The sequence below is a fragment of the Pistacia vera genome, unplaced genomic scaffold (assembly GCF_008641045.1).
Source record: "Pistacia vera cultivar Batoury unplaced genomic scaffold, PisVer_v2 Contig1164, whole genome shotgun sequence".
NCBI lineage: Eukaryota > Viridiplantae > Streptophyta > Magnoliopsida > Sapindales > Anacardiaceae > Pistacia > Pistacia vera.
In genome coordinates, this window is record NW_022195209.1 from 18096 (window position 1) to 90184 (window position 72089).

At 35.8% G+C, this 72089-nt stretch overlaps 2 protein-coding genes and 3 pseudogenes across 2 annotated transcripts; 4 read left to right on the top strand and 1 right to left on the bottom strand.

Moving 5' to 3' along the window:
• The first annotated feature begins 18534 nt into the window (after positions 1 to 18534).
• LOC116105405 (uncharacterized mitochondrial protein AtMg00810-like) lies at positions 18535 to 20014 on the top strand. Its single transcript, XM_031391837.1, has 3 exons — positions 18535 to 18709; positions 19089 to 19411; positions 19541 to 20014. Exons 1-3 carry the CDS (start codon positions 18535 to 18537, stop codon positions 20012 to 20014), a joined length of 972 nt encoding a protein of 323 aa, XP_031247697.1.
• Positions 20015 to 23232: 3218 nt separating this feature from the next.
• On the bottom strand, positions 23233 to 24885 carry LOC116105462 (salicylate carboxymethyltransferase-like). Its single transcript, XM_031391879.1, has 4 exons — positions 24730 to 24885; positions 24176 to 24580; positions 23699 to 23971; positions 23233 to 23602 (listed from the first exon to the last, which is right to left on the bottom strand). Exons 1-4 carry the CDS (start codon positions 24802 to 24804, stop codon positions 23267 to 23269), a joined length of 1089 nt encoding a protein of 362 aa, XP_031247739.1. The 5' UTR covers positions 24805 to 24885; the 3' UTR covers positions 23233 to 23266.
• An 8516-nt stretch (positions 24886 to 33401) lies between these two features.
• On the top strand, positions 33402 to 37772 carry LOC116105412 (annotated as a pseudogene).
• Positions 37773 to 66459: 28687 nt separating this feature from the next.
• LOC116105488 lies at positions 66460 to 67968 on the top strand (annotated as a pseudogene).
• Positions 67969 to 68271: 303 nt separating this feature from the next.
• LOC116105422 overlaps positions 68272 to 72089 on the top strand; it is a 12101-nt pseudogene continuing 8283 nt past the window's right edge.

The following is a 72089-nucleotide window of genomic DNA, read 5'->3' on the forward strand; positions in this document are numbered from 1 at the left end:
GCTAGGGCCAACTTTTTACTTCCTAATATATACACACACTTGTGTGTGTGTTTTCTTATCTTCCGGCTTTCGAGATAATGCAAATTATATGGTACACTGCATATCTTGGATGATTGAAATAATAATGTACTGCAAAGAAACAAGGAATTCATGCCAAGGCAAAGAGTATGTGAATAAATAATGGAGCCCATGTGCTTGAAATCAAAGGCTTACTATATTCATTAAAATCTCAACCAGTTCCTCCATGATCAGAAGGCTAGCAAGAAAAACAATCAGGTCAACCTTAAATTAATGGAGGAATGACAACCAAAATGTATGCCCATTTTTCCATTAGAAACTGATACTACTAAACTTTCACTTCGATCCGTAAGTTCAATTATCCTTAAATTAATGCAAGTCTGTACTTAGGTATATTAGCACTTAATTTTGGTCATATAAACTTGAGAAGAGAAGAGCATAAGGGATAAACGCCACAAAAATTCAAAAGAAGACAGCTGAGGAAGTGTAAGGATTGTAGAGTGGGGCCGCGGGATTAGGAAGAGGGGCTTTTGACGCGTGTATGTTTGTGGATATAAAGAGGGGAGAGAACCTTTTGAGAAAAAATCACTTTAAAGAGTAAAAGATAGTGGCCAATTGTTCATCAATCAGCCTGTCAAACTTCACTCTAAACGTACAAAGAGAAAGGGGTCTACACTCCACAATCACGGAGGCCTATTCCAAGAACAAAAGTAGGTTGGGCCATAAACTAACCGGACACCCCATCATTTGAAAAAAAGATGGGGCCACTGTGTGGTGTCCTCGTTTATTCATGTTGGGTTTTCTTTTTCATTATTACTCCTGGTGGGGCTGTAGAGCAGTAAACTCTAGTCACATTCAACATTGATGAAGGACTTCTTTAGTTTCTGTTCAACGGAAGAGCCATTGTCACTTCGAATCAGCTATCCACCTCCTGCATGACGACATCCAGTTAGCCTTACATGAATATATATGTAACTTTAATCCTGATAACTTTCTGATTTTCCTCGAGTCTTCTAATCTCTATCCAAATTTCAGTTGTTAAACATGAATCTATGGCCTTCGATTTCATATTTAATTAAAGAAATCATCCACATTACAAGTACCAATGCAGCTGAGAATCTAGAACTGTTCTTTGGTCGCAGTGGTGTTGCTTTCAAACTGTAGGTCTGACTGGCCCATTTTCAAATCTACTTAAATTTTTAGATAGTGAAAGGTTTTCAACCGAAAGGATAGTAATAGGCTGAAATCGCCTCACCTCAGAATAAGTTATTAATATTTTACTATAGGGGTAAAGCGTTTGAGATTAGGGTTGAATTCTGATATCTTTGGAGTGTAATAGAAGCAGAGAGTACTGCATATCCAATATGGGCTGGCAGTACTTGTATTAAAAAACGAAAGTAAAGCTTGGCCTCCCCATATCTTACGTAACCATCTCCCGAAGTTTGACAATACTAGGAGCCCTCTTGAGTGTTGAGTCCTAACCAGCTGCTCAACCTCAACCAAAACACATCTAATATGTATGTGATCAACACTCTACTTCCATATGACAAAAAGGCTTCTACAGAATTTCGTTAATAGTTTTCCGATCATAACAGTATACCTTTCTATATGGGCAGTCATACAATTACATCAAGGATTAGAACATTCTGTTAAAAAAGAGTATCTTTAGCAGAGAAAAATAAAAGCATAATATGTGTTTTTGGTATGGAGAAGGGGCTTGAACCAAGGGTAACTAGATTGCCTCATAAAAAAGAGGAAATGAATTCTGCCACACTTGAACTAAGAATCGCGTGTCTGACAATCCCATCTGCTTCTCTCTGAACAAAGCATAGTTTTTTTATTTTTTTATTTTATAAATGCAAAATCTTTCACATATAACCTAACCTACAGCAAAGCAAACAGAGGACTAGTTTATTTTTTCAGAAAAAGCTGGTCCATACACGTAGTTTCAGGAATCAGGAATGGCCACGTGAACTCACCATAAACACGGCAGAGGTCAGAGTGTACGGCCTTGAACTTAATCATACACAGTAATCTGTGCTTCCATAGTTTCAAATTTGGGCTCTGGTATGGGGTGACTGGTCAACATTGTAGTGTACGCTAATTCAACTTTAAATGAACCTAACAGATCTTTAAGAGCTCAAAAATCAACTTCCTCTTAACTCCTCGAGTTGCAGAAATTTAATTAAGCCGTATCTTTCAATAGGGTGCTCAGTAGTTGCTTAAAACAAAAACCAAATAACGTTAATGATATGCACATATTCTAGATTTAATTAATCATTGTAATCGCTATACAAAAACTCATAGATAAGTCGAATAGGAAATGTTGGGACCAACAAATAAAAGAAAGTAAATCTCCCCAATTTTTTGAGAATTTAGGTTCAAAACTTGGTTATCTATCACAGTAATATTGTGGTTTATCTAATTCTTTGAGTTTGTAGAGTATTCAATGGATATCGGAGATTAGTTGAAGTACGCATAAGCTGGTTCGAACACCCTAACTACCAAAAAAAAAAAAAAAGAAAAAAAAAAAAAAGGGGAAGTAAATGGAAAGGGTGGATGATGTCAATCAGTATATCTTTCTCTTGCTCATAATTTCTATCTTTATATTAATCCTAGCCGAGATAAAAATTTATGTAAAACCCCACTCTCATGAAATATTTCGAAAGATAGAATTTTAAACCGAATAGGGATGACATTCTGTTCTTTGATCCCATCCAATTCTTTTCTATACATACTTCAGTTTGACAGCAAGGGATTGGTATCCAAGGAATGCGAAACCTGTAAATAGATACATAATGTAAATTTTATGAGACTACAATTAAATATAAAACTTGTAAGAGCACGAATTATAATAAAAAAATGACAGAATTGTAATATAAAAGGGTGAGATTAATAATGTGTTGCAAGTCTAATATTCAAAACAAATATTCTAGAGAAGTATATGAGTTTTTAATTAGCCAAGATCGGAATGATGTAGTTAAACCAACAAGGAGACGTTAGCTTCTTTTAAAATCTGGATTTACGATAGTATATATCTCTACTCCTTTCTCATTAAATCAAAATTAATGATAATTAAGGAAATGTATGTTTTCCTTTTTCTATAAAAGAAACCATCTATCCACAAGAGTTTCTCACTTCTCTCGAACTGCAAAGCTTCTTACTCTAAGAAAAGAAAACAAGTACTTTAAACCTCTCTCCCTTTTCACTAAACCCCTTTAACTACTCTCCTTCTCCTTCTGTGCTAATGGATACAATGCATTATTACATGGAAGGCCATTACAATCCTGAACCAAAAGAGATGGACCGCCAAGAACAACTTGGAGGTCACTTCATTTACTCCAAGGAGTTCTTGCTGACTTTATTTTTCTTGGTATTCCTCTTGATCCTCCTTTTTTATTCCAACACGATGCTTGGCTATTTTGTTCGTCGACTGGTGGCATTGATCATCAACCCATTCTTTCTTTTGACGGTGTTCTGCGTGATCGCATTCTCCTTCCTGGCTGTTGCCGAATCCAGCAAAGAGTCCAGGGAAACTATCGCCAACTTCAATGTGGGTGCCCAACTGTATGACGAAGTGGTGAGACCCGTTGAATTTTACGGCCAGCCGATTGCCCTGGAGATGATGCTGCCGAGACAGGCGTTTGTTGGAGAAGTGGTGTACCTGAACCAGGAGGTAATATATGAAACAGGTTCTCACTCACACTCTGTCAACTGGGAAACGAGTAGTGGTGGTGGTGGTGATGATTATAAAGTAGAAATGGAGCAACAAGTGCCGGAAACGGTGCAAGAAGTTGAACCAGTCAATGAAGTTGAAGAAGAACAACAGGTAGATGAAGCAGTTAAAGCAGTGCAGGTGGAGCCATCCGAGGAAGCAGAGACAGAGAACAGCGTTGATACCAGCGAGGATATGGAGGAGAATTCTTGTAGTTCCAGGACTTGTCCCATAGATTATATTGAAATGGAGGAGTTTAATGGATTCATTAGGCTCTACATTTTATACCGGCGGCAGCGGAGTTTTCAGTACCTGGAATATAGGGTTCGAGGGTACCTTGCCATGCTTTATTAGAAGAAGGTGAAGATCATTAATGTTTGTTATCTTTTTCGGTCTTTTTATTTAGCCTCTGTAGTATCCTGCTGTAGTACTTTTATGATGCTTTATATACAATCAGACTGTGGTGTGTGCTTTACTGCTTTTATCTTTATACTTAGTGTTTATGGTTGTTATTAATAATGAATTTAAGAGATGATTTTTTTTTTTTTTTTTATTAATCAGAGTACTGTTGGCTGACTTATACACATCTAAACTAATTTCTAGAATCTATTAAACACTTTATAATCCTAATAAACTGTAACTTAAAATTTTTACCTTAGGACCACAAATTAAATGGTTAATCTGATAACTTTCTGATTTTCCTCGAGTCTTCTAATCTCTATCCAAATTTCATTTGTTAAACATGAATCTATGGCCTTCGATTTCATATTTAGTTAAAGAAATCATCCACATTACAAGTACCAATGCAGCTGAGAATCTAAAACTGTTCTTTGGTCGCAGTGGTGTTGCTTTCAAACTGTAGGTCTGACTGGTCCATTTTGAAATCTACTTAAATTTTTAGAAAGTGAAAGGTTTTCAACCAAAAGGATAGTAGTAGACTGAAATCGCCTCACCTCAGAATAAGTTATTAATATTTTACTATAGGGGTAAAGCGTTTGAGATTTGGGTTGAATTCTGACATCTTTGGAGTGTAATAGAAGCAGAGAGTACTGCATATCCAATATGGGCTGGCAGTACTTGTATTAAAAAACGAAAGTAAAGCTTGGCCTCCCCATATCTTACGTAACCATCTCCCGAAGTTTGACAATACTAGGAGCCCTCTTGAGTGTTGAGTCCTAACCAGCTGCTCAACCTCAACCAAAACACATCTAATATGTATGTGATCAACACTCTACTTCCATATGACAAAAAGGCTTCTACAGAATTTCGTTAATAGTTTTCCGATCATAACAGTATACCTTTCTATATGGGCAGTCATACAATTACATCAAGGATTAGAACATTCTGTTAAAAAAGAGTATCTTTAGCAGAGAAAAATAAAAGCATAATATGTGTTTTTGGTATGGAGAAGGGGCTTGAACCAAGGGTAACTAGATTGCCTCATAAAAAAGAGGAAATGAATTCTGCCACACTTGAACTAAGAATCGCGTGTCTGACAATCCCATCTGCTTCTCTCTGAACAAAGCATAGTTTTTTTATTTTTTTATTTTATAAATGCAAAATCTTTCACATATAACCTAACCTACAGCAAAGCAAACAGAGGACTAGTTTATTTTTTCAGAAAAAGCTGGTCCATACACGTAGTTTCAGGAATCAGGAATGGCCACGTGAACTCACCATAAACACGGCAGAGGTCAGAGTGTACGGCCTTGAACTTAATCATACACAGTAATCTGTGCTTCCATAGTTTCAAATTTGGGCTCTGGTGTGGGGTGACTGGTCAACATTGTAGTGTACGCTAATTCAACTTTAAATGGACCTAACAGATCTTTAAGAGCTCAAAAATCAACTTCCTCTTAACTCGTCGAGTTACAGAAATTTAATTAAGCCGTATCTTTCAATAGGGTGAGGTGCTCAGTAGTTGCTTAAAACAAAAACCAAATAACGCGAATGATATGCACATATTCTAGATTTAATTAATCATTGTAATCGCTGTACAAAAAGTCACAGAAAAGTCGAATAGGAAATGTTGGGACCAACAAATAAAAGGAAGTAAACCTTAAGAGGTTGGCTTGGCGCTAGGGAGATTTGTTTAATTTTTTGAGTTTTTTTTGGTTCAAAACTTGAGGCTATCTATCACAGTAATATCATAATTTATCTGGTTCTTTGAATTTATAGAGTATTCAATGAACATCGAAGATTAGTTGAAGTGTAGGTAAGCTGGCCTCAGACACTCTCCCCGGCCCCCAAAAAAAAAAGAAAAAAAAAAAGGGAAGTAAATGGGATAGGGTGGATGATGTCAGTCAGTCTATCTTTCTCTTGCTCATAATTTCTATCTTTATATTAATTCATAACCGAGATAAAAATTTATGTAAAACCCCACTCTCATGAAATATTTCGAAAGATAGTAGGGATGACATTCTGTTCTTTGATCCCATCCAATTCTTTTCTATACATACTTCATTTTGACGGCAAGGGATTGGTATCCAAGGAATGCAAAACCTGTAAATAGATACATAATGTAAATTTTATGAGACTACAATTAAATATAAAACTTGTAAGAGCACGAATAATAATAAAAAAATGACAGAATTGTAATATAAAAGGGTGAGATTAATAATGTGTTGCAAGTCTAATATTCAAAACAAATATTCTAGAGAAGTATATGAGTTTTTAATTAGCCAAGATCGGAATGATGTAGTTAAACCAACAAGGAGACGTTAGCTTCTTTTAAAATCTGGATTTACGATAGTATATATCTCTACTCCTTTCTCATTAAATCAAAATTAATGATAATTAAGGAAATGTATGTTTTCCTTTTTCTATAAAAGAAACCATCTATCCACAAGAGTTTCTCACTTCTCTCGAACTGCAAAGCTTCTTACTCTAAGAAAAGAAAACAAGTACTTTAAACCTCTCTCCCTTTTCACTAAACCCCTTTAACTACTCTCCTTCTCCTTCTGTGCTAATGGATACAATGCATTATTACATGGAAGGCCATTACAATCCTGAACCAAAAGAGATGGACCGCCAAGAACAACTTGGAGGTCACTTCATTTACTCCAAGGAGTTCTTGCTGACTTTATTTTTCTTGGTATTCCTCTTGATCCTCCTTTTTTATTCCAACACGATGCTTGGCTATTTTGTTCGTCGACTGGTGGCATTGATCATCAACCCATTCTTTCTTTTGACGGTGTTCTGCGTGATCGCATTCTCCTTCCTGGCTGTTGCCGAATCCAGCAAAGAGTCCAGGGAAACTATCGCCAACTTCAATGTGGGTGCCCAACTGTATGACGAAGTGGTGAGACCCGTTGAATTTTACGGCCAGCCGATTGCCCTGGAGATGATGCTGCCGAGACAGGCGTTTGTTGGAGAAGTGGTGTACCTGAACCAGGAGGTAATATATGAAACAGGTTCTCACTCACACTCTGTCAACTGGGAAACGAGTAGTGGTGGTGGTGGTGATGATTATAAAGTAGGAATGGAGCAACAAGTGCCGGAAGCGGTGCAAGAAGTTGAACCAGTCAATGAAGTTGAAGAAGAACAACAGGTAGATGAAGCAGTTAAAGCAGTGCAGGTGGAGCCATCCGAGGAAGCAGAGACAGAGAACAGCGTTGATACCAGCGAGGATATGGAGGAGAATTCGCGTAGTTCCAGGACTTGTCCCATAGATTATATTGAAATGGAGGAGTTTAATGGATTCATTAGGCTCTACATTTTATACCGGCGACAGCGGAGTTTTCAGTACCTGGAATATAGGGTTCGAGGGTACCTTGCCATGCTTTATTAGAAGAAGGTGAAGATCATTAATGTTTGTTATCTTTTTCGGTCTTTTTATTTAGCCTCTGTAGTATCCTGCTGTAGTACTTTTATGATGCTTTATATACAATCAGACTGTGGTGTGTGCTTTACTGCTTTTATCTTTATACTTAGTGTTTATGGTTGTTATTAATAATGAATTTAAGAGATGATTCTTTTTTTTTATTTTTAATTTTTTTTTTATCAGAGTGCTGTGGGCCGATTCTAAACTAATTTCTGGAATCTTTTAAACACTTTATAATCCTAATAAACTGTAACTTAAAAGTTTTACCTTACGATCACAAATTAAATGGTTAATTTAAGAGACGGTGGTAAACATAAACATCCTAATTATGTACAAAAATTTCTCTATGTTCCTACTCTATTATTTCATTCGGAATTCCCTTAAAGTCTAAAAAATGGCAACGTGATTAGAAACATCGTTGAATAATATAATCTATCCTTAAAACTAGAATGTAGATGGTGTGGTCGCTAATATGGAAAAAATAATTATGATAATTGAAACTCGAAGAAGCGAAGGTGGTTAAAACATCTGTTCAAGCTTATCTGCAGCTTTTCACCAACATTAGGTCTCTTCATAATCATTATCTAATCATAAACTTGAATCTTAGGTATAAAAAAAAAGACTAGTATAGTATATTTTTAGTACACAGTAGCACCAATTATACAAAAGATGATTTATTTTTTCATTGTTCCTCGTAAAAAGTGACTTATAGTTCTCTATCAAGTTAGCGAGATAGAAGTGATGCTGGTTTTTTTTTTGGCCTATCTTTAGTTGTTCATATTCGTTTTATTCCTCTTTCATTTGATCTGTTTCTGCTATGAGTTTTCCACTATGAAGACTATTGGGGTGGTTGAAGCAGTCACCTCTTGTGATTTTAAAAGATATTTTTCCCAAAATTATGCCACAACTTTTCCATTGAATAATAGATATGTCAAACGTACGGCATGCATTCTCCTTTCTTTATTTTTCTTTAATCTCTTTTGTGCCACTTACATTCATGGCTAATCGGCTCTTTGTTTTAAGATGTTTACGTTTGTTTTAAATTTTAATTATGGGGTGCTAACAGACAATGTCTTTTAAGAAAGGAATTAAATTATATCTAATTTTTTATATATGAGATTCTATTTTTCTTTAGTATCCAAAAATATGATTCACTAGATCAATTCCTTTGTTTGTGTATTGCATGGAGTGTTATGGTGCCATGCCAATCTCAACTCTGGTAGAAAAATATTAACACGATCTTCGAGGGTCTACGCTGCATTATTTCAGGATTGAGAATCCACCAAAAAATAATCAAACATACCAGCAGAAATTAAAGGGACTTGTTAAATTATAGGAATTAATTTTGTGCAGTTTCCTATTTTTTTCTTGATTGCTACAGTATCTAGTTTTCTTGTATATTTGTTGTATTCATAAGAACCAAGAAAAATTTATATTTAAACTTTATACAAGCTTTTTCTACCAGCTTGACAAAATCTAGTAAAATGAGGTTCCCATATTCCAGTGAGTTTTTCATAAAAGAAAAAATTCACGAGATGGAGCGCCCAGCACCATTCCCTTAATCAAGTCAGAAGCATCTGCTATAAGTCCGACACCAATAGTACTATATAAGCATCTGAGTAAGGCTCTCTTTGTGGCCTAAATTATAATTGGCCTCAGCCCTAGGTAATAAATTCAGTTTATAAACATAAGAGTAAATTACATATTCCCACCCAAGGTTTGACGAAATTCCAAGTTGGTACCCCAAGTTACATTTATTCCAGATTCCCACCCTTAAAATAACACTGTTAGCAATTTTTAGGGTATAAAGGATGCAATTACCATAATGCCCTTAACCCTAAATTAATAAATTAAGTTTTAACCCCTAAATTAGTAGAATTATAAAACTTACCACTTTATTTTCAAATGATCTCAATAACACCCTTGATCACTGGTCACTACACACCCTCTCGATTTTTGTCTGATCTGGGTTGTTTTCGACGGTGTCGAACCCCCCGGTCACCTCCATCACCTTCCCCGTAGTTTTTCGTCCAAAACCCCTCTGGTTCCCTACTCATTGGCCCCTCCAATCACTAGCGCCATGCATTAGGCTTAGGGTTTCTCTATTCTTCATCGGATTCCGGTCGATTCTGACGGTGAAAATCCAATTGGACACCACCACTGCAACCAGTGTCTCCAACTCTATAAAACCTCTATGTCCCAAGCAACCGTTTAGTCGCCGTTCGCGGGCCGAGAGTTCGTGTTCATCACCGTTTTTTGGTGAAGTGGTGGATGGCAAATGGTGAGTTGTCATGGCTGGGAAGGTTAGGGGTTTTGTAGGGGGCCATCCATGCAAAATAACCAATTTACATCTTTACCGTTACATTAAACACTTTTTCGTTACTTTAAGGGTGGAAATCTAGAATAAATGTAACTAGGGATACCAACTTAGGATTTCGTCAAACCTTGGGTGAGAATATGCCGTTTACTCTAAACATAACCCTATTGACTGAGAGAGAGTAAAATTTGAAAGTAAAGTAGACACTTTTTCATATCACCACATGTGATAACTCAATAAATGTTAATTTAATTATCAAGTAGCCAGTAAAGAAGGTTATGGAGGCAGTGTAATTGAAGAATCTGATGCATTGTGATAGTGCAACGCTACTGTGGATTCATGTTTACAGGAATGGATGTATTCAAATTGATGTGCCTTATTACCAAAACTGTGATAACAACATGCAATTTTACCTTTTAAATTGGCATACGCAATACGCAATTTCGTGTACAACTTGGGGAGTAGATAAAGTTGTGAAAACATGCATACGCATTTAGCTAAGAAGATGAAGGGGCGTCGGTCAATACATTATCTGCAAAACCATCATAAATCACCTTGTTTTGGAAAAAGCTTGGAATTGATGTGAATGTTCTTTCACCCTAGCATCAAACCATCATGTTCCCATTCCCAATAATTTTCCATTTTTCAGTAATTAAAAGGAAACCAACTGTACATAATTGATGTCTTATATGTGTTTAGTACAGTAATTAATAACTTTTGATGCATTATCCAGATCAAGCTCAATACGGGACTCTTTTCAAGTACAACGAGTAGTTGATAAAACATAAATAAAAGATGAGGAGTCCCCATCTCGTCCAGATTTTGAAAAAACAATAATTAATAAGCCGAATCAACAGAGAAACATAAATGATTGTTCATTGCATCAATGAAACTATGTTTAGCCTTATTCAAGAAAATGACAAGACGATTGTTTAACATTTAAATCCAAGGATGGGATCGGTTCTGATCTGTTTCAGTTTTCAATAAACTCTTATATTCGAAAGCTAAAAAGCCTGTGATTTCAGTAATTAAAAAATACATATAATATTGTTTAAATTGGTAGTGGTGAAAAGAAATATCTGAATTTCGAAAATAATATGCTTAGCTTAGCTCCATCTACAATAGAGAGAGAAAATTAAAAAGGGGTTTCACAAGTTGGACCACAAGCATTGCCATTTGCCCCTAGCTAATTATTTTCCTACAAGTTTGATTGTGGAGTTGGAGGATAATATGTGTAGAGAGACAAGCTGAATCTGAGGTTAATTAGTTGACCACTGCAATTGACCACTTCATCTCCCACTGCTTTTGCCTGGAGGGTCTGGACATGGGGGCCTGTGCTATATTACTTATAAAAAGCCATGTTAGTTTATGTCATTTTTACAAGCTAGATTGTCATCATCCAGAGATGCCTATGGCAAAGAAAGATGTTAATTAATTTGATTATCTCAACTTCTGTTGGCATAACGTATAACTTAAATGCATCACATTAATTTTGCATATATATGGTGACCAAGGCTACGTGCCACTCTTCTGTTGAAACACATATATATAATAACAATTTCAATAGTTATGATTTGGAATTAAGAACTCTAGAGAACATAGAAGAGAATACCATGAATGGCAAAGGTAGAACGCTTGTACGCTTATTTATATAGAAACTTAACTTAAACTAACTGATTTTAACAACCACCTCATCTCTACATTAATACAATATACCACAACATTAACAAAAATTCCTCACTGTCACTAACACCTTTCTTAATTTATTAACTAACTTCAGCCTCTTTCCATGGCTTCATCGTCACCTCCTTTCATCTCAATAATATGCACATATATGCTCTATGTTTTCTAATGGACTATAAATACTATAACATAAAACTAATAATATACTACCTAAAACATTAAAAAAAAAAAAAAAAAAATGGCCGCACAAGAACAAGGCCATTCCCCTGGGGAAATAGAAATTATAATAAAAAAATGGAACCTATATTACCCTAAGAATTAAGAAATAGATAACTTTTTCTCAGTAAAAGAAATAAAAAGAAAAAATGTTTTAGCGTATAGCACTGGGACCCTCACCGTTTTCTGCATGGGCCCCAATCTAAACTCATTCTTGACCCGCACTATGATCTCTTCTAAGGTCCACCAAAGATCATTCGTTCTCTTTGCATTGCTATGTGTTACCCATTATATAGATAAAATCATTTTTATTTCAATTACTTTTCTCTTTTCTCTTCGTTTTCAGGATTGTTTTCTGAAAGCTTTTAGAAAAGAAAACTTTCTATCTCTTGGGCAATCTGGAATGCAGAATCTGAAGCGAACTTGATTCCAATATTGCCATGCCTCTGGCATTATGTACAGGGGAAACAAAAATCGACTGGACGTTTCAATGTAGGATATGCACCCGGTTAATTAGAAGAAAGATCTAATCTAAAATGCCCCAAGGATATGTTATTTTTCACCAAGTTTAATCATTTAGGTTTTGAATTCATTTGGTTATCGACTATTGGAGGTAAAACTAAACCTGTTTCTAACGACACAGTAGCAGCCAACGGAACAAGAGTGCCCAATCAAAACAGAGAAGATTGCAACTGATATTTCGGAACAAGAATGCCCAGTCAAAACAGAGAAGATTACAACTGATATTTCTAGCAAACAACTTTGTTACGTTTGTGATAGTGTTTTTGATTTTTGAATAGCTTATATATAGGAGAAAGTTATGGAGAGTTTGTGTATAAATATTATACGCTGTACACACTGAAATATATCAGAAAAATTCTTATCCATCCATCTCTCATCCAGCTAACATTACATGGTATCAGAGTCCAAAAGGACTCACGTCTAAACCAATCCTCTTCACGATGGCTGCCTCCCCAAATTCCTCCACTTCTAATGTTGCCGAAACCAACCTTCCCACCTTCAACCCATCTTCCTCAATCAACCCCACCAAACTCACACGTCTTAATTACCCTACGTGGAAAGCCACCATGTTACCTTACCTCAAAGGCCAGAGAGTCTACGGATACATCGATGGCACCATTCAACAACTTGCAAAAACCATCACTACCTCTGATGGCTCTACCACCCCCAACCCCTCATATGATATTTGGGAAACCCAGGATAATCTTATTCTTAGCTGCATAAATTCTTCTCTTTCTGATGAAGTACTTGCCCAGGTTGCTCACTGCTGCTCCTCCGTTGCAGTTTGGAAGGCCCTCAGCTCTGCTTTTGCATCCCAATCCCGTGCTAAAGCGGTACATGTTTGCACTCAACTCTCTACCCTTCAGAAAGGTAATCAATCTGCAACTGATTACTTCATGACTATCAAACATCTCACAGACGAATTGGCCATTGCTGGTCAAGCTCTGACGTGTGTTGAAATTATTCCATATTTGCTTACTGGGCTCGGTCCCGAATATGACTCTCTTGTTTCCATGGTTTCTCACTGAGATAATTCTCTCACATTGGAAGAACTTTATTCAATGCTCCTGACATGTGAAGCTCGCATCGAGCATAATAATCAAATGCTATCCTTGCCCATGACTTCGGCCAATGTTGCCACCTGACAGCAAAACTTTACAGGAGGACGGGGTTATGGCACATTCTTAGCTCCTCGAGGCAGGGGGCGTAATCCATCCTATGGCAATCGTGGAGGTGGCCGCGGCAACACCAGTATGAGGTGTCAACTGTGTGAGAAACCTGGCCATACGGCTTCCCGCTGTTGGAAGCGCTTTGATCCAAATTTCCAAACCCCACCACCTCGCCCAACTCCTCAAGCATACCTCGCCTCCAACCAATCTCAGCAGCACTCGACTGAACAAGAGTGGCATCCCGACACTGGTGCGACGCACCATCTGACCAACAACAAGAGTAATCTGAATATCCGAAGTGATGATTTTGCTGGTACTGATCAAATTCAAATTGGTGATGGTATAGGTTTGAAAATAACTCATATTGGAACTGCCTCTTTATCTAACTCATCTTCATCTTTTATTCTTGACAAAATTCTTGTTGTACCCCAAATTACCAAAAATCTACTCTTTGTTAAAAAATTTGCTCAGGATAATAATGTTTATTTTGAGTTTCATAGTTCTTTTTTTTTGCTTAAGGATTACTTGGGGAACATCCTACATAAAGGCTCTATGTTTGATGGCCTTTATTGCTTCTCTCCATCTCTTCAACGCTTTTTTCCATCTGCCTTTGTTGGTGCTCGGATCTCAGTTACAACATGGCATCGTCGTCTTGGTCATGTCTCTTATGGTACTATTCGACATGTGCTTGGCAATAATAATTTACTTGTTGGTTCCAATAAGAGGCAAAATATTTGTCCTGAGTGTGCAATGGCTAAAAGCCATAATTTACCTTTTTCTACTTCCCTTTCTTCTGTTTCAAGACCCCTTGAATTAATTTATTCTGATGTCTGGGCCCCAGCTCGGTTGTTTCTAGTTATGGATCTCGTTATTATGTTTGTTTTTTGGATGCCTTTACTAAATTCCTTTGGATTTTTCCTTTGAAACTAAACTCTGACGTAGAGTGCCCAATCAAAACAGAGAAGATTGCAACTGATATTTTGGAACAAGAATGCCCAGTCAAAACAGAGAAGATTACAACTGATATTTCTGGCCAACAACTTTGTTACGTTTGTGATAGTGTTTTTGATTTTTGAATAGCTTATGTATAGGAGAAAGTTATAGAGAGTTTGTGTATAAATATTACACGCTGTACACACTGAAATATATCTGAAAAATTCTTATCCATCTATCTCTCATCCAGCTAACATTTACATCGACTAATATATAAATTATTTTTTTCTTGAGAATTTTTCTTATATAAACCCATATAGATTTTGTCTTCTTTTTGTTTGATTACCACCATTATAATGAAAGCTCCGGACCAATTTTAATATTAGACAAGATATGATTCATTGTTTAAATGTATACGGTGAACACACTAAAAGAACTAAAGAGTGATTGGAATCAAAGAAACAAATAATCACACACAAATATTGAGCTAGTAAAGAAAAAGAAAATACATGCGATTTATCCTGATTCACCTAAATCTGGGCTACGTCCAGCAGAGTAAATATTATTGAGATATTTTCTCACATCTCTTGTTACAATGTGTTGACAGAAAAGGTTTCAAGCTTCAACTCAACCAACGGTTTATAAGAAACACACTACATTTCTTCTCTGCTCAAGTATGATCTTCATGACTCTGGAAATGCAGCTTGCAATCTGTTAATAAAACTTGCTGAGCAACTTGCATTCAGTAAAAGCAACTTGTTAACCAACTTGCATTCTGTTAATGCAACTTGTTAACCAACTTGCATGCAGCAGAGAGAGCATGATCTTCCTGTTATGATCTAATGGTGAAAAATGAATAGCCTTTGTGTTTGTTTGTATTAGAATGAATGGTGTAGATATAAGTTGACAAGAATTTGTACTCTACCTTTAGGTATATAAGTCATAATAGTGCCAGTCATTCAAAACGATGAAATAAAAACAACAATTTCCAGATTTTTTCTGCTCTGTTTTTTTTTTTTTTCCTTTCTCATGGTATTAGAGCTGTTGACATACGTCAATGGCAAATCCTAAAACACCTCTCACCTCCGGCCTTAACACAAAAGGAAAGGGAATGAATTCGGCTTCCGTCTCAACACTAAACATCACTCTACCTACCATCACCATGAAGTTAGGAGAATGAAACTATGCTTACTGGAAGTCACAAGTTCTTCCTGCACTGAAAGCTTACGAGCTAGAGGGCTTTGTTACATGTGATAAACCTTGTCCTCCTACCTTTACTATCTTTGAAACTGATGAATCAAAACAGGTTGTTAATCAAGAACAATTAGTATGGAAAAGGATTGATCAATTGTTATTTAGCTGGTTGATATCTACCATTTCAAAACCTATGTTTAGGCATGTTGCTAATTGTGAAACAACATTTGATATATGGCACACATTAGAGATGCATTTTCTAACAGATTCTAAGGCTAGGATCTTACACTTAAGGAATCAATTACAAACGACTAGGAAAGATAACTCTAGCATAAATGATTATGTTCTTAGAATGAAAGAAATTGTTGATTCTTTGACCACCAGTGGTGTGGTTGTAACTGATGAAGAGTTGCTTTTCTTGATGGACTTGGAACTGAATATGATGCAATGGTAACCACTTTAACTGCTAGGAGTAGTGAAGTATCATTATAGGAAGCACAATTCTTGTTACATAAACACGAAATGAGACTAGAGAAACAACACTTTGGCTATACAGGCTTTCATAAAGTCGTTGCCTTCTTGGCAAACAAACAGCCTTCAAACTCTCAACTGACCACGTCAATGTTGAACACCTCAGGACAACAAACAAATCAACCTATACACCCTCACTCCCAAAGTCAACATGAACCTAAACACTCCTACCTAACTACTCAAAGTTTTCAACCTTATAATCCAAATTTTGGCAGAGGTAGATGAAGAGATTGAAACTTTTACAAACCTACACTATTTTGTCAATTGTGTGGGAAGAGTGGACACATGGCTTTACAATGCTATCGTCGCTTTGACACTTCCTTTCAAGGAAATTAGAACCACCAACCACAATTTGGAACAAAGTATAATACCTTACAACAACATATTCAATCCACAACTCCTGCACAAGTGTTCTTTGCAAACACTCAGCTTGGTTACTCGAATTACTTTCCAAGTCAATCTTACCAGACTTCTTCACCTATGGCACATCATTAGCAACTCTTTCAAAACAACACTCTAGTAAGCTCTCCTTTTTTTGGACCAAATCTGTCACAGCAGCACTATGGCCACTTAGGAGAAAGTGAGTTGAAAAAGTAGACTGCAATAGCTCAGCCAAATTAGATAGCAACTCCTCTAACAGTTTTGGATCCGAATTGGTTTATTGACTCAGGAGCCACTCATAATATAACACATGATCTTCAAAATCTCTCAATAAAAAATCAATACACTGGAACTGAATCTCTACAAGTTGGGAATGGGTAGTGCCTTGACATCTCCCATACAGGTTTGACTATCTTACCTTCCTCTTGTATGAACAAATCTATTCAGCTTAAAAACATACTATGTGTTCCACATGTGACCAAGAACCTGTTGAGCATTTCTAAAATTACAAGAGATAATAATGTGCTAGTTGAGTTCTTTGTTGATGATTGTGTTATAAAGGACAAGACTTCTCAGGTTGTGCTTCTTAAAGTATCCTTACACAATGGTTTGTACTAACTCAACATCCCAAGTGGAAATAGGGCATGCCAACAACAAAGATCTACCTTGTTATAGTCTTCTCATTTACAACAATCACAAGCTAAACCTCATTTTCTGGACTTTCATGCTTACATAATTGCATTGGACATCAAGACTCCAATGATGTACCTGCCATAAAAGGAAATAAAGGCCAAGCTCCAGCATCTGTTAGTGAAGGAGATTTACGGCATAAGAGATTAGGCCATCCTCATTTCTTTGTCTTTAACTCCCTTGTACAAACGTTAAATGTAAAGGACAATATTAATAAAGTTCAGTTAATGGCAAGCTTCACCAAAACTCCTTTCCTCCATCAAATTCTCAGGCAAGTAAGCCCTTTGAGTTGGTATACGCTGATGTTTGGGGACCTACCCCTATAATTTCAGCTACTGGATTCAGATACTACTTGCTTCTTGTTGATGATCATACTAGATACTCCTGGATTTATCCTCTCAAACTGAAATCAGAGGTAACCTCAATTGTCAAATAGTTCATGCAATTAGTAGATTAACAGTTTGACAATAAAATAAAAACATTTCAGTCAGACTGGGGAGGAGAGTTCAGACCTCTTGCCCTTTTCTTTGCTCAGTAAGGGATCCATTTTTGGCATCCCTGTCCTCATATGCATAAGCAAAATGGAAGGATTGAATGCAAACATCACTAGGTTACTGAAATGGGACTCACATTGCTAGCATAAGCCTCCATGCCACTGCAATTTTGGTGGTTTGCATTCTACACAGTCATATACCTGATTAACAGATTACCATCATCAGTTTTGCAACATCAAACTCCTTTTTACCTTTTGTTTCACAAATTACTAGACTACAAGGCTTTTCGCATCTTTGGTTGCCAATGCTTCCCCTTTATTAGACCATATCAAAAACACAAGTTTGCCTTTTATTCTGAGCAATGTGTCCTCCTTGGTTATAGCTCTAATCACAAGGGCAACTTGTGTCTCAACACTCATGGGAGAGTTTATACCTTGCAAAGTGTTCAGTTCAATGAACAAATATTTCCTTTTGCTAAAGATTTTTCTATACAACATACTTTAGAAACATAGGCATCTTCCATGTCACCTTCATCTCAACCTTGGAAGCTTTCTGTCAACGTTCCTAATCAGAATATTTCTTCCACAGCACCTTCAACACAAAATCTGTCTGCCAGGTCCACCTCTTAGTCCTCGGCTCCACGTTTAACGCTTGAAGTTGACCTCAGCTCTTACACCTCTCAAGTATCTTCTTCCCAAATTCGGCCTACCACCACAACTATCTAGAACACACACCCTATGATTACTAAAAGAAAAGCAGCAGCTCTTGTTAGTATCCTCACTCCTGACTCCCATACAGAACCTACTAGTACAATATCAGCTTTAACTAATCCTCTTTGGGTGTAAGCTATGACTGCCGAGTATGAAGCTCTCCAACATAACCGAACTTGGTCTCTAGTTCCATACACTGAGGATATGACCCTTGTTGGCAATAAGTGGGGTTTTAAGGTGAAACTGAACTCTAATGGTAGTGTTCAACGTTACAAAGTAAGGCTTGTTGCCAAAGAAATCCATCAAACTCCAGGTGTTGATTATTTCGAAACCTTTTCTCCTGTAATCAAAGCTTCCACCATCTGAGTCATTTTATCACTTGCGGTAGCCATAGTTGGGAAGTTCAACAAGTTGATGTTAATAATGCCTTTCTCAATAGCGATCTTACTAAATCAGTCTACATGCCTCAACCAGAAGGCTTTGTTGATCCTTATAAACCTAAGCATGTATGTAAATTGCACAAGGCATTGTATGGTTTAAACAGGCATCGCGTGGTTGGTATGACAAACTAAAGGCTGCTATGATACAATAGAATCTCATGAATTCTACCTCTAATTCAAGCCTCGTTTATTATCATCATGGCAACAAAGTTGTTTACATTCTTGTTTATGTTGGCGATATCTTACTAACAGGAAATGACAATTCGTTAATTCAACAAATAATCACCAACTTGGATAGCACGTTTGGTCTTAAAATTCTTGGTCCTATTAACTATTTTCTTGGAATTTCAGTAGTTCAGACTAGTTATGGAATGCTTCTTAATCAGAGCAAGTACGCTCAGGAAATTCTACTTAAATATGGCATGACCAACTGCAATCCTTGCTCTACTCCAATGATTCTTGGATCCAAACTTAGCCTTGATGATAGTCATCTATTTGAACACCCATCTATCTATAGAAGTCTTATTGGGGCCTTACAGTACCTCACAATGACTAGACCTGATCTCTCTTTTGCGGTAAAAGAATTGAGTCAATTCCTCAAGGCGTCAACTCTTAACCATTAGTAGGCCTACAAACATGTTCTTCGCTATGTTAAAGGGACCTTACACCATGGTCTAACCTTCAGTAAAGGTTTCGATCTATAGCTTGAAGGGTATGCCGATATTGACTGGGCTAGTAGCTCATATGATCGTAAATCTACTAGTGGCTATTGTATCTTTCTTGGATCCAACTTGATTCAATGGTGCTCCAAAAAACAGCAGGTGGTTGCCTTATCCTTCACTAAGGCAGAATACCGTGCCTTGGCACATGCTTCTACTGAGATCGCTTGGCTTCAAAACCTATTTCAGGAGCTCCATGTCTCTATTCCAGGCCTTCCTGTTCCCTGGTGTGACAACACATGCGCTGGAGCTCTTGCTTCCAATCCCGTTTTCCATGCTCACACCAAGCACATCAAAATTGATGTGCACTTTGTGTGGGAAATGGTCCAAACTAAACGCTTAGTTGTCCAGTATGTTGCTTCCACCTTTCAAGTTGCTAATATCTTACCAAACCTCTCTCCAGCTCTCGCTTTCACACTCTTCGCGATCAACTTCATCTCTCTATCTCTTCGAAGTTGAGCTTGAGGGACGAACTGACTATCCTGAGCAAGCTTCAAATTCTAACTCAGTGTTAGAGTCAAAATCAGTTGAGCGAGAAATAGACAGAACAAAAAGAGGTTGACAAAATAAGCTAAACTGAGTTAAGATTGTGCTTGAGGGACGATGTTGAAAAAAAAAAAAATTTTTTTTTTTCATTGCTGAGTTTAGCTTGAGGGACGATGTTGACAGAAAAGGTTTTAAGCTTCAATCAACCAACGGTTTATAAGAAGCACACTACATTTCTTCTCTGCTCAAGTATGATCTTCATGACTCTGGAAATGCAACTTGTAGAATCAACTTGCACTCTGTTAATACAACTTGCCGAGCAACTTGCATTCAGTTAAAGCAACTTGTTAACCAACTTGCATTCTATTAATGCAACTTGTTAACCAACTTGCATCCAGCAGAGAGAGCATGATCTTCCTGTTATGATTGAATGGTGAAGAATGAATAGCCTTTGTGTTTGTTTGTATTAGAATGAATGGTGTAGATATAAGTTGACAAGAATTTGTACTCTATCTTCGGGTATATAAATCATAATAGTGCCACTATAGCAGTCATTCAAAACGATGAAATAAAAATAACAATTTCCAGATTTTTTCTACTCTGTTTTTCTTTTTTCCTTTCTCACAATGAATGTATTTGTTATGGTTTATTCTATCACTCATACAAGAGAATAATGATTTTATATACTAGGTTATGAAGAGAATAATACAACTAAGATCCTTATTCCTAAGCTCAACCCTGGTAGGAGTTCTAATCTTTAAAGAATCCTATAGTGGCTATATATGATATAAACCCAAACTGCTTACGGGCCCGGGGCGCTTCCCTTTGAGACCCCCACTTGCTCTCCGAGGGATTAGGGGGATCTCATGTACGTCATGCAGACAAGCTATGACTCAGAGCTGCCTAGCTACGACCTTTATTGTTGAAGTGGTCGCCAACTCCAACACACACCAGTCCAATATCATGATTTCATGACATGGTACATTAAGAGAAAATTGAAACATTTTAATAGTATATTGTGATTTTATACATTAGCTCCTAATATGAAAGTTCCTTTCGTAAATAGTAATTACTTCCTCAAATAAAAATTTCTCATTCCTTCACCATCCTTATTCTTGCTCTTCTTATGCACCAAAGCGTACATAAGATATACGGGAGTTACATTACGTTTTAATTTCCTCAATTTTATTGCAACCAAGCGGGCCAACCGGCGATTGGTTCTAGTTTTCTCACATTGAAAAGCCTTATAGGAATCACTATTCATAAAATCATGTTTGACATGTTAGCGTAAGGGTAAGTACAGATCTGCGTACATATGCATGCACTTTCAATTAATATTTTGTTTAGTGGATTACATTTTTCTTCCATTGGAACAAATCTTCTTACGGAAAAATCTTTTATATATATGCGGCCCGGGTCATTCTCTTTTCTCAATTTTAGTCGCAAATATAATGGTGGATTTTAAAATAATTATTTATGTGACATAAATTAATTGATTTGACATTGAGTCACTGAAACATGTATATTTAATATGTGTCCAGTGTGCACACACTTACATGACAAGTTTATTGTGGTCACAATGAATCTATCCAATGTTACATTCTCAAATTTTTGCAAGTTGAACTTATACTTTTAGGGTGCGTTTGATTTAGAGAATATTATATTAATAAAAATATAGATTATTTTGAAGATTACTGGGAATGTTTAGGAAAATGTGTTTGGTTAGTTGGAATAAACTGGTGGGTATGTTATATTGATATGTTTGTAGGCATGGCAATGTTCCCCAGAATTTTGGAGACCCTTCTCGGCCCACCCCATATGGGGAGAGGAAGCCCCGATTTTTTCGGGATAGGGGCGGGGATGGGTAATGCCTTTCCCCCATCCCTGTCCCCGTCCCGCATATAATATATAAAATTAAAAATTATATATATATATATATAAACCCATATTTTCCCAATTTTCCTCACCCTAAACAATTGAACAAGAACAAACCCTAACCCATATTTATGTCAAATTAACTATGTTTAAATGATTAATTTAAGTGTTTGTCATGTGGACAATAATTAACTATTATGTTTGGTAATGCTCAAATTGATTTATGTTTATGTAAAATTAACGAGAAAGGGACGGGCCTCCAACATTCCCCTTTGGGGTGGGGAAGGGGAATTCTTGCCATCCTCGTAACGGGGATGGCGTGGGGGTGGGAGTGATTTTGAGGCTAGAGATGGGTACAGTGAATGAGATCTCCGCCCTGCCCCGCCCCATTGCCATGCCTATATGTTTGGTTGGGAGGAATAACTTGGTGAGTATCTTATATAATTTACTAAATTACCCTCCTTTTTAAATATTAATATAATATTATTTTTTGAATAATTTCTTTAACCCCTTACATTTCAGATTTAACTAAAACACCCTAACAAGAAAAAAAATTTAAAACTTAACAAAAACACCCAACTCACCCCAAGCCACTACTGACGGCTTGTCACCACCACTGGTGGTGGTGAAAGTGGCGATCTAGCTATGAAAGGCCAAATATTTGGTCATGAAATGACAGCCGTTTCACGACCAAATATCTGGCCTTTCATAACCAGATCGCCACATATTTGGCCGTGAAACAACCACAGATCTAACTATGAAAGACCAGATCTGGTTGTTTTCGGCCATGGATCATAGATTCATGGTCAGAAACAGCCTTATCTGGTCGGTTATGCGCCATTCAATCGTTGACGGTTGTTTTTGACGACTGGCAGTGGTGGCTAGATCCAGCCACCACCCTTGAATAATTTTGTATAATTTCAGGGGTATTTATGTCCTAAAAACTTTATATATAAGGATAAAATAGTCAATTGGTATTTTTATAAATTATTTTTAAAATAAAGATATTATTATCCTAAAATTTTATTAATAAGGGAGAAAATTATAATAAAATAAGATAACTAAGTAATCTTAAAATACCTAAAAAAATAGAGGTTATCAAATTACTTTCAATATTATCAACAATAACTACTATTGATATTGAAAGATTATTATAATTTTATACTACTTGACAACCAAATATGGTAATCAAGTAATTATCCTAATAATTCCGTATAATCTGCAACCAAACGCAAGCAGCTTGTTTTTACATTAGAAAGTGAAGTCAAAAGGCGGTATTTTAACTCGATATATATGAGCCGCTGACTACTTGATCAACGGTTCATATAGTTCATCACATATTAAATAACCTTATAATTTTCTAAGAACTAGGACAAAAGTCCAGGGCTTAATTTCTTCTTTACCCATTTCTTCATCAACCATTCTGCCGTAAATCTCAAACAAAGAGTCTAAGCTCCCTTCTCCTACTCCGAAATGGTGACGGATCATTGATTCTTGAATAGCCCTAACTGTCGCCGCAACAGCATAGCCATGTCTATCACCATAATCTTCAATCTTTATGTGAAACATCTGAAGCTGGTCTAGTTTGAACGATCCTTCTCTCCTCACTTCCTCTTCTATTTCATCTTTTGATGGTGCATAAAAGTTCACATCGTAAGACTCAAGCTTTTCTTTCTCTATTTCTCCCTACATAAAACAAAAATTGCACAATGATAACGCGCTTAAACATCAACACTCCAAAATATATTCTTAGTTTGAGACGTATTTAGAATTTATGGGCACCTGAGAAGCCAAGATGGCTAGGGATCGAGAGAGAAGTTCCCAGAAGAATGAGTTGCCCCTGTCAACATGATCAGGACCTGCTCTTCCCAATAAGATAAGCACCATTCGACCTCCAACGACTAATTCTTCGGACCTTGATCTAAGGAACGTGGAGAAATCTTCTTGAAATTGATTAAAATATGCATGTAACACTCGAGGAGGGCTGGATTCAGAGATATAAATGCTGCCTTTGTTTATTGAATCGCCATGGTCGTTGTAAAGAGCTGGAGGAACCTGCATAACATAGTGATATTTGATACATGCGTGATCTAATTTGCATGGTGCTGGACCCTGGCTTAAATTGAATAACAAGTATATGAAAATTAAGAGAGTGGTTTTGTTTCATTTAACCAAATAGTGATTCCAAAATTATGATATATATTCAGAACTTAATGCATGCATGCTCATAGTGATAAAATCAAAAGAGAAGAATCTGACCTTTGATAGCCAGTGAACACTGTAAGATGAATAGATAAGATGCAAGGAGTTGCTGGGAAAGAGTCTTCCATAAAAAGATCCTGGATAACCTCCAATATATATGTGGGGAGATCCACCACTTCTTTCTTCCCTAAGCTCTCTAACAAAATCTGGCAAGGCCTTAAAGATCGAGTTGAAGTCATTTGTTGAAAGATCATTAAGATAAACGTGAAACTCTGGGTCTGAAAGCATGAATTTACGACAAGTTCCTTCAACGGTTTCAACAACATCTTTAATCATTGCTAGTGTATTGGATCCAGAAGAACAACCCAAATCAGCTATGCATAACGTCTTTGTAGTTATTTCAAGATAAAGTTGTTGTAATGTTTCTATGGTTACGTTCTTCACCATATCCGATGCCTTCTTCTGTTGGAAGAAAATAAGAAACAGTTACAAAAGAACAAAATAGCAGGTACGTACTCTTGATAGAGCTGGAACAGTCATGCAATCACCAAAATAAGAAATAATATATGTATCAAAGAAGTGAAAAATAGAGAGGGAGAGGATGATGAAACCTGCAAGGAGGAATTTTTAGCATAGCTAGATGGGCCAGCCCCTCCTGTCATATGAAAGAGTTTCTCCACATCCATGTTGATTAGTTTTGAAGCTTTCTTTGGCTCAGTTATTGTTGTGCTTTAGTCTCCTTTTAAAGGGAAAATTCAATGATGGAATGGCATACTTTTTTGTGTTATCTTAATATATATTAGTCATCATGGTAGTTCAAGTTACATTTGCTTTTATGTGGCATGATGAGTATACAGTTGTAGTTGGCCAAAAATGAAAAACCTAATCTTTAGACTTTAGTAACGCTTCTTTTGGCTTGAGTAGGTTGTTTGGTTTTATGGCTCCTCCTGCTATCAACATGCATGAATACTCGTCCCCCCACCTCAAAAAGGAAAGAAAAACCATTCAGAGCTGTGTTGGATTCCATTTACAATAAACCAAACGCTATACACACTATAAGAACAAACAGTGTTTATATGATAGATATGGATAATAAATTGAAATTGAAAACTTGAAATATAAGATATATGCATAGTAAAGTTGATTATTTAAGTTCCGCGAGTGAAGGTTTTTGTTGGCCATTTTGTAAATTAAGTGAATGATGAAAACGAGAACAGGAGTGTTTGATATTGATGAATGATAAGATTCAAAGTTTGTGAGTGGCGTGTACTATTGCATTTCATTTTGGTCTCCTACTTTTTCCAGTTCCACTTGCTGGGGATACATATCTTTCAGTTTATCAAATCAATGTTTACTTTAGTTGGATTCTCCATAGTCTTTCTTTCTCTACATTTTCTCTTTATACACCAATATATCTGGACACGTGTCAACAATTTAAATGAATGTTATCATCAGGGTCCACCAATTAATGTACTGGAATCCATCCACTCACCTTTAATTCCATCAAATTATATATTTTTTTTATAATTGAGGTGTCTAGATCGGTTTACGTGTAATTCATCTAATTATTGGAGTTTATTGAACACTTTATAAATCTAAAGGGCCAAGTAAGTCATAGTATTGTTATAGTAGGTAATCCTAAGATTTAAATTCAAAAACTCAAAGAAAGGAACAAATTTCTTTGACCGTCGGGCCAACCCCTTGGGGTTGGCATTGTAACCAACCTTTTATTTAGCCCCGTAAACAATTTCATACAACTCAATTGAGGACTCTCAAGTATAAAGCCAGTTATTGTTAAACTCAATCAAAACTCTAATACTACCATTCTTTAGCTTTTATCATCATATCACTTAGTCACTACACACCATTATAATTTCAAACCAATTCCAACGACTAAGAGTAAGAGAATAAGTCAATATTCAGAGTAAGAGAATAAGTCAATATTCGCCACCCTAAAGAAAGTGTCATATATTATTATTATTTTATTATCAGATATGTCCAGACTAACTTACGCGTATTTTAACTAATCCCCATAGACCCTGAAACTGTCGATTAGGTAAAAACTTCATTGACCATCTTTTTTAATGCCTGGGAGGACTCGAGAACTCAAGAGCTCATGAAACTTTCTCTTATTCTTTTACCATCATGCCACCTAGTGGTGGTTAGTTATATATTATTCTTCTCTTTTTCTTACAACATGTTAAAACTTATTTTATTTTTCTCTTTATTTCTCTATTTTACAATGGTAAACACAAATTTATTTATTGAGGTCTTTGATGTGACTAATGAAGTACTTGCTAACAGGTTTGCAAATAAAAAATCTCAACTTCTCTGTATGGTAACGAATGGTTTGATAGATGATTAAGTTGTAGAAGAAACTTATTAGATAAAGCACTTAAAGAATTTAAATTAATCAGATGGTATAGCTTGAGTCTGGAGTTTGTCAATGTCCATTACAACCAGTACGGCCATCTACACCGCACAATTAAAGAGGTGAAATTAAATAAAAAGAATTGAAAAAAAAAAACGAAAAGGTTGGTATGCTTGTGGGTGATCCATGATGAATGATAGTGATCTTATTCTAACTTTAGCTTTATCTTTATTGCTTCTCCCCATATAATGCTCTAGCAATTATGTGTTTTTGCAGTGTGTGACTGGTTTGTAGTATTCTCATACCCACCATCACATTCACCGGTGAAAATTTCTTTCACTGAATCATCCCTGTCAAACAAATCCACATTGGAAAGTAAAGTTATTCTTCTTCTTCATTTTTTCAAAAGCTGAAATTAGCGTGACTGATTTGTGGGCTCCATTTATGCTCTCTTTCTTCGTTATAATTACTTCACTTCACATGCATCAAAATATCTTCTCCGATATTGTTACTTTCAGTGACATTTATAGGACGTCTTTCCTTCTTCTTCTTCTTCTTCTTATGGTTATTTTCCTCTTATGCAATTCATTTTCACACTTTCCTGAGAGTTTTAATACTACACGAACGAACTGGAGTCCTTTTCGTCAATGCTTTAGCATGCGCATGAAATATTGAGTTATTGGTTGGAAACGTAAAAGAAAATATTTAATTATTTGGGCACTAAGATGGTAGTGCGTAAATTCTTGTCAAACACACATTAAGATATTGCCACTTACCTGACCGCCCATTATAATATTAGAACAACCAAACATTGACGATGGTTTTGAGAGTTTTTGTTGATTTGGTAATTTCAGTATTACTTGCTTTTAATTAAATTCAAAGTCTTAATTATTAGATTAACCGTTGAATATTTGTAATTAATTTTGACCTCACGACATTGTATCACTTTGGAAAAAAAAAAAAAAAATATATATATATATATATTACAAAAAATATTTGTATTTGATTAAAAAGAAGAAGAAGAAGAACAGATGAACTCTTCAAACTAGTATTGAACCAAGCGAATGACTTAAAAAACATTTATAAATTTAGAAAATGTACGAACTCTCCCTTGGTTTTCAAAAAATACTTTTAAATATTATTTAAATAATATATAATTTGATTAAACTTATTTGTACTACTAAGTATGTTTTCGAACTTCAATATTCCATATTTCCAACATTTAATGTAAAAAATATTTTTTGGACCCTTAGATTCCATGGTAAAAACGGAATCGAAGCATGTTGATTTAGAATTTGAGGCATCGAAATTTTAAGCAATTTTTTATTTATGAGAAAAGAAACGAAAAAGAAAATAAATAGAGGAGGATAATAAGGGACGTGAATAACTGAATATCTCTACCTTAATATAGACTTTTCATTTACATTTGGGCTTTAACAAACCATAAGTATTATTCATACAAGAGGTGATGCCATTTACCTTAGGTGTGTTTGATTCAGAGAATGTTATTTATTAGGAATGTTATATTAATGGAAAGATGGATTACTAAGAATGTTTAGGGAAATATATTTGGTTAGATTGGAATAAATTGGTGGGTATGTTACATAGATTACTGAGTTGCCCTTCTTTTTTAATAATAATAATAATAATAATAATAATTATTATTATTATTATTATTTTAGATTCTTTTTTTAACCCCCTATGTTTGTTATTTTAGCTAAACACCTCCATAATAAAAGTTTAAAAATTAACTAAAGCACCCCAACCACCCAAGAAGACATAGGCCACCACCATTGAACAGTAGCCAACAGTTGCCAGAATAACGCACGACCGGCTGGATCTGAGTAGTCGTGCGCCGATATTTGGCTGCCAAATCCACAGTGGATTTGGCTGTTGTTAACAGCCAGATTTATGGCCGTAGATCTGGCCATTTCTTGCTAGATTGGCGCACGACCGACTAGATCTAATAGATCTTGCATTGTTCCGGCCACGTCGGTCGGCGATGGCCGATGATGGTTGTTGGTAGGTGGTGGTGGTTTGAGTGTCCTGCAATTTGTTTTAAATACAAGAGCATTATTGTCAAAAAAACTTAATTAATCAGGGGTAAAATTGTAATAGTAGGTTCATGTAAATTAATTTCAAAATAAAAGCATTATTGTCCAAAATTTTTATTAATAAGGGGTAAAATTGTAACAAAATTAACATTATCAAGTAATTTTAAAATACCTAAGAAAATGAAGGTAATCAGATTGTCGCCTATATAACCAACAATAATTATTATGGGTGCGTTTGTTCTGGGTGCATGGAAAATAACACTAGTAATCTATCTTTTTTTCCGCAAATTACTACGTTTGGGTGCCAAGTAATGAAAGATTACGAAGAACTTGTATTACAAATAGTGGTTACTATTAGTGAACATGAGGGTAATTGGATTACCGTCTAGAGAGGTGTTATTTTTCCATTACCGAGGTTATCAACTTTTCATACCAATTTTACCCTTAATTAATAAATATTTTGGACACAAATGCCCTTATATGTCTACTAAATAACAATTAGCCTAAATGAGCAAAATGACTTCTTTAACCTCATATATTATTTTTTTAGACAGAAATACACTCACTATTTATATGGATAATACCCAAAATACTCCTAGCCACCCAAGACAATTGTCGGCCGTTGGCTACCACTGTTGGTTGCCGTCGACAGTCATCGGAACGACGCACGATCGATCGGATCTGGCCAGTAGTGCGTCGATCTATAAGTTGCCAGCTAGATCGAAGGCCAAAAATAACCAGGTGGTTGTGGATCTAGCCAGAAACAACCAAAACTATTCTTGCCGTTTCCAGCTAGATCCTTGGTTGTAAATGGCCACAGATTTGGCCGTTAATGGCCAAAATAGATCTGACCATTTTCGGCCAAATCCACGACTGTTAATGGCCAGAATGGATATGTCTTTCCGACTAGATCCATGGCTATCTGGCCATTTTTGACCTTTAATCTTGCTGAAAACGGCCAGATCGGCGCACGGTTGGCCAGATCTGGTCGGTCGTGCACCATTCTGGTAGTTGATAGCGGCAACCGATAATGATGGTTGGCGGCCGACAATTGTCTTGTGTGGCTGGGTGTATTTTGTTAAATTTTAAACTTTTTTTGTTGGGGTGTTTTAGCTAAATTCTCAAATGTAAAGGGTTAAAAGAATGTTCTAAATAATAATAATAATAATAATTAATATTAACAAGGAAGGATAATTCAGTAAAAATTCTTCGGTAATATTTTATTCCTCCCAACCAAACATATTAATTATTTATACTCATCAATCCAACCGAACATATTAGTATAACATTCCCCCATTAATCTTCAAGGTAATCTATCTTAGTAGCAATCCTATCTTTTCAATAATAAAGAATTCCGTGAAACGAACACACCCTATGGGCCATGGATCACAATTAAAGTTTTATATGGTTGGGGTGGTTTAGCAAAATTTCAAATGTAGGGGGTTAAAAAAATATTAAAAAAAAAATAAAAAAAAATACTATTGTATTAATATTTAAAAAGGAGGGTAATTTAGTAATCTATATAACATACCCACTCATTTATCCTCCTAACCAAACATATTATTAACCAATTTATTCGAACCAACCAAATACATTTTCTAAACATTTCCAATAATTTTCAAGATGATCTTTCTTTTCGTTAATATAATATACCCCTATAATAAAATATTATATGATCCAAACGCTGCCTATTGGTTTTAGAAAATTATCGAAATTTTATATTACTTGACAACCAAACGTGATAATCTAGGTAATATAAGATCACATTATCTTATTAATGGGGGATAACCCCAACCAAACACCCTTGAAAGTAACAATAGGACTCCCGCTGTATGTATATTTTTTTTTATTAACTATATTTTTATTTACAATCAAAATAACTTAAAGGACCAAAGTTTAACTCTATTTTCATGCATCTACCATCCAAACTTTAGGCTCCGTTTGGTTCACTTTTTTGCAGTTTTTAGAAAAGTTTTTTGAAAAAAGTTAAAAAAAGTTGAATTGGGCGGGTATTACGATGTAGGATTTGGAAATTAATAAAAATACTTTATGTTTGTTTATTTACTAAACACCCCTATAATAAAACTTTGAAAGTTAACAAAAACACCCCCAACTCACCCATTGAATAATCACAGCCGGCCACCACCATCGGAGGGTAGCCAGAGTCGCCGTATGACTGGCTGGATCTTGCCGGTCGTGCGTCGATATGGCCTTTGCCGGCCATATCCACGGTGGATCTGGCCAGCAAAGGCCAGATCTACGGCTAGATCTGGCTATTGACGGCCAGATCTGGCTGCATTTGCTTGTCAACGACAGCCAAAGATATGGCCGTCGTTGATGGTCAACGACAACCATATGTTGGCCGTCGTTGACGTCTGGTTATGGCCAATGATCTGGCCGTCAACAACCACATCTTTGGCCTTAGATCTGGCCTTTTTCGGCCATATCCACCATGGATCTGGCTAGAAAAGGCTAGATCGGTGCACTACCGGCCAGATTCGGCAGGTAGTGCACCATTATATCAGATTCCAACCAACTTCCGGCAATGGTGATCGAAATCTGGTATAATGTGGGTTTAGGGGTGTTTTTGCAATTTTGAAAAAAAATATTTAGGGGTATTTAATTAAATTAACAAATTTAAGGGGTTTTAAAAAAGTTGAATAATATTGTGAGTTTTTGGGCATTTACTGTTTAACTTTTTTAGTAATACTAATAATAGTATTCCCAAAAACCAACCAAACGGAGCCTTAATATTTTAAATCTAATTTATATAATAGTTTTGAGTTAATAGAGAAGGGATAGTTCTATATCTGAAATTAAATTGGCAGTAAGTTTAAAATTATATAGTCTCTCTCCTTCTTATCTGTTAAACAAATGCATTCAAAATAAATTACAAAGATTTGGCAACGAAGGCCGAATAAATTACTGGTGTTGGACAATTTTTGATAGAAGAATTTGTGAAGGGTTGCTAAGGTCTGACTGAGCAACTCCTTTATGTTCAAATATTAGTTGTTTAGCCCAAAACATCCAAAGAAGAGCAGTATGTATCTATATATATATATGTTTCTGGTCAACAATTGCTATTTCAAAAAATAAAAAGAGAGAGAGAGAGGGAGAGAGATAAGAGCGTTTATTGGATCATTAGATATCCATTGATTTCTTTTTTCCCTTTTCTAAAGAGAAGATGGTGGAGCAAACAGAGATTAATAACACAAGAGGCTGAAAAGAGGAGATGATGGAGTGAACAGAGGCTAACACAAGAGACGAAAAAGAGAAGATGATGATTGATGGAGTGAACATAGTCACATAGATTGACACCGCTATTACTGGAAATTAAGATTTAACTGAATGAAAGAATTTTTTAGAACTAAATAGGCATGTTATTAGAAGTAATTTATATATAAAGTTTTTAATAAGTCTGATTCTATTGACCAACCGCACTTCTAATTTTAAACATGAGTTAATTTTTAATTGGAATTTTATATTTATCTAAAAAACACTTATGGAAGTTTATAAAGAAAAACATCGTGCTTTATATTAAATTTGATTTATAATAACACTATTCTTTTCAAAATTTATCTCAAATTTCATATTTTAACCGATGTGTTAATATATATAGCATTAACATATAAATAAAGAGATAATACATTGAATGATATGTCAATGTGTTGTCCAGTGGGAGACTTGCTGCTGGTTTACAGATTTTTGGGGTGTTTTAATGTCTGGTTGTTGTGTACTCCGTGACAAGAATGATGTCGGGTTTCTTAGAGGGACATGCATGGTGCTCGTGTGCTTCTTCTGCTGCCCTTTTTTATGTGCAAGGGGTATCTTTTTGTTGGCTGCTTATTGTGTATATTTGTGCAGACTGTTTTTGTTGATTTGCTGGACCTGCCTTTTTGTGCTGCTGGTCCGCTTGTTTAGGCATCTGCGAGACCAGCTCCTTGGTATATAAAGATTGTGAATCTTTGCCTTTTTGCTGGCTTTATTTTGCTAGGTACTTGGAGATGTCCAGGGCTCATGATCTCTTGTAGAGACTTCCCTTTTGGGGTCTCATTCTTTCATTCTTTATATTATTACCATTTACCAAAAAAAAATGATATGTCAATACTTGTATAACGACACATTATTCGAGATATAAAATTATGGATAAATATATGAGTAATACTATACTTACATAACTCTTTTACACAATTTTCATTACATCATGATGTGGCATATGTCACAACCACACAAATTTTTAATTATTTTGAATTTTTAATATTATAATAGAATTTGTGTAGTTATAGTATATGCCACATCATGATGTTTACAAAATGGTGTAAAAAAATGGTGTAAGTGTAATATTACTCTAAATATATACTTGGGATAAGTAGTATTACTACTCTTAATTTTACTTATTAGGAATAGATTTGTAAACTATTTATCATCAAAGCAACATAATCTTTTTCTGTATTGTTATATAGTTGAAAATTATGAAATTATAAAAACTTCCTTACGTTCTTGTAAATTTTACTTGTAAAACAATTGACTATTTCATTTATAATTCATGAACAAAGCAAGAATAGATGGATGTTATCGAGTAGAAAGTGATTCATTATTTCTTGGTTTGCTGTGTGGATAGATGTTAATCAAAGTCACCAGGATATATACAAGTTTTACTCTATAACTGATAAATAATGTAAAACAGTTATGAGGGAGAGAAATGGAGGCTAATTAAGGGCTGTAAATTGTGATAGGTGAGAAAATTAAGCTCTTCTGATTCATGGAAGCAAATATTTCGGGTGAAATTGAGTTATAGTAATTAATAAAAGGAGATGATGCCATTCAAAAGACAAAACATGATAAGTGATTAACGCGAATGGGTGAGGAATAAAAAATAGGCAAGTCGTAAGTGCAGTTTCTGACTTTAATTGGGAGAAGCATCGTAAGTCCATCTAGCAAAGACTGCTGTTATCTCTGGGAGCTACGAAACAAAATCCCTCCTTGACTTTTTTAAAGTGAATTGGGATCCTCTAATCTTGATAAGCTACTTTTTTTTTTTTTAAAGTGAATTGGGATCCCAGTGATGATGTTAACAACAAATATCAGAGTGGTCAAAATGTTGCAAATTCTATAAGGGCTGTTGCAGAACCAATGCTTGCTACTCATTTTGGTGAAAATATAATTGACCCTTTATTTATCAAATCATGCCGCTGAACTTCTAAGTGTGGAAAAGACAAAACGCATCAATATTACTCTCTCCTTAACAAATAAGTAGAACAGATTGATATTCGATAGCGTTTATGCTACAAATTGTTGAAACAACTATCATCGTGATTTGCAGTAACTATAATCCTAATTACGAGCATGTGTTCAATATTCAAGTTCTGCATGTTGGAATCTTCTTTTTGATATAATATTATGCTACTTTTGATTGTTTTATGAAACCATTAATTGATACTACACTACTCTATGCTTCCGCCATGGATGAAACTTGCTATTTGCAATTAGTTTAATATTGAAGTCATCCAAGAACTACCTCTAGATAGTTTGGTGGTTCGTTTGAGACTATTGAGTGTATTACCTAGAGGTTCTAAGTTCGAATCTCCATGATTATTAATAAAGGGTAGCTACTAGAGGTTTATATGATTGTTAACTTTGAGACTCTAAGGGATTAGTTGAGATACGTACAAGTTAGTCTGGATACTTTTAGATATCATTAAAAAAAAAAAAAAAAAAAAAAAAGGCCATCCAAGGCAATTTAAATTTAAAATGCAATCGAGAATAACAATGAACTTTGAGAAAAGCTATATGTTTCTGGAAATATTAAAAATCCACTATCAAAATATGCAACATCATGTCATTCTTGTAGCATGTGGGGGAATAGATCTCTGTGCAACACGCCCAATGGGCACGCATACAAGGCTTAACCAGTTATTTAAATCTTGATAACATGAGTAAATTTTACTAGTAGAAAAAGAATTGTCACCTAATGAAACGGAGTATCATGAGTCTACCATTTTTTTAATATTGAACCAAAATGGAAATTTCCAATTATAAACACAATAATACGTTTCTTTCATTTATCAGTTATATTTTTACTTCCAGTATTCTCGAGCATTACCTAGTGGATAGTATATATTAAAGTTCGTGTCATACGAGCACTTCATTGGGAATTAGAGAAACAAAGAAAAGGAAACGGAGAAAAAAAGCTTTACGGATGCAACACGCTTGCTAGACTAAATTTGTCACCACAAGTCTTAACTCCACGAGAAAAATATGACCCCATTCATGCAGCGGCGGACCAGGATTTTTGCCCAGGGCGGGCTTTCGCGGTTCTGTCATTGTTTATTAAACAACTAGGAAAAACTTTAAAAAAATCACCAAAGCTTAAACAAAGGAAATAATACAATATCAATAACCTGAAAGAAAATAATACAATAACACAATACTTTACTACTTGAATAAATCTATGAGAAGCAAAACCTTAAGCAAATTATGTTGAAAATAACATCCAATTCACGAGGAAACTCAAGAAAATTTTTACATGGAAAAATCTCTTCAATTAAAGAGAGCAAAAGACCACGAGAATCTAACGATTCACTTAAATTCAATATAATTAAAAGAGTTTACAACAATCATAATCAACAAAAAATGTTATACACAAATTTCTTATTTCTCTTTTTTTTTTTTTTTTTTTGGTTGGGCAAAGATTATATAAATTTTTATGACTTTGATCAAGCCTAGTCTAAGCTAAAGTCAATCAAAACTTAAATTAAATCAACGTTGCCTTGACTTTTAGTATGAATTAATAAAAAAAAAAGAGATTTTCTTAGTATAAACATAGATAATAACTCAAACTTCTTAAATTAAGTCCATTGTCTTGATTAGTGAAACTTCAATAATTTCGGTCTTCAAAAGTTAAGAACGAATAACATAGAAAGTAAAAGAGAGAATGAGAGTGTAAAGAATTTTAAAAATAAAATCATAAAAACAGGTGGATGTAGAAAAAAGTGAAAGAGTTTTAAACTTTTAAATATGTAAGTATGGATATATAATTATAATAGTTTTTTATGAGTCTGGATATAGTATAATATTTCTTATTTTTTCAAATATGAAGAATATATATATATATATATAATAATTATAAATATATATTATAATAATTATATATATATAGAATTTTTTTATGGGCTATATAATCAATTTTTTTTTTTTAAATGTGAGGGTAGGCCTGGCCCAACCCTCCAAGGGGCTGGGTCCGCCCCTGCTTTCATGTGGTCTTATATCCATTTTTTCCGTTTAAAAGGAGTGTAAGGCATGAGTATGAGTAGCCTATTAGCCTAGCACATTACATTTGATATAGAAGCGCAATGGCTGCAGTAAAAATTCCTCATACGAATGCGGAGACGAGAAACTAGCTACGCAAGAACTCTCCCTACAGTTCTTTTCATTTTTCTTTCATCAATTAATTATCACTAATTAAATTATTTTTTACAATGATTTTGTTTCTCAATTTTATGTTAAAATGAATACAAAAACAGTGAATTGAAGGTGAGCCATTCCTGGAAGAAATTATCAAAGATATGTTCAGCTCCTCTTCCCCAACTTGTTTTAAAGTTGCAGATTTAGGATGCTCATCAGGACCCAATACCCTTTTGTTCATATCCGAAATCATAGACATCATCAAGGAATATGCCACCAAGTCAACCGTAATCACCTGAGTTTCAAGTGTTTCTCAATGATCTCCCAGAAAATGACTTCAACAGCATCTTCAAGTCTATTCCTGCTTTCTACGAGATTCTCAAGAGGGAAAGTTGTACAATTTTGGAGCTTGTTTCATTTCAGGATTGCCTGGTCCTTTTATGATAGGCTCTTCCCAACCGCCACTTTACATTTTGTGCATTCTTCCTACAGTGTTCACTGGCTCTCTAGGTTAACATCTTTTTATTATCTGTTAAAAGCATGTTTGACCCCTTTGCCCTTTTTTAGTAACTCTTTAGCTGAGACTCTCATACATATAATGTCATTATCTATAAAATCTCATTACATATATCTATCTGAAAGTAAATCTAGACATATCATGCACACGTGAGATTATTCAAGACATACAGACCCACTTCCCTGAAACTTTTTCCTATGATAGCCTCCTGATCCATCCAGCTAATTGACCCTAAAACCTTACTCATTTTCAATTTTTATCCCCTAACTATTTTAATTAAATTGATTAGGTTCCGGAAAATCTCGAGAACAACAAAGGGAATATATACATGGCAAAGTCAAGCCCTCCTAGCGTGTAAAGCTTACTTGGAACAATTCCAGAAGGATTTCTCACTATTTCTAACTTAAGTCTGAAAATCATTTGTGGAGGACGTATGCTTCTCACTTTCATTGAAGAGGTGCAATCCCTGGAGCAAGACTGCTGTTACCTTTGGGAGCTGCTAACAAATCCATTCTTGAATTGGTTGATGATGAACTATTATTTTATATTCAAATTCAATCAGTAAGTAAATTTATGAAATGACTCAACACTGCTGATGATATATGTTTCTTTAGGGGCTGGTTGAAGAGTCGAATTGGCTTCATTCAATTTGCCATTTTATACACCATATGCAGAGGAAGTAAGAGAGATTGTTGAAAATCAGGGATCCTTCAATCTTGAGAAGATAGAAATTTTTGAGGTGAATTGGGATCCCAATGACGATGTAGACAACAAAAAATTTGTTTTCAACAAGAAGAAAAGTGGAAAAAGTGTTGCAAGTTGCATAAGAGCTGTTACAGAACCTATTCTTGCTAGTCATTTTGGAGAGGGTGTGACAGACACTTTGTTCGCTAGGTACGCAAAACATGTGGCTGAGCATCTCGCTTTGGAAAAGACCAAATGCATCAATATTGTTGTCTCCATAACGAAGAAGTAAACTGCCCATCACGTTAACATAATATATATAAGTAAAACTAAAGTGCATTGGATAAGTGAACTCTTTAATATGTAATTCTATTGCCAGTTTGAGCTTATATTATGGGAATAACTCCATTTCTGTTTAGAAATGGAATGTTTATGTAAATTTGTAATCTTTGTTTTGGAAGTAATCCTAAATTTTAAATAAGATTTCGGAAGAAATACAAATAAGAAGAACAAAGTTTTGCAGTTCTGGCTATTGTTTCCTGCAATACAGACAGCAGATACAGGGATAATTTTTCTTTCTTTATTTATTTTTGTTAATTCTCCTAATGATGAGTTAACTGGCTTGAATCAAAATGGATGAATTCCGGTAATTAATATGATATTTTCAAACTGTGTTAAGGATAATCAAATGTGTATTGACAAGTAGTAAAAAGTGTACAAATACTAATAAGGAAGCTATGTCCTACTTAATTATAATTACAGACTGTTATCCTTTATGATTATGACCCTGTTCCCTTGACATGATTATCCTCCACATATATGGTTTTAGGTTTTAGTTCTTTTCAATTGAATTGTGAACTTCACATTTATTTGTTGGTTGTGGTTCATTCACTTTTATCCAAACTTACATATTGTGGAGGAAATTGAATTAGGTTTCTTCAGTTTTATCCGAACTAAAAAATTTCAAACTAAAATGTTAGCGAACTCCTATAATTATTGTACATTGTCAAAGATTTATTGAACTCATTAATCATGCTGCCGTCACTTACTAAATTAAATGAATTTTGAAAAATAAAAGCTAAATCCTTCTGTCTTTTACATCTTCAGGTTGAGGTGCACAATTGACAACCACCAATAACTTTTTCTATGGAAAGATTTTGAAAGTTAAAAATATCGTTACGAAATCTACGACTACCAACCATTTGAAAACACATGGTCAAATATTTTGCCATGTACATTATTAAATTGTTAAATTATAATGCAAGTAAATACAGTAACATGGAGCTCCAGTAAATACATGTAAATTAAGTCAAACACTATCAATAAAAAAAAAAAAATGAAATCCATGTGAATACAGTAGCATAATTGGAGTCCCGATGTTTTGTTGTAACTTGTAACCGTAACATGGAGCTCCAGGTCGGAAAATTATTGACAGAGATAGAGCGGTGCACGCATATCTAGGACATGAAATGCGAAAATACTGACCACAATTTGCAGCTTTAGTGTTATAATTAAAGGTGGAACAAATGGTCCGAGTTAGGTGGGTTAATCCTAACCCGGCCCACAATTAAGAGGGTTCAATCTGGCCCACCATATAACCCGGACTGCCAATAAGGCGGGCCGGGTTGAACCCAACCCGCCAGCAACTCCCGGGCGCGTTGGGTTGAGAAATGGCAACTCGACGACCCGCGGGTTGCTGTTTTATCCTTTCAAGAGAAAGGACCGTCAACTCGCTGGGTTGACCGGCGGGTTGGCTGTTACACCAATGGCCAACCTGCCGGGTTGACCTGCGGGTTGGCAAAAAAAAAAAAAAAAAAAAAACGTTAAATTAATTTATTTTTTCGAATTGCCCTTTTACTCTTGAAATATAGTTGTTTTATAGCCGTTTGAAGGGTCTTTTTCATCATTTTCTTTTTCCATTTTTTTCTATAAATTGGCTCTAAACTCTCACATTTTTCTCATAACTCAAATTCTCTCGTTCTCTCATTTTCTTTAATCTCTAATCTCTCAATTATTCATTTATTCTCTTAATCTCTTTGTTATCAATTTGCTCTTATTTTAATTTTTATTAGTTTTTGCAATTTTCAATTCATATTTCCAATTTCCATAATCCATATTCCAATTCTCTTTCTTAATTTTTTTTTTCAACTACAATGGATAGATATTTCTCTCCCATCAATTTCAATGATGAAGGAAACTACTATCCTAGTCCTAGTCCCGCTGATTTTACTAACATAAATGCAGGAGATTTAAATAGTCCCACTTTCTCAGTCTCAGAATCCGATACACCTCAAAATATGCCCCCGATTCCAATAGCTCCCGGTGGTTCTAGAAGTCGTCCTCGTCCAACTTCATCTCAAGCTGAGGCGGGTTCATCAACAACCTTCGAAACTGAAGATAGACACACATCAGACATTTGGGTGCATTTCGACAAGTTTTACGACACAGAAAATGGCGTTCAAGTCAAGAAAGCAAGATGCAAATATTGTGAAAATATTTATAAAGCTGATTCAGGTAATGGTACTAGTACTTTAAAAAGATATGCTAATAAACATAATGCTCAACATGGAAATAGAGAAACCAATCAAACTCAAATAACTAATATGGGTACTACTTGGCATTATAATTCTGATGTATATAGGGAACAGTTAGCTTTATATATTGCTGCAACTGATCAACCTATTAATATGGCTGAAGATAAATATTTTGAAAGATTTATTAAAAAATCATTTTTTATAGGATTTAAAAGTTATTCTAAAACTGCAACTAGAAATGATTTAATAAAATTGTTTGGAAAAATGAAATTAGAATTAAAAAATAAAATACATAGTTGTCATGTTAGTGTGGCTCTAACTGCCAATATCTGGAGTGGTAGTCTGGTAGAGCTAAACAAGATTATATTTGTGTGACTAGTCATTATTTTGATACCGAATTTAAATTAAATAAATCTTTATTAGGATTTAGATTAATGGATGTGGATCATAGTGGTCAACAAATTTATAATAAAATTGTTGAAATTTTAGAAGATTAATTATGATGTTCTTGATAAAGTGATAATTTTAACTTTAAATAATGCAAGTGCTAATGCTATAGCTATAGATTCTTTTAAAACTAATTATCCTTTTTATAACAATTTGAAGTTTTTTCACCAACGTTGTGCATGTCACATTATTAATTTAATTGTAAAAAGTGGTATGAAAATAATTAAACAAAATATATATTGATAGAATTAGGGAATCTTTAACTTGGATTACTAGTTGTAATAAAAGAAATGCTGAATTTCAAGACGTTTGTATAAAATCAAATATGTCTCATAGAACTTTTGCATTAGACATGCTTGTTAGATGGAATATTACTTATTTAATGCTTGATTCTCGTTTACCTTATGTAAATATAATTAGTTATTTTGTAGCAAATAATAGAGGTCCTCATTATTTGGTAGAAAATGATTGGCAGATAGCTAAAATATTTCATTCTTTTCTTAAAATTTTTTACCAATCCACTTTACAACTTTCTGGTGTGTATTATCCTACTAGTCCATTGGTAATACATACAATTATAAAAATTTCCGAGTTATTTACAAAAAACAAAGACAATGAAATTTTAAAGGCACCAACAAAGGCAATTTTTTTTTTAAAATATTGGGAACCCATTCCTTTTCTTTATTGTTTAGGTGCTATATTTGATCCTAGAATTAAATTAGCAGGTTTAGAAAATGGTTTTGACATTTTAAGTGAAAATTTACAAACCGAAGCATATGCCAATCAAATAGGAGAGGTAAAAAAATAGTTTTTTTGAAGTATATTTCCAATATGAAAATAGGTATGGGAACCCGCAAAGAGGCGAAATATCCAGGGAAGCTGCATCAGAAGAAACAAATGAAGACTTCTACTCTTGGAGTGCACTGAATAGGCCAAAGAGGACCCGAATCCGATGCACAACCTCCTCTTCAAAAGCACCACCACCACCAACAACAACTAATATACTGTTCTCCATGCAGTCGCAGAGTAATGAGTTCAACAATATTTGGCAACCCCCGAAATGTTACCAGCAGATCCACAACAGAGAGCCAACTTTGATGTCTTAGACTATTGGAGAGCCAAAAAATGTATTTTTCTGGTATTATCAAGACTTGCCTTGGATGTTTTCGCTGTTCCTGTCTCAATCGTCTCATCCGAACAGACATTTCGTGCAAGTGGAAGAATTTTAAATGAAAGGAGGACTAAACTTTCTCCAAAAATGATTGAAGTTCTCACATGTCTTCGAGATTGGGAACAGTCGTGCCATCAAGATCAATACGAGGTTGTCGACGATACTTTAATAGAATTATTTCAATTTTGTAATATAGATGATACGGATGAGGGAGGTCCTAGTGAACCACCCCCAAATTAGTTGTTTTGTAAAATGTAATTTGTAAATTAATTGTTAATTATTGCGCTCTTTTTTCTTTACCAAGTTTTTCTCCCATTGGGTTTTTCTTGGAAGGTTTTTAACGAGACAATAATTGTTGTAACTTCTTATTTTATTTTTTGATAAATGAATAAGTCTAATTTTTCTTATATTACAATTTTATTGTATTAAAATTGAATTAATATTTGAAATGTTAACAAAAATAATAATAATAATAATTTAATTGAATTATTGATATTTGAAAAGTTAACTAGAAACAATTACACTTATAATTTATTCATTTATAAATTGTTAATTATTTATTTGAAAAGTTAAATAAATAAAACAAAATAAAATAAAAAATAAAAAAATAGGGCTAACCCAACCCAGCCCAGCCCGCAGCCTAACCCGACGGGTTAGGGTTGGCGGGCCAGGCTGGGCCAGTCATTTCCCCAAAAATTGTGGGCCTAACCTGGCTTGCCTTTGTTGGCGGGCTGGTTAAGACCAACCCGTCTAATTAAGTAACCCGCCGCAGGCCGGGTCGGGTGGATTACTTTTCTAGCTTTAGTTATAATTCATTGAACAGCTGAAAAATTTACATTTTTTTTCTCATTTACACAACTGACGCTCAGTACATGATATGACATAATTCCACACCGACATTATTCCACTAACACTGAATCTTGTCAGTCTCAATTGCTCTCATCTTAATATGTTATGTATACATATTATTCACCACTAAATACTCATGGTCTGTTCGCTCGGTTCCAATTCTTTTAATCCCTTTGGGTTACACATGCATACTTCTAATCATGGTTTTAAAACCTGGCCTGGTCTGGCCGGTTGAATCGGTTCGACTGGAAACCGGTGGTTAGACCGGATCAGTTAATGTTAAAAATCAAAAATAGCAATTGACCTACTTCCACCCGCGGTTGAATCGGTTTTTTTTCCCAACAAACCATCGGTCCAACGGGTATAACCCGGGTTGCTACAGTAAAATATTAAAGAAATAATTAAAAATTAAAAATAATAAGTAACCCTTTTCAGCTTTTCTCTTCTCCGTTCCCCATTTTTATTCGATAAAACCAACACCAACAGAGAAGAAAAATAAAAAAAAATCCATTAAAAATTAAAATCTACATTTAAAAAAAAAAAATTGTTTTTTGGTTGACGTCACAATCTGAGCCCGTAAAACCCTTGACCCGGCCGGTGGCTTGACTGGGTTGCCCCCGGGTCAGGTTTTAAAACTTTGCTTTTCATTACACCATTATGCGGCTGAGTCCATACAACTTAACCTCTATATTCTTTTTTCTGGCAAACTTTGACAGAACGATATAATTTATTTTATTAGAAAAAAAAAAAAATACAACTACTCAAAGGACGTAATGGCCCTATTAATAGAGAAAGGATCAATACACAGAAAATAATTAAAAAAAAAATTCTTAATATGCAATATGATTTAAGAAAAACTTTGATTAATAAAGACAAAGTCTATAATTTCCTTTTGAAAGGGCATCAGTAATCAGCTTAACCTAAGACAAATGTGGAGGATGATAGATGACTGTAAGTAAATATATTGAGAGCTTTACACGGAGCAAGCGGGAGATATAAGTTATGCAAAGTGGAAAGATCATGCATTGAGCATGAAAGATTTGTAAATTGAGAGAAATTGAAAAACAAATTCAGCTTCAATTACTATATTCAATTGAGCAAATGATTGAATGAGTTTACAATGAGGGTTTGCAGCTACTTAAGTAGAGACGGTAGCTGAATGGAGTGAAGAGAAAAAGGGAAAGTGAATACAGAGAAGAATGTTCGTTCAGCTTTAAGAGAGACAAAACGACCGTGTTTTGTTGTTACTTAGCTAAATATCAACTAAGTCCTTATCTTCTAAATTCTGACACTTTAATCCACATGCCCACTCAAAAATGAGTCTCCTCCAAAATAAAACTTCAGCAGTGTCTTCACAAACTTCAGCAGGTCATATCTTCATCAGATTACATTCACCATTTCCATTCTACATATAATTCAATCATAAGTCACAAAACTACAAACTATAAAATTGTGTCTTCACTAGATTACATTCACCAGCACTCCATTGTTAATTCAATCATAAGCCATAAAAACTGCAAACCATAAAGCTGCAAACATCATTGCACTACCAGAAAACTGCAGACCACCAGAAGACAGCATTTCACCAGAAAACATAAAACTGTAGATAGATTTCACCACCATAAAACTATAGACAGCATGTACAGTATTAACCATTGAATTCACTAGATAAAACAAAATTCACCAGATGAAAAATTCATCAATTCACTATACCAATTCACCATTTCACAAATGAATCAGCACACACAACAACCTCTAGCATATACCAATTTACCATTTCACAAACGAATCAGCACTCACAACAACCTTCAGCTTACATAACAACCTCCAGCATTATCCTTCAGCATTGGCATATAAAGTTCAGCACACAAAAGAAACCCTTTTAGCATCAGTATTTCCACACACACAATCCATAAGCAATAAAAACTACATGGCAGTCACCACTGAAGCAGAATACCTCTAAACATAAGAACAACAGTTTATCAATCAACCAGTAAGAACCATATTAGAGCACTGTAGATTGCCATCAAACTGAACAGTTTATCAATCAACCAGTAAGAACCATATTAGAGCACTGTAGATTGCCATCAAACTGAAGCAAAAATGAACCAAAAAAAAAAAAAAAAAATCTTCTACCATTGCAAGTACCACCACATTAGAACACTTTAGAGAGCCTTTTAATTGGAATAGTGCAGATCAACAACATTAAGTTTAGCCTTTAACTCAAGAAACTGAGCAGTGGAAAAAGCTTTTTTTAAGAAATCTGCAATTTGCAGCTTAGTAGGTATATATTGAACGAGAAGCTGCTTGGCTAAAACTTGATCCCTTATGTAATAGGCATCAATTTCAATGTGTTTAGTCCTGGCATGAAATATATGATTAGATGCTAGGGCTCCTGCACTAAGATTGTCACACCATATGACAGGGGACTGTGAAAAACTTAAGCCTACTTTTGAGAAAAGACTCTTTAACCAGGAGACTTTAGTTGCTGTATTAGCTAGAGCTCTATATTCGGCTTCGGTTGATGACAAAGCAACAACCCTTTGCTTTCTAGAACTTCATTGAATCAGATTTGGACCCAAGAAAATGCAGAATCCACTAGTTGACCTCTTATCATCAATGTTACTTCCCCAATCTGCATCAGCATAGTATTCAATACTCATTGATGCTGCTGGTCTAAATTGAATACCATGATTTGGAGTGTCTTTGAGATATCTAAGGACTCTTTTACAAGTTTGCCTTTGAATTTCTGTGGGAGCTTGCAGATATTGACTGAGTTTGTTAACAACAAACTTATATCAGGTCTAGTAAGTGTAAGATATTGTAAAGCACCAACTGTGCTTCTATACAAAGTATGATCTTGAAAGCATGCACTGTCTCCAGAAAATAGTTTGGTACCAACAGCAAGAGGTATTGGACAAGGGTGTGCATCAGCCATTCTTGTTTTAGCAAGTAAATCAAGAATATATTTGGTTTGTTTGAGATGCAAACCTTGATCAGTTCGAGTGGCCTCTATTCCAGGAAAGTAGTGGACTGATCGTAAAACTTTTAGAGAGAATTTATCATCAAGATCTCTAACCAGAGTATGAATAAACTCCCTGTTACCTCCAGTAATAAGAATATCATCTACATAGATGAGAAGATAAGTCATTTGGCTTCCTTCTTGAAAAATAAACAAGCTAGAGTCTGCCACTGAATTTCTAAATCCTTTATCAATCAAAGCAGCCTTTAATTTGTCAAACCATGCCCTAGGAGCTTGCTTGAGCCCATATAAAGCCTTTTCCAATTTACAAACATGTCCAGAAAATTCAAAATGCTCAAAACCCTCTGGTTGTTTCATAAACACTGTCTCTTTTAGAGTACCATTCAGAAAAGCATTGTTTTTGTCAATTGGCTAAATATCCCACCCATTAGTGATGGCTAAAGTAATAGTTATGCAAATGGTGGATGGCTTAATTATTGGGCTGAAGGTCTCGAAATAGTCAAGACTTGGAGTTTGCTAAAAATCCTTTGCCACCAGCTTGACTTTGTACTTTTGGAGGGAGCCATCTAGGTTATATTTAATCCTAAAGACCCATTTATTTCCTACCATGTTCATATTATCAGTAGGAGGTATAAGAGACTAGGTTTTATTCTTGAGGAAAGCAGTAAATTCACTCTCCATTGTAGCTTGCAATTTAGTAGTACTTAATGCTTCTTTAACAAACCTTGGTTCAGGAACAACTAAAGAGATGGATGGGTTGACAAGTGAGCTGAAGTAAGAATGGTTTTGGGTTGAGGAAGACAGTTAGACTTGGTTCTAGTCACCATTGGATGAGTGTTTTGAGTGATTTTTGGAATGTTAAGTGTAGTAGACTGCTGTGATGGATCAGGAACAACTTTAGGAGTGCTGTTGTTTGTAGATTGAGAAGACAACATTGGGTTTTAAAATCTACAACTAAGGGACAAGAGGATGCTGATTTCTATAATTGGGCTGATGAAATAGAGTTATCAATGTGTTGTTTCTGTAATGAGGCTGATGAAAGAGAGTTATCAGTGTGTTGAGGTGGAATTTTGGTTTCCGAGGATGCAGAATGTGAGGTCAAATGATTCTGACCAATTGGTGAGCATGGACTGTTACGACCACAGGATACTGCAACAAGTACACTTCCATCAGCAAGATTTGTATCAGAAGACCTTGATGATTTGACAGACACAAAGGGAAAACTCCTAATGAGATTGGTAGATGTAGAAGGGTCTAAATTTGTTCGAGTAGAGTTAGAGACACTAAAATGATGAGCAAAAGGGAATTCTAACTCATTGAATTTGACATTAGGAGTTATGTAAACTTTACTTGTTGAACTTAAACATTTAAACCCTTTGTGTACTAAACTATAACCTATGAAAACACATTTTTTAGAATGAAAACTACACTTATGTTGCTTATAATCTCTTAGATATGGATAACAGGTGCATCCAAACACTTTTAAAGTTGAATAGAGAGGAAGGTTATGAAATAGAATTTGATAAGGTGAAATGAAATTAAGAACAGAAGAAGGCATCTTGTTAATCAAGAAGACTGCTGTGTCAAAAGCATTCCACCAAAACTGAAAAGGCATAGAAGCATGTGCAAGTAGGGTCAAACCAGTTTCAACTACATGTCTATGTTTTCTGTCACTCCTACCATTTTGTTGGTAAACATAAGCACAAGAGTACCTAAACTGAATTCTAGCATTGGTAAGGTAAGAAATTAGACCTTTATATTCACCCCCTTGATCCGATTGTAAACACATAAGTTTTAAACTGAATTGCCTTTCCACTAAGTGATGAAACCTAATGAAAACGGACCTAACTTCACTCTTGGTTCTTAGAGGAAAGAGCCAAGTGAATCTACTAGAGTCATCAATAAATTGGACATAATATCGAAAACCTTCAAAAGAAACTTGAGGGGCAGGTCCCCAAACATCACTATGGACTAACTCTAAAGGTGAGGTTCCTCTTGAGTGAGAAATGGGAAAGTTGTTCCTATGCATCTTTCCTAATTGACAAGCATCACAAAATGTTGGTAGGGATGAATTAGCTTTAGGCAAAGTGCTCACAATTTCTTAAATACCTCATTATGAGGATGACCTAATCTTTTATGCCATGTTGAAGCAAGAGTGTCATTAGCAGTCCTAGTGGTTGCTATGTGCACAGCAGGTTGTATCAAATAATTAGAGTGCTTATCAAGAACAGAACACATGTTATCAGAAACAATTTTAGATATAAAATCAGTGTGTGTTTTGTCAATATCAAAGCAGCAAGAAGGCAAGAAAGACATACAATCAAAGGAGGAAACATCATGCACATTTGCAGTAGCATATTCAGTAATAGAATCAGATTTAGATTGCAATGAAGTAGTATACAAAGCATTAACTTGTGCATCATCACCAGTGGGAAAACATTCAGGCAAATAATTTCAGAATTAGAATCCATATTCACAGAATTAGAATTAACAGTGGAATGTAAATTCAACATAGCTGGCTCAGTGAAGAATAAATCTGTTTTATTATTACTAGTCAAATCTTTACAACTATTAGAAACTAATTCAATAGGATGCTCATCATTGCTCTTATTACATGAGGAGAATGTAGACTCATCAACTTTATTGCATGAGGAGAGTATGGACTGACTAGAATATGTATTTTCAGTACACCTAAATTCAAAAGAAACATTGGTATTCTCAATAGGAGTCCTAGTAAGTTCTGATTTACCTAAGTGACACTGTATTGTGGATGAATTATCAGAGGCTAATGAAGTGTTAACAGACTTGGGTTGTAATGGAAAGGTTGACAGGTTCAACTGATACAATCAAGCCTTAAGGTCTCCCTGCAGCAGTACCTGTTTGTTAGCATTGTCCTTAACCACATAACAAGTAGCAGAAAATTCAACCACAACATTATTATCCTTAGTAAATTTCGAAATGCTAAGTAAATTCTTGGTTATACAAGGAAAACAAAGAACATTTTTCAAATATAAGAATTTGGATTGTAAAGTACTAGGCAAGAGTGAAAAACCAACATGAGATATATTGAGGAACTCACCACTGCCAACCTGAAGTTGTTCAGGGCCATCATAGTGTCTACTTGCACTCAATTGATTCAAATCAGAGGTGACATGATCTGTTGCTCCAAAATCCATGTACCAGGCTGGATCATGAATTGGTGTTGGTGAAATATAAGTAGGATTAGGAAAAGATTGCGGAGTAGCAAAAAATGCTTGACTTGGTATAGTGTTAGGTGGTTGTTGACTAGGTAGTTTATAAGCTGAGTGTGAATGGGTAGTGTTTGGTAGGGGCTGTTGTTGTAGGTGAAGGTTTAGTACAGGCTGACTGTGACTCATTGTGGATTGTTGTTGTTGCTCTGTATGTTGATAACCACCATGTTGATTGACTGAAGGAAAACCATTTGTGCTGACTTGATTACTACCAAAAACACTAGCACTGACTGGATTACCACCAAGTTTTTGACCTTCAAAGGGTGGAGGTATACCATTATACATAGAGTTGTACCTGTGATAACATTGCACAGCAGTGTGCCCCATTTTATTACAGACTTGGCAGATGGGTTTTCCTTTAGGATTTCCTCTAGCTCTACCTTGTCCATAAGGAATAAAACTAGGTGACATATAAGTGGTGAAAGGAACTTCATATTGTCCAATGTTGGCTGAGGAATTATACTGCTCACTTATCAGAGGCACATTCAGGGGTTGAAAATTGACAGAGGTAGGATATTGATGTCTAATATAAGGATTGGTAGTGTGTTGAGCAGTAGGATTGGAGGTGAACATTGGTGATAAATTGAAGGCACTAGTAAGCTAGTTAGGAATGATTGATGTTGGTGTTGATGTAGGTAAAAAGTTGACAAGGGATGAATGAACTCCTGAATTGCTAATAGTAGCCATATTAACAGAACTATTAACTGAACTGTTTAGAAACTTAGTTGAATTAAATCTTTCAATCTCATCTCATACTTTTGAAGCAAGTATTGAGCTTCTTGTAAAGTTACTGAATCAAACTTAGATTCTATTCTTGATGTGAGATTAACAATTACAACATCAAAATCTAGACCAAGTCCATCTACTATAAACTGTAACAAATCCTCATCAGAAATTACTTGACCACTAGCTGAAAGACTCTCGGCTATCTTTTTCATCTTTTTGACATAATCACTAATACTCAGATGACCTTTCTGAGTAGTTTGAAGTAAGGTTTTCAACTGAAGAGCTCTAGACTTAGAATCATTTAGGAACTCACTTTCTAGGGTTAACCAAATTGTTGTAGATGATTGACATTTTGAAACTAAGGCAAACATACACTCAGAGATTGACGCTAATAGCCATGTGACCATGAATTTATCAATCCTCTTCCAAGAAATATACGCATGATTAATTTTTTCCTTAACTTTTTCTTTTAACCTAACTTCTCCTAATTCATGCGATATGTCATTATCAATAGTAATTAAAGGCTCAGGACAAGCTACAAGACCTGTGAGATGATCCTCAAGCTCATGAGCTCCCACGGCCGAGAGCACTTGCGATTTCCAGAAACGATAGTTGTCGCGATAGTTGTCTTTGGTCAATTTTGGAGTAACAACCTGAAGACTTGTTGGAAAGGCTGAGCTAACTGTGCTTGAAGAATTGTGAATCATCCCTTCGAAGCTAGTTTCAGAGTGATTAGTGTTTGAGATCTTTGCCATTGACGTTAGTCTTTGGCTCTGATACCATGCAAGATTTGTAAATTGAGAGAAATTGAAAAACAAATTTAGCTTCAATTACTATATTCAATTGAGCAAATGATTGAATGAGTTTACAGTGAGGCTTTGCAGCTACTTAAGTGGAGACAGTAGCTGAATGGAGTGAAGAGAAAAAGGTGAAGTGAATACAGAGAAGAATGTTCGTTCAACTTTAAGAGAGACACAAAATGACTGTGTTTTGTTGTTACTTAGCTAAATATCAACTAAGTCCTTATCTTCTGAATTCTCACACTTTAATCCACAGAGTACACATGGTCCTAGTGCAAACTCGAGAAGGCAAAACTAGGCTTACATTTGTTCACCGCATTGACGAACATTAGGCTCAATATCTTCAAAACCACCTTATTACGTCAATCCCAATTAACATAAAAAAAAATATATATCTAGAGTACGTAGCTGTAGCATTCTATGGCAAGGAAGTGGAAAAACCAAAGGGCAACCAATTCCAAAGAACATTAGCAAATAGAATATTATCTAATGATTCAACACAATGAAAATAAGCACTTATACCTTAATCTAGTCACTCAGCTATCATGTTAAATATCTCTGTAATTCGAACGGGCTATAACAATTGTTGTAGACTGAGCTAAAAAATCGTCCCATTAATTACATCAACCATATCGCATTTCAGCAATGAGAAATTCTTTTGCTTCATTTTCATTTTTTTCACCCTTTCTAGGAAACAATCTCCAAATTATGAAACAAATGTGTCTTAAGTTTTTCACTTGATCATTTTAATATTTCCAATTCATCAAACTGAAAACATGATTTTCGGTGCAAATTTCAAAACTCCAAACCAAATTTTAATAAAAATTCAATCAGATCAAAGCCCCACCAATACCTGATCAATTGCCAAAACAATGCAATAGCAACTGTCTGGATTTTCCATTGGTATTTGCATTTATTTTCTTTTATGATTGAAGTGTTTATGCTAGTTTGCGTATACCTCAACTAATCTCCATATCTCATTGAACACCCTAAAAGTTCAATATTTTAAGATAAATTATAAATATGTAGTAGATGACACTAATGTGGTTTGAACAAAAAGTCAATATATGAAACAAACCTTTTTAACTAACAGACCAATCCCTCGGGATTATATTTGCATTGATTTCTCACACGAGAAATGATATTTAGCCTCTACGTAATGTTTTTATAGCCTTCAGAATCAAAATAGTGATCCACTGAACTTACATAACCCAAATAACGATGGGCTTTTTGCTAAACTTTCAGTCGCAGTTGTCTGTTGGTAGACTATATATATATATATATAAGGCCTTCAACTCCTTCGGATGAAACGAAATGCACAACTGTAATGACAATGAATTCTACTTTTTTGTTTTCTATGAAGCCTGCCTTAGTTGACCGTATATATGTATGTATCATGCGATAGAACCGATAATTTAAAACACTTAATTGACCCATCATCTCTTTGTTGTTAGGTGGATTTCATCATTTTGAAATTTGACTAATTCAACCTCTAAACCGATCATCATTTTGAAATTTGACTAATTCAACCTCTAAACCGATCATCATTTTGCTCAGTTACGCAACTGATGCTCAGTACATGATATGACATAACTCCACACCTACATTATTCCACTACTGCTGAACCCTGTCAGCCTCAATAGTGACTCCTCATCTTTTTCATGTGCTATCATCACACATGATTAACAAAAAAACTTTTCTTTTTCCGTACCCAAATCAGTTTCATTACGTATACATATTATTCACCACTAGATACTCGTGGTCAGTTCACTCGGTTCCAATTCTTTTAATCCCTTGAGTTACACATGCATACTTCTAATTGCACACCATTATGCGGCTGAGTTCATTGAACTTAACCTCTATATTACTTTTTTTCTGGCAAACTTTTGACAGAACGATAGAATTTATTTTATTAAGAAAAAAATTCAACTACTTAAAAGGACGTAATGGCCTTGTCCTTAAAGAAGGGATCAATATTCAGAAAATAATTTCAAAAAGAAAATTCTTGATATGCAATACGAGTTAAGAAAATTTTGGTTAATAAAGACAAAGTCTATAATTTCCTTTTGGAAATGCATCAATAATCAGTTTAATTCAAGGCAAATGTGGAGGATGACAGAAGACTGTAAATATATATCGAGAGCTTTACACGGAGCAAGCGGGAGATATAAGTTATGCAAAGTGGAAAGATCATGCACTGAGCACACATGACCCTAGTGCAAACTTAAGCAAACAAGGCAAAACTTGACCAATCTGAGTTAACGTAACAACAAGGCTACCACTTGACTATATTTTTAAAATTGATAACAAATCTTAATTACATAAACTCAGGTCTTAAAGTTTAAAATAAAATCTGAATAATTATTGAATAATGTTCAAAAACAAATAATATGTTTATATAAGGTAGTGACGACCAGGGGTAGATCCATATTTTTAAAAAAATTATTAATATATAGACCCATAAAAAATTGTTATTAATATATATACCCAGGTTCATCCTTAAATTTTTAAAAATTGAGAACTATTATACATATATCTAGGTCCATAAAAAACTTGTTATTAATATATACATTCCAAACACACATCATAATAAAAATTTAAAACTTTCTCCACTCTTTTTCTCCATGGCTCTACTTGCTTTTCATGATTTTATCGTCAAAATTCTTTACTCTCTCATTTTCGTTCTCATGCTATATATTCGCTCTTAAAACTTTTGAAGACTAAAATTGTTGAAGCTTTCACTACTCAAGGTGTCACAATTAGTTTTGTTTTCTGTTTATTAGTTTTAGATATGTATATTGCTCATTTCAATTTAGTTTATTTTAGGGTTGAATCATGTTTGTTTTTTGGGGATTTTTTATTCTAATTTGAGGGAAAAAGACATAGATCTTATGAGTTTATTTTGTGTTTTGTGTCTAAGAATGAACCTGTTTTCCTAAATTAAAACCTTAACTATATTTCAAAAGACATTATTCTTCACCCTTCACCCACCATTTTCCTACATTTTAAACGTCATTGTTCAACTGCTGAAAATTATTAAAGAAATTTGAGTTACTATCTATATTTGTACTAGAAAATTCCCCCTTTTTTATTAATTAATACTAAAAGTCAATGCAATATTGACTTGATTTAAGTTTTGGTTGACTTTAGCTTAGGTTAGGTGTGATTAAAGTCACAAAAAATTTATATTATAATCTTTGAAAGCCAAAAATTAAAAAAAAATAAAAAAATAAAAAGAAGGTTTTGTTCAAGGTTTACTCAACACATTTACTCAAAATTTTGCTTTTTATAGATTTATTCAAGTAAGAAAGTATTGTGTTACTTTTTAAAGCAAGAAAGTATTGTCTTACTTTTTTATTCAAGCATTTTTTCTCTCAGGTTCTTGATATTGTATTATTATTATTATTATTTTTTGCTTAAGGTTTGGTATTTTTTAAAGTTTTCACTAATTGTTTAACAAACAATGGCGGAGCTATGAAGGCCCCCTTAGACAAAAATCTTAGATCCGCCACTGGTGACGACCAACCCTAACAAAACTCCTAATAAACAAGGAAAAAAAAATTCAAATTAATTAAAAAAATCCTAAATAAAAATAGGAAAAAATACACAGAAAACTTAAACAGTCCCGAAACTATTAAAAAAAGATTCCCACAACTCAAACATAAAATTAAAGCAAACAACTAAAAATAAAGAAAATCAAACACAAGAATTTTAAAGTGGTCTGGCCCAATCAATTTATCCTACGTCTACTAGCCACTCAAATAATCCACTAAGCAAAAGGTTACAACCGTACAATTTTTAGAAGAGAAAAAATTGCAAACTCCTTACACTATCCCAAAAAGCCCAATTACACCCTTAGTAACAGCCCACAATGACTTTTATTTTGGTGTCTATTTTATACTTTTTCTGATACTTTAAAAGTTCAATCTACTAGTCAATTTAAAGGGGAGAGTCCCCTTGCAACTCCCATTCCCAAGCAATATATGGGATTCAAGGCACAATTCCAACAATTCCTCCCTTGACTTGAATCCCCAAACATCATAGTAGCATTTGAAAATCTTACTCGGTTGACAGTCTTCTTTTCTTCCACAACAAGAACTTGAACAACTTTATCTCTTGATTTCTTAAGACACACACCTTCATCAAGCAAATATAGTTGTTTTTCATTCCTTTTGCCTTGCCAAATAAGAAAATCATCTTTATACACTTCGCATCCATTTCTTTGACCAATATAGGTATATCCACGAGAACCCAACTCACCCTAAGAAATTAAATTGTGACTACAACTCGGTACATACCTCACACTACGAAGCTTCTTGACAACACCATTGTGAAGCTTGAGACGAATACTACCAACGCTTTCAATCTTCACTTTCTCGTTATTACCAACAACAATATTTCCATAATTTTCATCTTCTTTCAATTCAACAAAACAATCTTTATCATTACAAACATGCATAGATGCAGCATAATCTAAAACCCAACCTTTTTCACCTTTTGAAGTTTGAGTTTCATCTTGACATTTTACTAAAAATTCACCTTCATTATTAGCAACCCGAGCATCATCCTTCGAATCCTTCATTTGTTGAGCCTTCTTGAAAGCAAGCATATCCTCCCTTAATTTCTTGCAACGTGGTTGGATATGTCCTTTCTCTCCACAATAATTGTAACGCCCCACTTGAGGTACATAGTTAAGTTATGGTGTATTGCTTAAATGTTTATTGTTTTGTTTTTATTTGGGTCGATATATTGTCTATATTGGTTGGTTGGCCCTTAGTTGAATTTTTGTTAAAGTTATTTTGCGAAAAATGTAAAGAAAATCCCTTAAACTTTCATTAGGGTAAAATGGTCTTTTCACTCAAAATTAGTTGAACTTGTGGGGAGTGAAAAGAGATAGAATTTAATAGAGAATGNAATAGCTACACTGTCCACTGTTTTTGATAACTTTTACTAATGATGCCTTACTTTGTATACAGAATGATTAAATGTATTAAAAGAAAAATTTGGGCCCATTTACTTTTGCTAATATAAATATATGCACTTGATGTATTTCTATGAGTATCCTAGTATGAAGCAGTTATTACAGTTTTATAAACCCCTCAAAAAAACATTACACTGGTTTTGGGGGGTTTTTAAACCAGTCCATAAAAAATCTAGCAAGTAATGGTTTTAGAACACCTCAAAACCAGTCTAAATAAAAACCATTTAAAACCAGTGAAAAAAAAACTCCCAAGCAAACCCTTACATTTTTTTTTTTTAACTTAGTAAAAATGTTTAATGTGGTCATGTAATTATAATTGTATTGATGGATAGTTTATGACAATATTGTTGTAAGGTGTTTGTGTGAATTTATACCATAAAGTTTGTTATGTTGTTACAATAAAAGAGATAATGTGCTACACATCTCGTGATCAAGAAGGAAATGTGNGAGGACGCGGTCGGATGGGCATCGGCAAGCGAGGAGTAATAGCTACACTGTCCACTGTTTTTGATAACCTTTACTTATGATGCCTTACTTTGTATAAAGAATGATTAAATGTATTAAAAGAAAATTGTGGGCCCATTTACTTTTGCTAATATAAATATATTTACGTGATGTATTTCTATACGTATCCTAGTATGAAGCAGTTATTACAATAATAACATTCCTTATTACTATAATCTCTGACTTTTAATTTATCATTTCTCTCTTGAGTCCTCCCTCGATTAGATCCTTCTTGACAGGTTATTTGCAAGTGTATGAAATCACACAAGTAATAAAGCTCAAGTAAACGAGTGTCAAATCCCAAGAGAATCACTTACCAACTGCCAAACTAATCTATTTTATTGCTATTTGATAAAAACATAATTTTAAGAATGATTTAATGAAAAATAAGACAAACTAAAAACTAAAACAAGAGCAAAATTGTATTAATACTTTGGTAAAAAGATCAATATGACTAATTCTAGGGCACATATTTCACACCAATTTAATCTATGCATTGACAATTATTGCTAACCTAATTAAGCTTATTCTAAAGGCCAAATTCCCTAATATTTCACTAACTTTCTTTTGAACAATTAGCAAATTAACTCTTAAGCAACAACCTAAAATATATCTAAGTGGATTTAGAAGTTAAAAGATCATTAAGTTTTATGAAATTTACCAGAGCCTCACATATCGTAGTAACCTATCTCTAGTGTTCACTCAATATATGGTTTTATTACGTTGGACTAAGCAGGTTTCATCTATAGATCTCAACCTAACCCATAAAATCATTCAACTCTCGGATCTAAAGAATTGAAAGCATTACACACGATAATAAAACTTAGAATTAATGCTTAATTAAAATTAACAACAATAACGTTACACACATATTCATAAATTGGGTTACATCTTTACCCCTAGAAAAGAAATTTAGTTCATAATTGCAATACTAGAAACAACCATTTTGTTCAATAACATGAGTTCAAGAAAGAAATAGAAAAAACTTCTCTAATTGGTGAACATAAATTGCAAGAATTCTGATCTCCAAAATAGTAGTTACTTTTTCTCATTCTCTATCTTCCTAATAACTAATTAAAGACCCTTATTTATGGTGCTAGGGTTTAGCGATTAATTAGGAAAGAATTAAATGCCTTAGACAAGTCAGATTCAGACTAGGGAAATAAAATAGCCCATCTGGCCCGCATTCCATCACTGCAACGATAGAAACAGTCACTGCGGCGATAGTTCTTTATGTCCCATAAGTCTAGAATATTTAGAATTTGGTGAAATCATCAATGTGAACTTTGTGGCCGTCTGAATAAGCTTTTTGTAGATGCAAAAAATCTATAGTTACGGAAATAAGGTTTGATCTTGTGAGGTTGAGGCCACTGACAATCTGCTAGACCTGCACACACAAAAAGACAAGTGTGAAGCTTACGGAAAACACTAGGGTGGTGTTTGCCATAGGCATCCGACGCTCAAGTCAGCAAGGTTGAAAGAAGAGATTTAATAAGAATTAAGGGAAAGAAGGATTACAGAGAGTTTTGTCAGAAACCAGGGCTATGGCGAAGGCGTCGAGTTCTCGAGAGCAAGAACTTAGGAGCAAATAGGTAATTTTGAGCAATAGAGATTGAATATTCGAGATTGAATATTGGAGATTGATTGAATAATGAGAAGGTAGGCCTCTGTTTTTATAGTGAACCTAAGGGGTTGGAATCCTAGTAGGACACTGAGCCCTATTTTGGGAGATAATCCCTGTTAGGAATGAAATAAGATTTCTTGTCTTTATCAGATTAAGTTTACTAGTTTGAGTAAGATTCAGAATCTCAGCAGAAGAGGAAAATAGAATATGATTCTGATTTCCTATTTATGGACTATTGTGGACTAATAGACAAGAACCCAGTTTAGCTTAATTTGTAGGATAACCCAACTCATAGAGTGGATAGTTCACAAGGTGGCTTTAAGCGTAAACCCAATCAGAATTGGGCTAAGGCATTGGGCCATAACATGTTTATTTTGTTATTGGGCCTCGTTAGGCCCAAGACAATTTTTTGCCCATACACTTTCCAACGCCACAAGAATCATCGAATTCTGATTTCTACAGCTCAAGTTATAATCAAAACATTGAAGCATGCTTATCTTGAAGAATTTATGGGTTTTAAGTCTCATATTCAATGCATCATAACTTCCTCATTTTAACTCCGATTCTTGATCCATTTGTTCCTACTCATCACGATTCTTGATCCCTTTGTTCTGGTCGAGGATAACATGGATCCTCGCATCCAAGAATGCCCTCATAGTGGGCCGGTCGAGGATTTATTTGAGGTGTCAATTGACCAAAGAGAACCAACCCGAGTGTTGAGAATCAAGAGTAATCTCAACCCCCAGCTCACTAAAGACCTGACAAGTTTCCTCAGAGAAAATGTCGACGTGTTTGCATGGACTCATGCTGACATGATTGGGATTAGCTCAAATGTCATATGCCACGCACTGAATATTGACAGTGTAGTCAAGCCGATTCGCCAGAAGAGAAGAGCAATGGACCTTGAACATTATGCTGCCTTGAAAAGCGAGGTAGATAAACTCCTTTTGAATGGGTCCATTTGAGATGTGCTTTATCCGAGCTAGGTTGCAAATCTGGTCTTGGTAAGAAAGCCTAACGGCAAGTGGTGAATCTGTGTTGACTTCATCGACCTCAACAAAGCCTATCCGAAGGACAACTTCCCCTTGCCGAGAATCGACCAGCTAGTCGATGCCACCTCCGAACACGAGCAGCTGAGTTTTATGGATGCCTACTCAGGATATAATCAGATTCTGATGTATGCGTCGGATGAAGAGCATATCTTGTTTGTTACAGATTGAGGGCTATATTGTTACAAGGTTATGCCCTTCAGCTTGAAAAACGATGGAGCGACTTACTAGCAGCTGATTAATTGAATGTTTTCTGAGCAGATCAGAAAATTGATGGAAGTTTATGTTGATGACATGCTAGTCAAATCGCACGTCGCTTCAGATCACATAGCACATCTCACCGAGATGTTCAGTATGCTCTGAAGGTACAGAATTAAGCTTAATCTTCTCAAGTGCTTATTTGAAGTATCCTCAAAAAAATTCCTAGGGTATATGGTTAACTAGAGGGGGATAGAAATCAACCTTGAGAAGATCCAAGCTCTCCTTGATATGAAGAGCTCGACCAACTGAAAACAGGTTCAAAGTCTCAATGGGAGAATAGAGGCTCTCAGTCGCTTCATATTAAAGGCAATAGATTGTTGCTTGCCATTTTTCAATATATCAGGGCCAACAAAAAGTTCGAATGGACTCTGGACTGCGAGCAGGCTTTTTAGAGCATAAAAGAGAACCTCTCTTGTCCAAGCCTTTCCCCGAGGAAATTCTGCTCTTGTACCTGTCCGTCTCTCAGTATGTGATCAGTGCAGCTTTCATTCGAGAAGATGCAGAGTCAAATGGCCGGTATATTATGCGAGCAAGCGACTGCTGGACACCGAAATACGATATCGAGAAATGGAACGATTAGCTTATGCCCTGCTGATCGCCTCTAAAAAGCTGCGACTCAACTTCCATGCCCATACAATCCATGTCTTGACCAACTATCTGCTTAGGCAAGTCCTTTAAAAGCCAGAGGCTTCGGGTAAGTGACTCAAATGGGCAATGGAACTGAGTCAATTCAATTTACATTATAGACCGAAAGCAACCATTAAAAGGTAGGATGTTACTGATTTCATTTTGGAGTTCTCGCATCAACCAAATTAGGAATCCAAGCAGTAAGCCAGCGAAGTTACCCCAGAAACTGCTCAAAACTTATCAACCTGGAGCCTCTATGTTGGTGGTTCCTCGAACAAGAAAAGAGCCGAGGCAGGTCTTCTCTTCCTCAGTCCCAAAAGGACTCGCATCCATGGAATTCTTCGATTTGAGTTCCAAGCTACAAACAACGAGGCCGAGTACGAAGCGCTGCTTGCTGGTCTGCCATTGGCCAAAAAGATGGGGTCAAGCGCGGTCAGTATTCATAGCAACTCCCAATTGGTTTTCAATCAGATCTTGGGTGAATATCAAGCCGAGAAAGAAAACATGACTAGTTATCTGAAGAAAGCTAAGGCCGTATTCGAGTATTTTAAGCACTTCACGATCAGACAAATTCCTAGAGACAGTAATTCTATTACAGATGCCTTGGCAAGAATAGCCTCGTCGCTAGACTCGGATGCACGAGAAAGTATTCCTATTCAATACATAGAAATTCCTAGTATCAGCTCACTCGAACAGGCCGTGGCTACAATAGAGTCAATTTCCTGGATGACTCTAATTATTCAGTATCTCCAAGATAAGATCTTGCCCAATGACAAGACTGAGGCAAGAACCCTGTGCACCAGAGCTGCTTGTTACACACTCATAGGATATTAGTTGTAGAAACGAGGGTTTAGTGCCCTTCTCCTCCGATGTGTAACCGATGAGGAAGCAGACTATGTCATGAGGGAGATAATGAAGGGATTTACGATAATCACATTACTATGCAATCGCTCGCCAACAAAATTGTTCGCCAAGGGTACTAGGCCCCTACTCCAAGAAGACACTTTTGACTTTGTAAAAAAATGTGACAAGTGCTCGTGATTCACGAACATACCGCGAGCTCCTTCCCACCAGTTGATAACCATGACCAGCCCTAGGCCATTCTCCATGTGGGGAATTGATCTTATTGGACCCATGCCAGCAGGAAAGGGAAGGGTCAAGTATCTTGTGGTCGCGGTGGATTACTTCACCAAATAGGCCGAGGCTAAACCATTAGCCGCGATCACTACCAAGAAGCTCAAAGACTTTACCTTCAAAAATATAGTGTGCCGCTACGGAATTTCTCATATACTCATCTTTGATAATAGAAAGCAGTTCGATAAGGAGGAATTCAAGCAGTTTTGCGATGAGCTGGGGATCCATAAAAAGTTTGCCTCAGTCGCAAGACCACAAGCCAATGGTCAGGTTGAAGTTGTCAACAAAACCATTAAGTACACTTTGAAGGCCAAGCTTGGCGCTACCAAGGGTAATTGGGTCGACGACCTCCCAGAAGTTCTATGGGCATATAGGACAACTCCGAGAACCTCTACTTTAGAATCGCCCTTCTCGCTAGCATATGGTTGCGAGGCTATGATCCCAGTGGAAGTAGGGACTTGTTCATTTTGAAGAGACCTATTCAAAGAAATAGACAATGAAGCACTTTTGCGTGCAAGTCTGGACTTAGTTGAAGAACACCATGGCAAAGCTCAGTTAAAGATAGCATCCTACTAGCAGCATGCAAAAAGGTTCTTCAACTCTAAGTTCAGGAGAAAAGACTTTCAAGTCGACGACTTGGTTTTGAAAGAAGTTCTTCTTGGTACAAGGGAACTGAGCGTGGGGGGTATTAGGATCGAACTGGGAAAGCCCATAACGCATCGCCAAGGTGATACGATCAAGGACGTATCACTTTAAAAGACTTAACAGTTCTAGTAATCATCAAGATGATACGATTAGGGACGTATCACCTCAAAAGACTTAACAGTTCCGAAGTACCTCGAGCTTGAAATGCTGAGCATTTCCCCTTTATTACTAGTAATTCCAAACTCGCTTTTAACTTTTGATTTCCTTGTAAAATTTTCCTTGTAAAATTTGTCAGTAAGATCGCTCTTAAGCAAATTTATCTTGTATGATCTTGTTCGTACCAATGTTTTTACAAGCTTTCTATTTGCATATGTAATATTTGTGGAGTACGAAAAATTACAAGTACTATCACAAATTGCTGGAAAGTATTTTCTTTTATTCATGCAATAGTAATCGAGAGAAAACAAGGAAGTACAAAAATAAAGGTTGTGCAAAGGCAGAAGTGATCACTGGTGTCCACCTCCAAACCTTGAGGGTGCGACCTTGGAATCCCCCGGTTGGTCGCCGACCACCTCGTCATGTTAGGAAACGACCCGGTTGCACAGCGGAAAACAAAAATTTTACAACCACGGATCGTTCCTTAGAACCCAAAATCAAGGCACAGATTTTACAGTTTATGCATAATATAANTAGGGGATTTGGCCTTTAGAATAAGCTTAATTATGTTAGCAATAATTGTCAATGCATAGGATTAAATTGGTGTGAAATCTGTGCCCTAGGTTTAGTCATATTGATTTCTCTACCAAAGTATTTATAAAATTCTGCTTTTATTTAGTTTTTAGTTTATATTCTTTTTCATTAAATTCAATCTTAAAATTCTGTTTCATCAAATAGCAATAAGATATACTAGTTTGGTACTTGGTAAGTAGTTCTCTTGGGATTCGACACTCGTTTACTCGAGCTTTATTACTTGCATGATTTCGTACACTTGCGAATAGCCTGTCACCCACCCCTGGATAATTTGAGGTCCACCTCGAGTGCCTTCTTCTACTTCTCGGAAGTTTCCCACAACCGAGCTTTCTCTTCCTTTGCCAGCAAGACCCGCTCGGAGCTTGCTCGCAGCTCCAACTCTTTCTCGCCAACCTCTTTGGTAAGCTTGACCACTATCATTTGGAGCTGTTTAAGCTCCTTTCCTTTCTTCTCTAACTTGGTCTTCTGGAAGTCAACCGTGTTAAGAGCAGAGTTCCTCTCCGACATATACTGGTTCGTCTGAACGACGTGTAGGGTCAACTCTTCTTTCGCAGTCGCTAAGTCATGCCTTAGCTACGTGTTCTCTTCCTTCAACTTGAAGAGTCCCCCGGTTACTTCCAGTTGGACCTTTTGTTAGGCCAGTGCATGGCAAGCAAAAACTGCATAATAAAACAAGCAACCGTTAGACTCTCCTTGAAAAGAGTAAAGTATTAAAAGTCCTCGACCAGGATAAACCGTCTTACCTGGCTTTGCATTTGAACCACCCTAATCATTAGGTCTGCAAGGTTGAAGGCCACAAGCTCTTCAAAGACTTTGGCAAGTTGGCACTCCAAAAGGGTGAACACTACCAACTGTAGGTGCTTTAGAAGTTGACCCATAGAGTCCAACATTGGTGTGTCAACTCCTAAAACAGAGGACACCTCGCCAGCCAGCCTTTTGCCTTCTCTCCTCCCGGAAGTCGTGGCCTCCCTTTGTCCCCTGTGCAGACAAACCACTGTAACCCCGGTTGCGCACCTCGAGCTCCCTCCTAAGTGAAAAGCCTGATAAGGCTGCAACCTCCCAGGCTGCACCCCTAAGCCCTTCGTCTCGGACTCTGATTCCTCGAGCTGCAGCACTTTTCTCTTCTTGGATTTTTGGCCCATGGTCTTCTGCTTTGGGCATGCGGCCGTGGGCTGAGAAAGTTCTGCCAGTTGTTCGGTGGGTGGCTGCGCCCCCACCTGCACTCCTTTGACAAGGTGTCGCTAGGGCTGCCTCGGTTGGTTCTGTGGCACCGACTCGGGGGAAAACGAACCCCTTCTCTCTTAACGACCTTGGGACTTTGGGTAGCATAGTCGCTACATGTAGGTATTGTTAGTAAAAGAGTTCGGTACATGCAAAAAGAGTTCGGTACATGCAAAAAGAGTTCGCTACATGCAAAAGCCAAAAGTTTGGAAAGATTGCGGATATTTACGAAGTAAGGTTTCCAAAGTTGCTTTAGAATTGAAGAAGCCGTACTTCCTCAAATTGGCAATTGTCACAAGCAGTTTCCCGTCGCGACAGTGATCTGGCAGGTTACCAAAAGCAACTATCCGGTTGAAGTCAGAAAGATCTGTCAACCTGGTCGATTTATTTCTTGTGAAGAGACAAGAAAGATCGTTAGAAAGTAAATCCCAAAAAGAAAAGAAAAAATTCGCTAAGTATCAAAAAGGGAAGACCTACTCGGCTCCTTAAAATGGTAGATGCCATTATAATGGAAAAAGAAAAACTTGGTCTCATATGCCTCGACATTGCTGGGATAATTAAAAATGCCTTCCTCGATCGTGGATCACTTCGAGAGGTAGTAAGAATCTTTGTCCTTGCTCTTTTTTGAATAGTATGAGCAAGCGAGCTCCAGCGCAGTCAGTTGGCCGAGGCCGTACTCGGCACACGCGATATACATAGTCACCGCTATCATATACGCGTTAGGTGTCAGCTGTAAAGGTGTTATCCTGAAGTGATCGAGGATCGACCTAATAAAGGGATGGAAGGGAATTAGTGCTCCGCATTTGAATATAACTTCAGAGATCGCAGCCATTCCCTCTGGAGGATTTTGAGCTGTAAGCGATCAACGGTGAGAGACGCATTATGCCCAAACATCGCTTGACTTCAAGAAGATTAATCGTTGTTTCCTCCACTATAAAATCCCAGACTTGCCTTAAGCAATGCCACAACACTCATACTCTTAGAAAAAGCACAAAGCTCTCGTGAGACCAAATTTTCAATCCTTCAAGTTAGTGCGCATTTTCCGATGACAGTGAGAAGCTCAACCTCCATCGACAAAAAAGGTAAGGAAGATCCTTCCATTGCTTTTGTTTTTCTTCTTCGAATGTAGTTAATCAGGCGATAATAGTAGGTTTCTATAAGGAATAGATTTTTAGGGTACAAACCATTGGAGGTGGTCTCCAAGGGTTTTTAGGGTTTTGCTCTTCCTCATCGTCGTACAAAAATCTTGTACAGAGACTGCTTAAACTCTACGTGTCCCCTTTTTTTAGACCATAGAAGAGATAGACCCTACAACGACCACAACAAATGAGGGGACGAGCTCACAAGCGTAGGACGACCTAGTGGGTCCTACGCAAGAGATTTTTACAGTGGTTCCTACGCAAGAGATTTTTACAGTGGTTACCCGAGATGAAGTACAAAAGGCAGTAGACCAATATGCACTTAGCGTAGACATCTACCGATATAGGTCGCACTACATGTCGTCAATCAGCGAGAAAAAGTAAACGCCATGCTTTGAGAAATTCAATCGTCGCGTCTCTTTGTTGAAATACTCAAGCGACGGCTCGATTCTCTCCTCCACATTAAGTGCAATCTCATCCACATTTAATGCCTTGGTAAGGAATGATGTTTCAGCATGGCTTGTATTTAATGCGCATGGCAGGCACTTATTGCGCACAAGACTCATTTGTCAGAATAAAGGGCACTTCATTAATGGGTTAGCTGTCAAAACCAACGGATAACATCCAAGGAGGTCACTAGAATAGAACACTCCTCATCGCATGTTTGTTCTAAGCGATATGATTCTTTGCCTCCAGTAGAAATATGCTGTGTAATCAGGTCGTGGACCTTGGCTAAAGATAAGAGGTGCACCGATACAACATTGAGTAGGATCTAATCCAAGTTGTTGACTTCACGGAAGAAGACCATCTCGGGTCGCTTGAAGAGAAATATTCCGTGACCTCCTTATAGCTAGCTCGGCTCGACCAGGTGCCATTTGGATATGTCAAATCATGGCATAGTTATGAAGTTCCCAAGGTTCAATCCTTAAACCTTAAAAACTGGGGGACTTTTGTTATGCCGGAAAAATAGTGCTGACATGGAGCCTCGTCCGTAAAGGATGGTCAGAGTTCATAAGGGTTCTGTACCATCTAGGTACGACCACGTCGTGCCTAGCGTAAGTGGCATGACTCCTGTCAGTGTAGCAGGTGAGTGCTAGGCCATCAAGCGGCTAGAGATCGCCCACGTGTCCAAGCCCTACTTTAAATCGAGGAAATCCCTCGGGCAGGTGATCAATGGGACACAAAGAAAGGATTTGTACGACACCTACCCACTTGTAGCTTTCATAATCATTACCTTGGACTTCCCGACTATAAATAGAGGACTTCTCTCTCATTTGGGGGGATTAGCTAATTTTTATGCTGAAATAGCTCTCACTCTCTAAACTGTAACTCAGCTCGCTGAACACGATCTAATCACTTTCTTATTAATACAATAGCAGTGGACGTAGGATTCGCTTGCGAGCATTTGAACCACTTTAAACATTGCCTCTCACCCCTTATTCTACTAAATATTCCCATATCACGTGTGATCTCTAAATCATTTTAACATTTTACAAGTGCGAGTAGTTGGTGTCAAAATTCAGCATCAACATAATGCTTATCCCTAGGTTGATTCTTTGGACGCAGTACATGATGTTTTGTGGATTTCTGTCAGCAATGCTTCCATTCTTTGAAGACAAAAATGGAGTAATAGGAGCAATTGGATTTATACCCCTAGACTTCATCCTGCCAATGCTTCTTTACAATATGAGCTAAAAACCTCCCAAATCGTCCCTCATCTACTGGATCAATATTACTATGATGGTTGTTTTCGCAGGTGCAGGATTGATGCGTACATTGTCCTCCGCAAGGACGTTGATTGTCGATGCTGACAAGTTTAAGCTCTTTGATCAGTAGTGATGTGGTGGACTGAAAAAAAATGAAAATCTCTGAGTAAATTGAGTAGAGCCCTTGTGCTCAGAGAAAGTTTACTTTCGGTGTGAATAAGTAGTATAAGAACATTCAACTACAAGTTTTGCTTAGTGAAATTTAGAATGAGAAATTGCTAGAAAGATCAGGCGCAGGTATCTGCATTTTTGTAGTAACATCTTTGCACTGTTAATAACAAGAATATTCAGCTGCTTGTTCCACGGTAAACTCTCATATTCTTGTACTATATATCTGGTTTCTCATTCTCTTTTAGACAAAACATGCATATTGAGACCGTTGATGAAATATATCCTTAAAAATTTGTATTCTAGATTGTTTTTCCTCGACATCTATCCCTGTTCTCAACGATTGCAGTGCATTATCCCTTCCAAACCAGAAATCATGTGTCCAGTCCAATCCATGAAGAAGGAAATGCTACCCCATCATAATTCATGTCCATTAAATTATATATCATCACCATGGAAACTTGAATGTTAGATAAAAGAGTAGATACAATAATGGTTAATGGGGAAAATATAGTAATCACTCTTTGTACGTCTTCACACGGATTGCACTCTGAACCAATGCAGATCAAGGAATTCATTGGTCAACTATGAAACTGCATTTAAGAATGCACATTGGTCACGCAAGAGTTCGCTAACAATATTGTGTACAATATTAGAATATCAAAATACAATGTTTTAATCTTTTGGTGCTTATCCATCTTTGTTTCTTGTTAATTTTTCCTTTTGGGCTGTGACTAGATAATGTACTCGGACCTTTCCCCCAATGGGACTTTGAAACTGTACGAGTTCGTGGCAATGGTGACACTTGTTATGATAGTACTCTCTCAGCTTCCCACTTTCCACTCACTCAGACGCATCAACCTTGCTTCTCTTCTTCTAAGCTTGGGCTACACCTTCCTCGTAGTTGGTGCTTGTATTAAAGCAGGTATAGAAATGATTGACCAATATTTCACTTCTTATTTTATGTATGTATCTTTTCATGCTATGAAGAAAGTTCTGTTAATAAATGCAACATTTTTACTAGACTCACTATTACAGAATTAATTTGGCAATGAAATTTACGTATAAAACAATGAAAAAGAAAATGAGCAGTGGACTTTAATTAGGTGAAATGCGTCCAAAATTCGTGTTGTGGGTGCATGGAACAAGAATGAATATATAAAATCCCAATTGGGTGGTTTATTTGGCTGATGCTCTAAATATGTTTCTAAATTTTACTCGTCCAACAGGTCTCTCCAAAAATGCTCCGTCAAAGGACTATTGCCTGGAATCTTCAAAGTCATCTAGGCTTTTTAGTGCCTTCACTTCCATCTCCATAATAGCTGCCATTTTTGGAAATGGCATACTACCAGAAGTACAGGTAACTTCACGGAATATCTATTTTGGTTTTCTTTTTAATGCCTAGCAATGATGATAGGGTACACCAGACTATGACAAATTGATTTAACTGCACAGAAGAGCCATGCAAGCAATGTTTGCTAATTGCTGTAAGCTTCTTGATTTTAACTTCGGCATATTCTATCAATACAGGCAACTCTGGCTCCACCCACTACTGGGAAGATGGTAAAAGGTCTTCTAATGTGCTATAGTGTCATTTTTGTTACTTTCTATTCGGCAGCAGCTTCTGGGTATTGGGCGTTTGAAAACAAAGCTGATTCAAACATTCTCAAGAGCCTGCTGCCTGATAATGGACCTTCCTACGCTCCAACATTTGTTGTTGGTGTCGCAGTTGTGTTTGTTCTTCTTCAATTATTTGCCATTGGCTTGGTAAGCTCACAGATATACTGTGCAATCAAACTTTAGAGAGGCTGAATTCCATTTTCTGGTTAACTGAGGTAATCTTTCTACAATGTGAGCAGGTTTATTCTCAAGTAGCTTTTGAGATCATGGAGAAGAAATCAGCTGATGTAAAACAAGGGATGTTTTCAAAAAGAAACCTTATCCCTAGGATCATTCTTGCGGACGTTGTACATGATATTCTGTGGATTTATGGCAGCAATGCTTCCATTTTTTGGAGACATTAATGGAGTGGTAGGAGCAATTGGATTTATCCCCCTAGACTTCATCCTGCCAATGCTTCTTTACAACATGAGCTTTAAACCTCCCAAATCATCCCTCATCTACTGGATCAATATTACTATCATGGTTGTTTTCACAGGTGCAGGATTGATGGGTACATTCTCCTCTGTAAGGAAGTTGATTCTCGATGCTAGCAAGTTTAAGCTATTTATTAGTGATGTGGTGGACTGACCATAAATGAAAATCCTTGAGCGTACGAGTATCCTCAGAGAAAGTTTACCTTTGTTGTGAATCAAAACTACACGTTTAGATTAGTGCAATTAAGAATGAGAAACTGCATAGTAACAATTTTTTATTGTTAATAACAAGAATTTTCAGGTGCAAGATCCACTCCTAAACTGGCTGCACTGATATTGTCTAATATTTTTGTCTTCCAATTGGTCGAATTCTTACATTATTTATCTGGTGTCTTACGAAAATCAAGAATTCTTATACTATGCATATTGAGACTGTCCATAAAATGTATTCTTAAAAATGTTTCGTGTTCAACCTGCCGCCAATACTGATCTAAAGGTTGCAAATGATACTATCTTCTTCTTCAGAGAATCCACCATGCTTGATGTTAGGCCTCAGGTAATTCAACCATCTCAGTCTGCAACTCTTTACACATCTCTTGAGCCCTGTGGATTAAATTACGAATAATGTTTTGTTTACAACTAGTCATATAACTAAACAAAATTGTACAAAATTAATGTAAAATGACAACTCTGTCTTTTGTTTTTTGTTTAGTTGTATGGCTCAATTGTAAACATATCATTACTCTTAAATTACGTATACCAAGAGGTCAAATATACCAAAAGATCCCCAACAAGTTAATTCATACCATATTCTTCAATATAAGCCTTGAGCTTTGCATGCTCTTCAAGTGACCAAGGTCTCCCAAATCAAGCAAAAAGAAACCTTTCAAGGTTCGTCTTGATTTAGTTATAGACGGCGACTAATTTCCTGACAAAAATGTTAACTTGATTCTCTTTTACCTCTATTCTGTTTGCGCATTTATTGGACTCCCCACGGCATCATTTGAAACTATACGCAAACTGAAATCGTGTGAACACGTATCCGTTTTATTTATTTTTATTTTGTTTAAGTAATATCATATATATTGATAAAGAGGATCAGTCCAACAATCACATCCAAAGGGTAATGAGGTAATCTCACTTCACAAAATGATACTTCCAAATCAGGCTCTGTTTGTTTAGTTTTTTAGAATAGTATTCTATTATGAATAGGATTTTTGGAAAATAGGATAGGATTGATGTTTTTGATACATTTTTGAAAAATATTTTACCCTCCACAATAAAAGTTTATAAATTGATAAAAAAATCCCCACTCACCCAACTATTGTCGATAGTCGGTGACCACCACCACCGGATGGTGGCCAAAAACTGAAGAGATGGCGCATGACCAGCTAGATCTGGTCGATCGTGTGCCGATCTGGTATTTTTTGGTCAGATCCACTGTGGATTTAGTCAAGAATGACCACAGATATGGCCGTTGATAGCCAGATCTGGTTGTCATTGATGACCATATTTGGTCGTCGTTGACGGCCAAACGACGACCAAGATATGGATGTCGTCAACAGCCGGATATGGCCGTCATCAACGGCCAGATCTGGCCGTTAACAGCCAGATCTTTGCCGTAGATCTGACTATTTTCAACCAAATCCATGGTGGATCTAGCCGAAAATGGACAGATTGGCGCACAATCGGTCAGATCCAGCCGATCGTATATCGTTATGGCCCCATCAACCGACGGTGGCTGGCTGCAGTGGCGACTGCTGGTGGGTGATAGTGGCTTGGGTGGGTGGGGGTGTTTCTATTAATTTTAAAATTTTTATTGAGAAAGGTAATTATTAATGTTTTGAGTTGAATAAAATAGGATTGAATTTTGAAGAATATTAAAACAAATGCATTTTGTGGGTTTTTAAGATAGGATAGTAGGAGAATAGTGTGCCAAACGCAAGGTAAATTTTTCTCAAGTCTTTTAAGTATCTTTTCGGTTTCTCATACTCATCATTCCTTTCCCTGTTTTTTTCCAAAGCCAATTCTCCATAACTGTTGCATTGAATTTATCTCAGCTCAAATCCAATAGCGAAGACAAAAGAATGTGTTCATGATTATACATACTCTAGTGAACCACATTCAAAGCAGGCTAGCGGCTACCTATTGTGGCTGCGCTTCGACGGCTCCAAAAGCTCCCTCCCTTGTTAAGAATTAAAAAAAATACATATATATCCTTAAACAATGGCACATCCTCCTCATAACCCTTCCCTATGTTTGGCCGAGAAGCAGACGCTGTGCCATTTTTGTTCTTGAGTCAAAACGTCAACTCTTGAAGATTGATTTAAATTGTGAGATTTGACTTATTATTTCATAAATATCTTTTATGAGATCACACGTGTGTTTTGAGTATTTTCAGATCATAAATGATTAAAAAGAATATTTGGATGAAGAAAAAAAATGGCGATGAATATCGTGATGACGGCGAATGAATGACATAAGAATCGGAGTTGAAACGAGAAAGTTAATACCATAAATATCTTTTATGGGATCACACGTGTGTTTTGAGTATTTTTTAGATCATAAATGGTTAAAAGAATATTCGGATGAAGAAAAACAATGGTGATGAAGATCGTGATGACGACGAATGAATGATATAAGAATCGGAGTTGAAACAAGAAAGTTAATACTTTTCGAGTAAGCTTAAGCAAGGAACATGTGTCAATACTTTGACAATATCTAGATCTCATATTTGGATGATTCTTGTTGCATTGGAGAGTTGATTCAGAGGGCTACAATTTGTTTGTAATGACTTCATCAGATTTTGAAAAGATTGTGCTCGTTTGTGGAAATCTCTATTCGCTACAACAAAGATTTTTGTCACCACAACCGTCGTGTTTTGGGTCGGCGAACGAGAAATATTATTGAGCGGTCGCCACAGCATAGAAAATCTTTGCCGTGGCAAAGGTTGGATTCCTGGTCCTACTTGGATTGTATTAAGCCTTTATCCAAAATTTCTTGTTTTATTTTGAATAGAACCCTAGTACTATAAATAGAGGTCTTTAGATATTTGTAAGGGGGAAAAAGAGAGGGAAGACTAGCCACTATTTGGAGATCGAAACAACAATTCTTGGGGTTTTGGTTCTCTGATTAGAGAAGTTTTTCTTATCTTTTCTTGAACTCATGTTTATTATTATAATGGTTGTTCTTTTAATTGCAAGTATGGACTAAAAAAGTTTCTAGGGCCAAGATTAGCCTAATTTATGAATATGTGTTGATTTCTTATTGTTAATATTTGTTAAGCATTATTTTTAAGTTTTATTATTGTGCGTAACACTTTCAATTCTTATGGATCCGAGAGTTGGATGATCTAACAGATTAGGTTGAGATCGAGAGATAAAACTTAGTTAGTCCAAGGTAATAAAACCATTGATTGAGTGCTAGAGATAGGTTACCACGATCTATGAGGCTTTAGTAAATTCCATAGATTGTAATAATCTCTTAAAACATAACTCCAATTTAGAGATACCTTGGGTTGGTACTAAAGGGTTAATCTGGTAATTATTCAAGAGAAAGTTATTAGAAAGTTACATGGTTGGTACTAAAGGGTTAATTTGATAATTATTCGAGAGAAAGTTATTAGAAAATTAGGAAGTTTGACCTATAAAAAAAACTTAATGAGGTTAGCAATAATTGTCAATGCATAAGATTAAATTGGTGTGAAATTTGTGTCCTACGTTTAGTTTTATTGCTTCACAATCAAAGTTTTATTTAAAATTATGTTGCTGTTTAGTTTTTAATTTGTTTTAATTTTAGTAAGTCATTCTTCAAAATTCTGATTAATCAAATAGTAATAAGGTAGCTTAGTTTTGTACTTGGTAATAGTAATTCTCTTGGGATTCGAAATTCGTTACTCATTCTTTATTACTTGCGTGATTTCATACACTTCGAAAATCTGTCAAGTTTTGGCGTCATTGTCGGGAAATTACTAGTTTTATTTATCAATATAATATGAGCTATTTAGTTGTTAATTTGGTTTTTTTTTTTATTTTTTTTTTTTAAGTTCTAATTTTCTTGTCTTTAGGTCCTGGAGTGTCGACATTCAACGAGTGCAGACCTTGTTCCTTTTGACTCTAAAATTGAGAGAATAGTTCGATGTTTGAGAAGAGACAAGCATGCACACAAGAATCAAGTGCAATGGTTGAGAGAAGCGGATTAGGAGGTAATCAAGAGAATGAGCAAGAAGAAGTCCAAGGGGGTAATGCAGTAGGTGGAGAAGTTCCAAGAGCACTT

What these genes read in the sequence shown, in the direction of transcription:
- LOC116105405 (XM_031391837.1), top strand. Translation starts at nt 18,535, where the DNA reads ATGACTGCCGAGTATGAAGCTCTCCAACATAACCGAACTTGGTCTCTA. An exon ending in AGAAATCCATCAAACTCCAG is followed by an intron (nt 18,710 to 19,088) that starts GTGTTGATTATT and finishes TCTTACTAACAG; the next exon opens with GAAATGACAATTCGTTAATT. An exon ending in GACCTGATCTCTCTTTTGCG is followed by an intron (nt 19,412 to 19,540) that starts GTAAAAGAATTG and finishes TTCGATCTATAG; the next exon opens with CTTGAAGGGTATGCCGATAT.
- LOC116105462 (XM_031391879.1), bottom strand. Translation starts at nt 24,804, where the DNA reads ATGGATGTGGAGAAACTCTTTCATATGACAGGAGGGGCTGGCCCATCT. An exon ending in CTAAAAATTCCTCCTTGCAG is followed by an intron (nt 24,581 to 24,729) that starts GTTTCATCATCC and finishes TTCTTCCAACAG; the next exon opens with AAGAAGGCATCGGATATGGT. An exon ending in TAGCCATCTTGGCTTCTCAG is followed by an intron (nt 23,603 to 23,698) that starts GTGCCCATAAAT and finishes TGTTTTATGTAG; the next exon opens with GGAGAAATAGAGAAAGAAAA.